General features: G+C 47.7%; 5 protein-coding genes and 1 pseudogene across 10 annotated transcripts; 4 read left to right on the plus strand and 2 right to left on the minus strand.

Moving 5' to 3' along the window:
* Window positions 1-15,251: 15,251 nt before the first annotated feature.
* ERICH4 (glutamate rich 4) lies at window positions 15,252-18,137 on the minus strand. Its single transcript, XM_036408192.2, has 2 exons — window positions 17,808-18,137; window positions 15,252-16,694 (listed from the first exon to the last, which is right to left on the minus strand). The coding sequence occupies exons 1-2, from the start codon at window positions 18,120-18,122 to the stop codon at window positions 16,467-16,469; spliced, it is 543 nt and encodes a 180-aa protein (XP_036264085.1). The 5' UTR covers window positions 18,123-18,137; the 3' UTR covers window positions 15,252-16,466.
* Window positions 18,138-20,542: 2,405 nt separating this feature from the next.
* On the plus strand, window positions 20,543-26,901 carry DMAC2 (distal membrane arm assembly component 2). 4 transcript variants are annotated; one of them, XM_036408182.2, is made up of 6 exons: window positions 20,544-20,616; window positions 21,930-22,126; window positions 23,345-23,425; window positions 24,372-24,508; window positions 24,615-24,777; window positions 25,142-26,901. In XM_036408182.2, exons 1-6 carry the CDS (start codon window positions 20,599-20,601, stop codon window positions 25,317-25,319), a joined length of 774 nt encoding a protein of 257 aa, XP_036264075.1. In that variant the 5' UTR covers window positions 20,544-20,598; the 3' UTR covers window positions 25,320-26,901. The 4 variants fall into 4 exon arrangements, with proteins under 4 accessions (XP_036264077.1, XP_036264075.1, XP_036264074.1 ...); XM_036408181.2 differs by lacking the exon at window positions 20,544-20,616 and adding an exon at window positions 21,081-21,116; XM_036408184.2 differs by lacking the exon at window positions 23,345-23,425 and having other exon boundaries at window positions 20,543-20,616.
* A 1,915-nt stretch (window positions 26,902-28,816) lies between these two features.
* B3GNT8 (UDP-GlcNAc:betaGal beta-1,3-N-acetylglucosaminyltransferase 8) lies at window positions 28,817-31,926 on the plus strand. Of its 2 annotated transcripts, XM_045570838.1 has the most exons (3): window positions 28,817-28,970; window positions 29,281-30,594; window positions 30,804-31,926. In XM_045570838.1, the coding sequence occupies exon 2, from the start codon at window positions 29,316-29,318 to the stop codon at window positions 30,507-30,509; it is 1,194 nt and encodes a 397-aa protein (XP_045426794.1). In that variant the 5' UTR covers window positions 28,817-28,970; window positions 29,281-29,315; the 3' UTR covers window positions 30,510-30,594; window positions 30,804-31,926. The 2 variants fall into 2 exon arrangements, with proteins under 2 accessions (XP_045426794.1, XP_045426795.1); XM_045570839.1 differs by having other exon boundaries at window positions 28,844-30,587; window positions 30,808-31,926.
* BCKDHA (branched chain keto acid dehydrogenase E1 subunit alpha) lies at window positions 31,751-52,564 on the minus strand. The gene is made up of 9 exons (XM_036408159.2): window positions 52,414-52,564; window positions 43,387-43,569; window positions 43,209-43,295; window positions 38,036-38,144; window positions 35,735-35,896; window positions 33,583-33,789; window positions 33,288-33,429; window positions 32,985-33,156; window positions 31,751-32,271 (listed from the first exon to the last, which is right to left on the minus strand). Exons 1-9 carry the CDS (start codon window positions 52,525-52,527, stop codon window positions 32,101-32,103), a joined length of 1,347 nt encoding a protein of 448 aa, XP_036264052.1. The 5' UTR covers window positions 52,528-52,564; the 3' UTR covers window positions 31,751-32,100.
* On the plus strand, window positions 38,952-39,044 carry LOC118702461 (annotated as a pseudogene).
* Window positions 52,565-53,029: 465 nt separating the features above from the next.
* EXOSC5 (exosome component 5) lies at window positions 53,030-59,944 on the plus strand. Of its 2 annotated transcripts, XM_036408188.2 has the most exons (6): window positions 53,030-53,165; window positions 55,828-55,941; window positions 56,447-56,568; window positions 57,742-57,882; window positions 58,908-58,997; window positions 59,777-59,944. In XM_036408188.2, the coding sequence occupies exons 1-6, from the start codon at window positions 53,030-53,032 to the stop codon at window positions 59,867-59,869; spliced, it is 696 nt and encodes a 231-aa protein (XP_036264081.1). In that variant the 3' UTR covers window positions 59,870-59,944. The 2 variants fall into 2 exon arrangements, with proteins under 2 accessions (XP_036264081.1, XP_036264082.1); XM_036408189.2 differs by lacking the exon at window positions 58,908-58,997.
* The last annotated feature ends 9,319 nt before the right edge of the window (window positions 59,945-69,263 follow it).

Here is a 69,263-nt window from a genome sequence, read left to right on the forward strand (position 1 = left end):
AAAGTTTCTATATGTATTACTGTAATTTTAAACTTATACTGAGTAGGTCTAGTAAAAGCATACATTCACCAGTCACTGAGAGTAAACAAATGCACATGCTGGAACCTGGCTACGCACACCTCGGAACATCAACTGGCAGCTGTTACAACTGCTGCAGAAAGTCACACCACTGGACGACAGAACCAATTACTACGTGCGATGCAGTGTGATCGTGAGCAAATCATTCGCCCAAACATTGCTTACAAGTGGTGACTCTTGGTTTTAAATATCTACAACTATAGTTGTAGATATTTACTATTTATTTACGTGGGTGAAATTACTACAGTGTTTTACCAACATGGGGCCTATTTGATAACATTTGTTAAAAATAACAGTGAATTAATAACAAAAAAATAACCTATTAATTTAATTATAAGCAAATCTTGGTTAAAAGCATTTTAAAATTAACAGGGTGTTAATTTTCACATATGACATACAAACCAGAATTTTTGTCCACTAAATCCAAAGTCCATTAAGTATGAGGTCTGCAAAATTGAGAGTTTACTGTATTATTCATCCCCTTACTTTCGTACCCCCAATTGCTCCCTCCCCACTTGGGAACTCAATGCAATATTGCAAACCAGAGCAGAAACCGCTCCCAGTACAGATGGCAAAGTAGCCTGTATTTTGCCTGAAGCTTATGGTTTGCCATTACTTGTGCCTGTAACTTCTTTGTTTTTCCAATCATAGCATGCAAGGTAACCTATTTGGGCTCACACATTGGCAGTATTCCATAATGAGAACAAATGTTTTCTTCTGCCACCAACAGACTCCCATGGAGTAACCAAATCTCTACCATCCGACAGTGAGAAATTGATCCTCTGTCCACTTTGTTTCAATCTTTATCATTACCTTGGAAAGGAGCTCTAATATGAGTTGTTGTTATCTCTGTGTTGATTATGCTAGGCCTCTACGGAATATAATGTTGCTGTCCCCTCAGACTCCAAACCATTACGGTATAAAGCAAGCATGTCAAACTCCCGGCCTGCGGGGCCACATGTGGCCCACAACAAATATTTTTGTGGCCCAGCCACAAAATTATGTCACTTAATTTTTCATCACTTAATTTTTATACTATCCCCTTATACGTAATTACTAATAACAAACTACAACATTTGCTAACAACTGATTACTAGAGTCTCATTGCATTCATTTCCCTTACGCACCTTATGCACAGGCACACCATTTCTCTCCACTAATACTAGCATCGAATATTTTAGCAGCCGATTGCCACGTCATTAGTCTTGTACTGACTAGTTTGGTGTGAGCAACAGGAAATATTTTGCTTTTGGAGAACAAGAAAAATTGGTTTATTTGTGTTACACTTATTAATTTATGCATTTCTTCAGTGTCTGGTAAATTAATGTTTAAAAAATATATTAACTTTTATTAAAATGTTCTATTATTTTAACAGTTACTCATTTATTTCAGCCCTTTGTATTCTATCAAAATAAACCTAAGTTTCTATGAAAATTGAAGCTTTTGTTTTTGAAGGGCCAACATAAACTTAAATCTTGTTTATTTGGCCCATGTTAGCCTTTGAGTTTGACATGCTTGGTATAAAGGGTCCAAGGGAATTTGCGGAAAATTGTCTTGTAGAATGGAAGGACCCATATTACAAGTGGGGTGGAGTGTAAGGGCATGCAATATGGCTCCAGCAGCAAAGACATCTAGGAAATGTTGAACTCTGTGATCGTTTAATTTTCTGTAGCCTCACACTCGGCTGACTCCCCAGAAAACTGGAATGATGCCCAAGACTAACAGCATGCCCCCAGGAAGGAGGTTAATGAATGTTTAGAGTATAAATGCCTGCTGTTATCTGTTAACTTAGGAATGCATTGTTCTTTCTGGTGGTCTGTGTGACTACCCACCATCTGGTTTTACTGTCAACCTCCTGTAAAAAGGGATCCTGGCCTGGAGGGGTGCAGATTTTTCCTGGCTCACCACCACTGGAAACAGCTGCTTTGCCCACATATATTTCTCCTATTAAAGCTCTGATGAATTTGAATAAGTCTCTATGTTAGTTCTTCGGAATCCATCCTAAATTTATACTTTTGGAGCTTTCCCCCAACAGCAGGTATGATTAAATTAAGGATCTTGAGATGTGAAGATAATTCTGGACTACCCTGGTGGGCTCAATATAATTACAAAGGACCTTATCAGAGTGTTATAGTTATAATTGTGTGAAGTGTGTTTAACATTTAGCATTATATAATTCAATAGCTAATATATTAATTTGTTATATTTAAGAGTGAATATTATACTTAGTATAACTGTGTGAACCGAGTTATAATCATGTGAAAGTGCTTTTAGTATTTAACATTTAGCAATCTAATAATTAATAATTAACATTATATAACTTAGTAACATTAAGAGTGAATATTATAGTTAGAAATGGAATGTATTAGCTAGTAACTGTGTAAACACCCATGTAACTATAGTAACTGAGTGAACGCCCATGTAACCATAGTAACTCCCGCCTGGCCCCAGAACCGTTACAAGCCTGAGATCCACTGATAAGACACACTGAAGACCCATTGGTGACACCTACAGAGAACAGAGGAACACCCAGAAATGGCTATAAAAGAAGCAAGGTTGGAGGCATCAACCAGAGACACCTGAAGGCTCCTCCACCAACGGTTGCTCTCCGCTCCCCCTTCCCCTCCTTCCTGAAGCTCTGCCCAAGCTTGATTGAGCTCTCCATGAGCCGTGAACCTTGAGGCCTCAACCGACACTGAGTTGCAGCTGCAATCGTGTCCTGTGTGTCTGTCAGTGTGGATCTCTGGGTGGCTTGCCGAGTTCTGGAACCCACCAGGCCTTAGGTAAATAAACTGTGTGTGATTCATGCATTTAATGTTTGTCTCCCTGTTTGATTTTTATGCTTGGACAGTTTTAAGTACCTTGGTAACTAAGTCCACTACATGGCTGAGGAGCCCTTAGTCACCTGTGCATACATCTCTAGTGGAATTATTGGGACACAGTGGGAGGCAGGAGGGGCAGTGTCAGAGAAGGGGATGTGGTGAGACAGAGGTTGGTTTTTGTAGTTTGAACATAGAAGAAGGGGGCATGAGCCAATGAATGCAGGAGAAGAATTTCCCCTTAGAGTGTAAAAAAAAATTTTTTTTAATCAACCTGTTATGCCCAGATTTCAAAATCCCCAAGGACCACCAGGGAGCCGAGTTCGATGCAAAAGCAAAAGAGCCTTTATTCAAACTCAAGCCTGGTCTCCCTGCCTCTACTGACGCAGCAGCAGGATGCAGAGAGCCCCAAGCTCTGAAAATATAGTCCTTTTATAGGGTTTAGGGTTGTGTGGTGGTGTGATGCTCGGACCACTGAGTTGGCTGATTCTGATTGGTGGGGTGAGAGCCAGGGTCCAGTTACGCTGAGTTACTTCCCTCTGCATTTCTATTGGCTGATTTAAGGGTGGGTTGGGTAATTGATACATTTTATGGTTTTTCTTTGTGGTTTTTCTCAGAAAGGGGTTATGTCGGAGACATAGTTACACAAGATTGAAGACACAGTACAAAATGGAGTCAGTACTGCTCTGCCCTTGAAAGAAGGCCTACGTGCTGGTAAGGGGCCATGAGACCGTATCTCAAGGCCTGGCCTGGTGTCAGCACTTATAACTCTATCTGGGGCATAGTCCATGGCCTCACTTTCTAACAAACCCTTCCAGCACCTTTATTATAACTTCTCAGACTCATTTCTGACTTCTGGCCTCCAAATTTGCATTATTTTAACCACTTGTGGCTATTTGTTACAGCAACTATAGAAAACTACCACACCCTGCTTTTTGAAATACTATGCCAACACCTCCAATGCAGCCAGACAAACTTGCCTTACAAGACAATGCTGGACCCATCACAGGTTGTACCCATCAGCCCTCTGATCACCACATCTACAATTAGGTCCACATCTCAGCAGAAGGAATTGTTGCCTTGGCTAAAGGGAGGGGAGGGGCCCTGGCTGGTGGGTGTGGCTAAGTTGGTTGGGCATCTTTCCATGCAGAGGAAGGTTATTGGTTCTATTTCCATTCCAGGCACATGCTCTGGTTGCAGGCTCAATCCCTGGTAAGGGGCATGGTTTAACTCTCTCTCTCTCTCTCTCTCTCTCTCTCTCTCTCTCTCTCTCTCTCTCTCTCTCTCTCTCAAACAAATCTATAAAAATAAAAGGTGGGAAGGGGCTATACTACAAAGGAATTACAGAATCACACTAATGTGCAGGAGAAGGAGAAGGAGAGTATTCCTAGGATCCAAGACTCTGTTGATCCTAAGGAAGAGGAACCATAAACCCAAATAAGGGAGAGTTTGTCAGTAATGGACAAACTTGAAACCAAGTTGGCAGTATAAGGTATACACCTGTGCATGCTGCCTCTCACAATCACACCAAAACTACAACTGAAAAGACAAAATATCTATCACCCACAATCATGGGAAAGCTGGCTAAGTAGAAGTTCTACAACTAGAAAGAAAGAGAAAAGAGCATTGAGACCAGGTAGGACATGCACAAGCATGGAAAAGCAGATGTAAGGAGGCGCGAGAATCAGGCTGGCAGCTGGTGACTGGGTGTGCTATTTTGGGGGGTTTTTTAATCCAAAAGGAGACACAAATTCCTGACTGCTCTGAACATCAGTTTCTAGCGAGACTCTGGGGACTCAGAATCCTATGGGAAGAAGCTGGACTGTCTACTATTGGGTCGGAAAGTGAGGGTGGCTTTCTTGCAGAGGTGTGTGCAGGAATTATTGTTTACTGCACTGGGACATGGGATGCGGGGATGTTGAAACACAGAAATGGATGACTGGCAGCCATCAGTGTTTGCCACACCCTAGTGATTCCCTGAGACCTTGTCCCTCCCAATTTACAAACCCACCCAAACTGTGTGCAGCAGCTTTTGCATATGAATGGCCTTTCCTATGGCAGCTTAATCTAACAAACTGCAGCTCTGGACAGACAGCTCCAAAACTTCCAAATCCCAAGCAAAGAGGAGAAATCTTCAGATCTCACTATAGCTCCTGCTGGGTGGCTCAGACAGTAGCTGACCTGCACCTCATTGGTCTTGCTGTACTAACCTAATTAAAACTAAGTGACAGAGGTCCCACCATTTTGTTCATGAGCCCATTGGGCAATGTCAGTTGGGGAAAGGCTGACTGGTATCCACAGAATGAGTCATGCTCCCCACTTGGTTATTAAAATCCTCTGCTGGGAAACAACCTAGGTGCCCGTCAGCAGATGATTGGATCAAAAAACTATGGTACATCTACACAATGGAATACTATGCTGCCATAAAAAAGAAGGAATTCTTACCATTTGCAGCAACCTGGAAGAAATTGGAGAACATTATGCTGAGTGAAATAAGCCAGTCAATGAAATAAAAACACCACATGATCTCACTCATTTATGGATAATAAAGAACATTATAAACTGATGAACAGAAAGATAGATACAGAGACAGTAAAGCAACAAGCAGACTGTCAAATTACAATGGGGAGGGGAGGGAGATTTGGGGGAGATAATAGATCAACCGAAGGACTTGTATACATGCATATAAGTACAACCAATGGACATAAAACTTTGGGGAGGGAGGGTATGTATGGGAGGGAGGGGAGCAAAAATAAAATAAAATCAATAAAATATATTTCAAAAAATTAAAATAAATAAATAAATAATTAAATAAAAATAATTTAAAAATAAAATAAAATAAAATAAATTTTTAATGAATAAATAAATAAATAAATAAATAGAATCCTCTGCTGGGTGTACATAGATTGGTAGAATCAACATCTTTAAAATGTCCACACTACCCAAAGCAATCTATAGATTCAATGCACTCCCCATTAAAATATAATACCAACGTCATATTTCATAGACCTAGAACAAACTCTCCAAAAATTCACATAGAATTTAAAAAGATCCAAAATAGCTGCAGCAATCCTGAAAAAGAAGAACAAAGTTGGAGGGATCACAATACCAGATATCAAGATATATTACAAAGCCACTGTTCTCAAAACTGCCTGTACTGGCACAAGAATAGACATATAGACCAGTAGGACAGAACAGAGAACCCAGAAATCAACACAAGCCATTATGCTCAATTAATATTTGATAAGGGAGACAAGTGCATACAATGGAGGCAAGACAGTCTCTTCAATAAATAGTGTTAAGAAAATTGGACAGATACATGCAAAAAAAAAAATGAAACTATACCACCAACTTATACCTTACACAAAAATAAACTCAAAATGGATAAAAGACTTAAACGTAAGATGGGAAATCATAAAAATCTTAGACGAATCTATAGGCAGCAGAATATCAGACATATCTCATAGCAATACTTTTACGGATACATCTCCTAGGACAATGGAAACTAAGGAGAAAATAAACAGATGGGACTACCTTAAAATAAAAAGCTTCTGCACAGCAAAAGAAACCATCAGCAAAACAACAAGATAGCTCAAGCCGGTTTGGCTCCAGTGAATAGAGCATCAGCCTGCAGACTGAAGGGTTCGATTCTATAATAGTCAAGGGAACATGCTTGAAGTGTGGGCTCGACCCCCAGTAGGGGGCGTGCAGGAGGCAGCCGACTAATGATGCTCTCCATCATTGATGTTTCTATCTCTCTCTCCCTCTCCCTTCCTCTCTGAAATCAACAAAAATATATTTAAAAAACAAAAACAAGAGAGCCCACTGCATGGGAGAACATATTATATCTGATAAGAGCTTAATCTTCAAAATTTCTAAAGAACTCACACAACTTAACAAAAGGAAGATAAACAATCCAATTTAAAAAAAAAAAACAAAAAAAAAAAAACTGGGAAAGGACCTAAATAGACACTTTCTAAAAGTGGACATAAAAAAATAAATAAATAAAAATAAATAAATAAATAAATAAATAAATAAAAGTGGACATAGATAGAATGTGGAGAAAAAGGAAACCTCATACACTGCTGGTGGGAATGCAGACTGGTGCAGCCAATATGGGAAATAGCATGGGATTTTCTTAAAAAATTAAAAATAAAATTCCCATTTGACCCAGTAACTCTGCTTCTAGAAATATATCCCAGGAAATCAGAAACAGCCATCAAAAAGAATACTTGCATCCCTATGTTCATAGCAGTACAATTTACAATAGCTAAGATTTGGAAATAGCCTAAATGTCCATCAACAGAAGAGGGGGTTAAAAAACTATGGTACATTATACAATTGAATACTATGCTGCTGTAAATATATATATATATATATATATATATATATATATATATATATATATATATAGAAAGAAAGAAAGAAAGAAAGAAAGAAAGAAAGAACTCCTACCACTTGCAACGGCATGGACAGACCTGGAGAGCATTATGCTAAGTGAAATAAGTCAGTTGCAGAAAGATAAATATCACATGATCTCACTCATATGTGAAATATAATGAACAAAATAAACTGATGAACAAAAATAGATCCAGAGACATAGAAGCATTGAACAGACCATCAAACCTCAAAGGGAAGGCAGGGATGAACGGGAGGGGTATAAGAGATCAATCAAAGGACTTATATGCATGCATGTAAGCATAACCAATGGACACAGACAGTAGTGGGGTGAGGGCCTGTGCTGGGGGGCAGGAGTGGTCAAGGAGAGGTCAATGGGGGGGAAAGAAGACATATACACTGAGTGGCCAGATTATTATGATCTCTGAACAAAATCTGGCCACTCAGTGTATATCCTATATAATAAAAGGCTAATATGCAAATTGCCTCCTTGGCCAGGAGCTGGACCAGCAGGCAGGCAAGCCAACCGCCCATGTCCCTCTCTCTGGCCAGCCTGGCCAGACCCCACCCATGCACTAATTCATACACCGGGCCTCTAATATATATACTGAGTGGCCAGATTATTATACGTTCAGAGATCATAACAATCTGGCCACTCAGTGTATAATACTTTTGACAATAAAGAACTTCAATTTAAAAATTTTAAAAATAAAATAAAATCCTCTATCGAGTCATCCTCTGGTGAAATTCGCATCGGACACAAATATCTTCATATTTGTTTCCCATTCAGAGAGGCCTATCCATATAACTTTTCCCCTGATTTCCTTGTCACCAATTTTCTGATCATGTTCCTTCCATGTCCCTAACAATTCAACAAAACCATTGGCCAGAGCCCATGAGTAGGTATGTAATTGCATGTCTGGCGATTTCTCCTTCCAAGCAAAGTGAACAACCAGGCACACTGCCTGAAGTTCTGTCCACCAAGATTTCCTTGAGACGAGCTGTCATGCTCTAGCTGTCCATTTTGGGTGAGTCCAGCACATCATACAGAACCATTCCTAAACCTGACCTGAGTCTCTCTTCTGCATCAACTGATGGTGGGGAACTCCCTATAGGTGTGGCTGGGAGCGAGAAGGCAGGATAGCAGGAGTGGGAATCATGGGCACTTAAGGCCATTTCTTCATGTAGCTTACTTGTACCTTCAGGGCCTGCTTGGATCCAGTCACATACATATATACCACTTCCATTGGACAATGGTGTGTTGCTGTGCCCACCCATATTTATGGATTGGTGAATCAGATAGCATCCGGTTCATGATGGGCAGTTCAGGTTGCATGGTAACTGGGTGGCCTGTGGTCAACCATTCATTCAGTCTCTACCAAGGCCCAATAGCAGGCCGAGAGCTCTTTCTCAAAAGGGTAATAGTTATCTGCAGACGATGGCAGGGCTTTGCTCCAAAATCCTAAGGGCATATGATTCACCTATTGGGCCCTGCTAAAGGCTCCAAGCAGCATCCCTATCTGCCACTGGCAATTTAAGCACCTTTGGAGCTGCTGAATCATACGGCCCAAGCAGTAGAGCAGCTTGCACAGAAGTTTGGTCCTGCTGTAGAGCCTTCTCTTGTTCTGGGTACCACTCAAAACTAGCAGCTTGCCCAGCTGGTATGACTCAGTGGTTGAGCATTGACCTTTGAACCAAGAGGTCACAGTTTAATTCCTGGTCAGGGCACATGCCCAGGTTTCAGGCTCAATCCTCAGTATGGGTTGTGCAGTAGGCATTGAAGATAATTCACTCTCATCATTGATGTTTCTCTCTCTCCCTTTCCTTTCCTCTCTAAAATAAATAAAAATATTTTTTTAAAAACTATCAGCTTTTTGGGTCATTCAGTAAATGGGCTGGAATTGCACCCCAAATGAGGAGTATGTTACCTCCAAAATCCAAAGAGGCATATTGGGCATTGTACCTCTTCTTTGGTGGCAGGAGGGGACAAATGCAACCATTTATTCTTCACCTTCAAAGGGATATCTCAATGTGCCCCACATCACTGGACCCCGGGAAATTTCACTACAGTAGAAAGTCCCTGAATTCTTGTCAGATTTATTTCCCACTTTCTAACACATATCTTACCAATAAGTTTGTTATAGTGGCTATTTCTCACTCACTATGTCCAATCAACATGATGTCATCAGTGTAATAAACCTGTGTGATATAGTGTGGAAAGGAAAGGTGATCAAGATCTCTGAAAAATAAGTTTATGTCACAGGGCTGGAGAGTTGATATACCTTGAGATAGGACATTGAAGGGGCACTGCCAGCCTTGCCAACTGAAAGTAGACTGCTCTGCTGGGCCTCTGACAGGGATGGAGGAAAAGCCATTTGCAGATCAATAGCTGCATACCAATCACCAGAAGTGGTGTTGATTGACTCAAGCAATGAACCACATCTGGTACAACAGCTGCAGTTAGAATCACCAAATACTTAAACTTATGATCATCTGCTGTCATTCTCCAAGATCCATCTGTCTTCTGCACAGGCCAAATGGGAGAACTGCATGGGAATGTGATGAGAATCTCCACCCCTGCATCCTTCGAGTGCTTGATGGTGGCACTAATCTCAGAGGGTTTTTCTCTTCTGTTACTCCACAGGTCAGGAAAGCAGTGTGGGTATTCTTCCAGCTGCTGAGTACATCTTTTCAAAAATGCACTCCAGAATTGGGAAAATAAGCACAGGATGGGTTTTGGGACCCACTGGGTCCATTGTGAGCTGAACCTTAGCTAAAACTCCATTGACTCTTGACCTCTGTAAGCCCCTACTCTAACTAGTAGGCAGTGGTGACCTTTAGGTCTTCTGGAATTACTGTCAGTCAGAGCCAATGTTTAGTAGTCCCTAAAGGTCTGATTATTTCTTATTGCCCAGTGCAGTTACCGAGGTAAAAGACCATAGGTCTCTTTGAGAAAGACTGACAGTATAAATGTTTGGTACTGGTGTCCTTCCTCAAGGAGACCAAGCCTTCCTCTCATCTGAAGAGTTCTGGGAATTGGTTGAGGGGCCGTGACTTTCTGTTTTGATAATTCAGATTAGGCAATTGTTCATTTAACCTAGAACATTTCTGCTTATACAGATCAGGTAAGAATTTATATAGACTTTACATCTATTTCAACATGATCAACCAGCGAAAGCCATAGGTCTCTGAGTCAGAGAGTCAGACTATTCTGATTACTGCTTTGACTCTGCTGTTGGTTAGCCTACCCACCATGTCCTTGGCAGCAACAGTACAGTGATGCATCACTTACAGACCGGGATTAGTTTTGAGAAATGTGTCATTAGGCAAGTTGGTACTTGTAGGAACAGTATAGAGTGCACTTACACAAACCTAGAAGGCACAGCCCACTAAACATCTAGGCTACATGGTATAGCCTATCACTCCTGGGCTATCAGTATGTATCATTTCTTTGTTTATTTCCATAAACACAGAAATGTACATACAGTAACTATGGTTTAAGGATTAAAATGGTTCACCTGTATAGGGCACTTACTATGAATGGAACTTGCAGGACTGGAAGTTGCTCTGGGGGAGTCAGTGAGTGAGTGGTGAGTGACATTGCTGTCCACTACTGTAGACTTCATATAAACACTGTCCCATAAGACCTCCCCATGCTTTCTTCTGACAGGGTCACAAACAGAACATTGAAGCTGTTGACACTGCTCCATGAACAGGGATGTGGACTGGATTGATTAGAAATATCGAGGAGAAATTGACTGGGTAAGATGTAGATTACCGTAATAGACTATCAAGAGGGAGTGAAAGGTGCCCCTGAATCCTTAGGGTTAAAAAATCAAGATGGAAGATAAAGAAAAATGGAACACGAAAGATGGTAGAAGTGAGGACTCAATATTTCACTTTGGAAATTTGGTTTTGTTCATTTGATCCTATGCAGCACAAAGGGCGCTCTCTCTCTCTCTCTCTCTCTCTCTCTCTCTCTCTCTCTCTCTCTCTCTCTCTCTCTGTCTCTCTGGCATTGACCTAATGAAAAGAAATAAATCTTAGCTATGTTTTACATCAGCAGTCACCAACTGGTGGTCCACGGACTACTGGTCTGAAAGGTTAGTGACCGCTGCTTTACATCATTATCATCTGAAAATATTTTCAAACTACCAGGACAGGCTGGCTGCAAAAAAACTTACCTCATGTCGCCTCCTGCTCAAAACAGTGCCATATTTGTGATTTAGAAGAGTGCTTCTCAAACCAAATATGCAAAAGAAGCACCTTAGAATCTTATTAAATGCGCCCTGGCCAGTTTGGCTCAGTGGATAGAACGTTGGCCCTTGGACTGAAGTGTCAAGGGTGTGATTCCCAGTTAAGGGCATGTACCTCAATTGCCAGCTCAATCCCCAGTGTCCGTTGGGGTGCATGTGGGAGGCAACCAATCTGATGTGTCTCTCTCACATTGATGTTTCTCTCTCTGTCTGTCCCCCTCCCTTCCATGCTCTCTGGAAATTAATGAAAAAATACCCTTAGGTGAAGATTAACAATAACAACAAAAAAGATTCTTATTGCCTAGCAGAAATGGCTCAGTGGGTCATGTGCTGATTCCCAGTCAGGACACAAGCCGGGGTTGTGTATTCAATCCCCAGTATGGGGCCTGCTGAACAATAATTCTCTCTCATCATTGATGTTTCTATCGTTCTCTCCTTCTCCTTTTCTCTCTGAAATCAATAAAAGTGCATATAGCCGAAACCGGTTTGGCTCAGTGGATAAAGTGTCAGCTTGCAGACTGAAGGGTCCCAGGTTCGATTCTGGTCAAGGGCATGTACCTTGGTTGTGAGCACATCCCCAATGGGGGTGGAGGGGTGCAGGAGGCAACTGATTGATGTTTCTCTCTCATTGATGTTTCTAACTATCTCTCTCCCTTCCTCTCTGTAAAAAAAAAATCTATAAAATATATTTTTAAATAAATAATAAAAATATATATTATATATATATATTAAAAATGAATTTTACTAAGTGCATATTTTGATTCAATAGGCCTGAGGTGGGACCTGAGAATCAGCATGTCCACTTCCCAGGTGATGCTGTGGCAGTGTGTTTCCAAAAAATGACCACAGCCATATTTCCTGTCCTGCATGCACTCCCCATAAAGGGTAAAGTCCATTTCCCCTTGACTTGAACTGGCCAGGACTTTGCTCTTGCCTTAACATATGGAATGTGGCAAGAATGACTGCATGACTTCTGAGGTGTGTCATGCAAGGTGATGTGGCTTCTTCCTGGCTCATCTTTGGGGCTCTTGCCTTTGGAATCCACCCACCATGAAAGCCCAGTCTAGCCCAGGAAGAGAAACAACATGGAGAACAGAAGCCCCCAGTCAACAGCCAGCATCAAGAGCCAGACATGTGAGTGAATGTGCCTTTGGACAATTCTAGCTGAAGCAATCCCTGCAGATTGCAGATTCATGAGCAAAGTACATGCTGTCATTGTTTAAAAACAACTGAGTGTGGGGTTATTATGCATCAGTAGGTAGCTGTAGCTATGCTGTTAGATCACTAGATCATCTCCTGGCTCTTGTGTTTGCTATTTTTCTGCTTGTTACACTCTTCCCATTTCCTTTCTCTGCTTGACTCATTTTTAATTATTCCCTCAGTTTTCCTTTGAGATTATTTTCCTAATGTTCCAGGCAGGTCCTTCTGTTTCTTCTGAGTCCTTTCAGCCACTTGTGCCTCCGCCATCCCAGTCCCCAAGTGGTGAGGGGTTTCTCCCCTTTTGCTGGGCAGAGAGGTCCAGGAGGGAAGACCTGGTGCTGACCTGGTCATTGCCGTATGTAGCTCAGTAACATTGACATTGATAGCAACACAGGTGGAACTGGCCATATCCAACCACATTCCCTGAGTGCCTCTCCCATAGAGGTCACCTCCATGGTCCAGGCCATGGCTGAGAGCAACTCCCACCCAAGATATCAGGGGCCACTCCCCATGCTGTTCTTGCACAGTGAGCATTCCCTCCCGAGTTGCTCCCTCCAGTCTTCCCTTCATGCCTTTCCCCAACCCCAGTCCGTTTCCCCAATAGACTTGGCATCTGTGAAGCATGACCCAGGCAGGCCTGGGTGTAGCTTCCAAGAGGCCCCAGCCTCGTCCTAGAGTGCCAAGTGAGGGCAAGGGAGCTCTTCTCACTTGCATGCTCTTGGGTTGTCTTGCCCCTTCACTGGGTACTGGTCTGACTTCCAGCATTCTCCTCAGCCTTCCTTCCTTCCATCCCCCTTCCAGCAGAGCTCCCAGAAGCTTCAGAGCTAGCTAAGATTGGCTAAAGAGGACCAGGTTGGGGGATTGGGCTTGAATGACACACAAAGACCCCAGTCTTGAGGAACTCCATTGGATAAAAGGAAACAGTTTGTTCTTTAAGAAGGAAATCTCCATGGGGAGGAACTCAGCACCTCTCCTGTGCACGTCCTCACTCCCTACTAGAAATTGCTTCGATAAGAAATTGCAAAAATGGGTGTCCGGTTTTGTGAAGGCCTAAATATCTCTCCTGAAGAGATGTTTCCCCTCAGGCTGGAGCTCTCCGCCTTCTGTCTCGGGCATCTTTTCTGCAAATGTGGACCTAGGCAATAGGGACATTTACAGTCCACTTTTCCTCAGCCATCATGCGCCAATACCTGCCTGCCTCCTGCAGGTGGAGCTGTGACTCACTTGCAGCGGATCTGGGGACATCATAATCCCTCACTGCTCATCAGCTCACACTCACATTCCATGGTCAGACCTCTGAAATAGTGCTGTGCAACAGAAATACAACGGGGCTATGTGTGTAATTTTCATTTTCTTGCAGCCATATTTAAAAATGTAAGAAGAAACTGCATAAGCACTTGAAAAGATGCTCAATATCTTTACTAGTAACCATTAGGAAAATGCAAATCAAAACCACAATGAGATACCACCTCACACTCATTAGGATGGCTATTGTGAAAAAAAGAAAGAAAAGAAAAAGGATGTGGAGAAACTGGAGCTCTGGTGTACTGTTGGTGGAAATGTCAAATGGTATAATGTTGCCAGTGGAAATTCGGTCCTTTCAGGGAAAGGAAAGCTTCCGGAGATCCGTGTGGGAGTGGTAAGGTTTACTGAAAAAAGGACTGTCCCGGGTTCAGCTGTGGTGGCTCAGCTCCGGCCATCCCTGAAAGGAAAGTCCGGCCTTGTCTTCGTCAAGCCCAGAACACAGGCCAGCGTCAGCCGGTGGTCCCTGGAATGAGAATGCCCTTGGCAGGCAGCCCTGGGGTCCCTGGAGCTTCTATGCTTTGAATGCTGCAACTTCCTATGGAAGCAGGCTTATGCTGCCCCGTTGATTAGGCTTAACAATGCCTGATTTCCTTTACTTCCCTTCTTTGTAACACCTAGCGATCTACGCTTAGATAGCCGCTGTGGAAAACAGGCTGCTGGTTCCTCAAAAAATCAAGCATAGGCCCATTCTCCCTCTTGGGAGCATGCCCAAACACACACACACACACACACACACACACACACACACACACACACACACACAACTAGGCATGCATATCCTAAACTCTAAGGATCCCCACACATTTGCAACCAGGGAAACATTGGGCAGCAGCAACTCAGCCTGGGCTGATCCCTGACCTCATCTCCAAAGCACCTTTGCTCTGCCTTTTCAATGAGCCAAAGCAGCCCCACCTCGGCCCACTCCTTTCCGAGAATACTTCCAGAGAGCTAAAATAGCTCCTGTCGCTTCTTCTATCCTAAGCCCTTCCTGCTTTCACTGTTCCCATCTTTACTAAACGTACTCTCAAAATAAAAACAAAAAATTAGCCCGCCCTACCCAGTTTGGCTCAGTGGATAAAATATATTAATAAACAAATAGATAAAATAAAAAATTAAACATAGAATTACTACATGATCCATAAATCTCACTTCTAGGTATAGAACCAAAAGAACTGAAAGCCAGGACTTGAACAGGTATCTGTACACCCATGTTTATAACAGCATTATTCATGCTAGCCAAAAGCAGAAACAACCCAAGTGTCCATGATGGATGATGAACAAAATGTGGAATGTACATGCTATGGGATATTATTCAGCATAAAAAAGAAAGACAATTCTGGCACATGCCACAACATGGATGGACCTTAAAGCCGGTGTGCTAAGTAAAATAAGTGAGACACAAAAGGACAAATACCTTATAACCCCACTTAAGTGAGGTCCCTAGAATAGCAAAATTCATGGAGACACAGAGTAGAAAGGTGGCTGCAGGGCTGAGGGAAGAGGGGCGTGGGGAGCTGTTAAATGGGTAGTTTCAGTTTTGTAAGATGAAGAGGGCTCTGGAGATGGCGGTGATAGCTGCACAATAGTTTTTTTTAATATATTTTATTGATTTTCCCAGAGAGGAAGGGAGAGGGATAGAGAGCTAGAATCATCAATGAGAGAGATACATCGACCAAGGTGCCTCTTGCACACCCCCCACCGGGGATGTGCCTGCAACCAATGTACATGCCCTTGACCGGAATTGAACCTGGGACCCTTGAGTCCGCGGACTGATGCTCTATCCACTGAGCCAAATCTGTTTCAGCGCTGCACAACAATTGAATGTACTTAATTAACACTACTGAACTGTACACTTACAAAATAAGTTAAAATCATTAATTTTAATGTATATTTTACCACAATAAAAATCTTAAACAGGTGACATTAGTTTTAGTCATATTTAATATATTACAATATTCTCAAAATATCATCATTTTAATATGTAATTTTAAATATCATTGAAATGTTTTATATTCTTGTTGCCATACTAAGCCTTTGAAAACGTAACACTCAGCATGTATGTTACACTGACGGTGCCCCTCAGGTAGGGCCTGCCCATTTCAAGTGCTCAGCAACCACATGGAGCCAGTGGATGCCTTGCTCTCAAACCTCCTCGGCAGGCATCTGCATTCTAGTTGCAAAGACCCACATCTCCCCTGCAACACTTCTGCAGCTCGTCTGCAAACACACCTGCAGTTTTTCTGAAAACCCCACACCACCTTCAAACACGCCCACAGCTCTAGGCCAGTCCCCAAATCTCATTGCAGGCATCTTCAGAACCTTTGCAGGTTGATCTGACCTTCAAATCACTCCTCTTTGCATGAATGTTCATCAAGTTCCATAAGCCAATGGGAAGCACCCTGGCAGGGCCTCAGATAGTCATCTCAAAGTCGGGGAGCCGGTGGCCCGAGGCTGGGCAGGAGACCCCCAGATGTACTTCCTCTTGCTTTCCCTCTGGCTCTTCATCCTCCTCCTCTTCCTCGAAGATCTCCTCCTCTTCTTCCAGGAAAGCAACCAGCTCCTCCCGCAGCAGCCCCATCTCCAGCCCCAAGCTACACAGCTGGCCGAGCAGCTGGACATCCACTCTTCGAAGGTTCTCCTGCCAGAGGGAAATGGAAGTCATAGGCATTCCACCCAAGAGAGCATCCTGCCTTCCCCTCCCCCACCCACCACCCCAATCTGGATGGGAGCAGGTCCCAGCTCAAGACCTAACAAAGATTCTTTGCTTGACGAAACTTTGGATAGGCTCCTGTATCTTTTCCTAAGCCTACCTCTGCACCTCCTTGTTCAATCCACTTTTAGCAAGAATCCCCAGCCTCCACACCTGAATACTCTCCATATCCTATTGAATCGGGTTCCTCATCCTCCCATTTCCCCCAGGTGATGTCTGATCACCCTGGACCCTCTTCAGCAGGATCCTGCTGAGTCGCTTTACCCAAAATGTCCCCTTTCTGTTCATGTAATTTTCTACCCACTAACCCCCAGCGGCTCCTAGGTTGTAAATTTCCATTTGCCCATGCTGTATTTGGAGGTGATCTCTCTCTCTTCCACTGCACAATCCCGTCACAATGGTCTCTGTACCCATCACCTTACCACCTGTAACCTGTGTTCTTGGGCTGGTCCTCACTATGTCCCTGGACCTAACTGTCACCCTGCTTCTCAGTGTCTCCTGATCCGTTTCTGTATTTCATTGTCCCTCCCTGTCTCTACCTCCCTCTGTATGTGTCTGACTCTTAATCTCTTTGTCTTCGTTTCCCTCTCTTGTTATCTATCTCTGTGTCGCCATCTGTCTTTGTTTCTATGACTTTCCATATCCATCTTTCTCTGTCTCTATTTCTGTGTCGTCATATTTCAGATAATCTGAGTCTGTCTCTGTTGCTATCCTCAATCTCATCTTTCCATCTCTATCTACCTCTTTCTTTCTGGGTCCCTCTCTGGGTCTCTGTCTCTATTCTTATCTCTCACTCTTTGAGTCTATGTGTCTGTCTGTCTCTCTCTCTCTCTCTCTCTCTCTTTAGCTGTGTGTGTTTGTGTGTGTGTGTGTGTGTGTGTGTGTGGTGTGTGTGTGTGTGGTGTGTGTGTTTATTTCTCTATTCCTGTCTCTCAATTTCTGTCTTTCAATCTCTGGCCCTATCTATTTTCAGGCATTAACACTCATTCACTCTCCCCCCACCCCTACTCTACCTTTGGCCCCTCCAAACTCCTCACTTACCAGTTCCTCCCAGATCCACAGCAGACTCTCCCTGGCACCTTCGGTGTCTGTCCCTGGGGACGTGAGGGTCTGGCCAGCTCTCCATGATGAGGGGACACCCCTCAGGGCCCTGGGGGGTGGACCCAGCCCTGGGGGCACCAGTCCAGCCTGCCTCAGCTGTCTCCACAGCTCCATAGTCTCTGAGCAGTAGATGCCAGGAGCAGGAAGTAGCAAGGTCCAGAATGACCCCACCCCCTGGGAATCTGGGGGGTGAGGGAGTAAAGGGCAGTGGAAGGGTGGTGGTAGGAGGGTCTGACATGGCGTCCCAAAGTCCATTCTTCAGTGAGAATCAGCATTTTTTTTTCTTTCTGAAGTCTAACCTCAACTCTGTTCACAAGGGTCCAACTCCACCTCCTATTCCCATCCCAATCCCCACCTCTTCTCAGGCCTAACCCCTTCCACTGTGTTTGGTGTCTATTGATGCTTGGCCTCGTCCTGTCTGGCCCTCTCCTGAGTCCCTCCCACCACTCATCCTCAAACCCCAGGATGGTTCTTGCCTTCCTCCACTCAGGCCACCCCAGGACTTCCCAACCAGTCACCTGAGCAGCTAGGAGTGGCTCCAAGAGAATGGTCCCTCAGCAGGGCTGCCTCCGTGTCCAGGCTGCTGATTTCCACTGAGCAACCAATTCTGCTGACTCTAGACTTGCCCACAGATATTATTACTGTCAGCATTGGGCCCCGCCAGGGAGAAGGGTGGAAGACACTCCAGGCCTCTCTGCTAGAACTCCTCTGCCAGGCCCAGGCGTTCGAATTCCTTTGATGTGTCAATGGCTCCCAAGTCTCTGACTCCAGTCCTGACCATTCAGCTCCCTGCTCAGCCTCTCCACCTGGATGTCTCAAGGTGAATATGGTCAAAACAGAACTCTCCATCGGGACCTACCCCATTGTACTAGTTTCCTGGTGTTGCTATAACAAAGTACCACAAACGTAGCGACTCAAAATAGCACCGAGTTATCCTCCTACCGTTCTGAAAGTCAGAAGTCAAAAGTGGGTTCACAGGGCTCGGTTCCTTCTGGAGGGTCGAGGGGAGAATGTTCCTAAGCCTTGTGGATAGAAGTCTAACCCACTCCAGTTTCTAGAAGCCGCCCACACCCCTTGGCTCATAGCCTCTTCCTTTCATCACTCCACCCTCTTGAATCTACCAGCAGGACTCTCCTGCCGCCGTTTATAATACCCTCATGATTACACTCGGCCCCCTCAATTATCCAGGATAATCTCCCCATTTCAAGATTGCTAAACTTAACCACATGTTTTGTTTACCATAGAAAGTAACATATGCACAGTACCAGGATCAGAACATGGATGTTAAGGGGGTGGGAGGGGAGTCGGGGGTCAGGGGTCAGTCATTTTCAGCCACCACACCTGTCCTTCCAAACACTTGCTATTCCCCAGTTCTATCATTTTAGTTTCTCAAGCTGTTGGCCCGACCTTCAAAACGGACTCATAAACTGAACACTTCTCACCATGTCCATTGCCCATCCCTGCTCCTGTCCCCTCATCTCTGGTATGGATGGTGACAGTAGCCCTTTGCTGCTCCCTGCTCCCACCCTTGCCCTCTAACATTTCAGCCTGGCAGACATGGTCTTTACACAAATCTGTCCTGTGAATGCAATATCATCCTGCCATACCTGCACAGTCAGCCCCCTGCCCTCCTGTCTGACCCCGTCTTCTACCTCTTTTCAGTGGCTCCCTTCTCCGGGCCTTTGCACTGGCTGTTACACTGCCAGTGCCTGGAACACTTTCCTCCCAGAATTTTGAGTGGCTGTTTCCTTCCTATCCTCCACTTAAATGTCACCTCTTCCTATGGCCCTATACCACAGTCACTCCCTATTTTATTACCTGTTTTTATTTGCCTCTTATCAAATACTAGCTGAAATGATGCTGCTTATTCATGTTTCTTATCCATCCTCTCCTTGCCTGGAATGTTGACTCCCTGAGAAAGGGGCTGGGTCTGTCCTGTTCACCACGGTAACCTCAGCACCCAGAGCAGTGACTGCCCATGGTACATGCTCAGTAAATATCTGTGGGATGGATGGATGGCTAATTCTATCCACAAGACTTCACATTGAAGCTTCACTCTGAGCTCCAAGCTGAAATCATAAACACATCACAATACTAATCTTGAGACCTCACCTTCTCCTCTTGCTCTGAAGTCTAACCTCACCCACTCCAGCCTTTTCCCCTCCCAGGGAAAAAGAATGCTGGTCAGCTTTGGAGGTACATCTTTCCTTATTATAAGGAGGTAGCGAGTGAGAGCTGGAGAAGAGGGAAGCTCAGGGGAACCGTGGGGGCAGTCAAAGGAAAGGAAGGTACTCTGACAGGAAGGGCTGCCCACCTCTCCTCGGGAAAGTCTACGGAGAGGGCGCTCAGAGCAATCTCTAAACCCAAGAGTAAAAAGCGCGTGTGGCCGGCACCGGTTTGGCTCAGTGGATAGAGCGTCGGCCTGCGAACTGAAGGGTCCCGGGTTCGATTCCGGTCAAGGGCATGTACTGTACCTTGGTTGCGGGCACATCCCCAGTGGGGAGTGTGCAGGAGGCAGCTGGTCGATGATTCTCTCTCATCGATGTTTCTAACTCTCTATCCCTCTCTCTTCCTCTCTGTGAAAAATCAATAAAATATATTTAAAAAAAAAAAAAAAAAAAAGCGCGTGTGCCTTTAAGAGGAGCCTGCAACCATGATAAAGACAGAGCCAGGTGGGTGGGATAGGAAAGGGGAAAGGGCCGGCCCCTTCCGGTTACATAATCTCCACAAGATGGCGGCGCCCAGGGCGGTAGGTCTCGGGGTTCCTAGCACGCCCAAATGGAAGTCCCCTCGGCTGCCTCTGCCTTCGGGGCCTTTGCCGGCGCCCCGGAAGCGAGGGGCGCGGGGGCGCAGGAGGACCCCGGCCGGGCCTCGCGCTGGCCGCGGAGACGTGGCTGCTGGGGCCGGGAAGGACGGGTGTGGGTCGCGGGCTGCTGGGGAGGAAGAGGGGGCGGGTCTGGCAGAAATAAGCCTATAAAAGAAGCAGAGAATGCGGTCCGATTGGCGCACCCAGCCAATCAGAGGCAGGGATGAGGGAGTCCACGGGCTGGCGAAGGCGGGACTTGTGCCCTCCCCGGTAGTTCAGTGGTTAAAAGCAGCGCGTTTCCCGACCCACCGAAGGGTTGCGGGTTCGATTCTCGGCCAGGGGCGCCGAGAATCTGTTTTGCTGGTTCCATACCCTGAGGGAGGCAACCAATCTCTTATCTCCCTCCCACTCTTTCTAAAACAATGAGGGGGAAATATCCTCGCGTGAGGATTGACAAAAAAAGAAAAAAAGAGTGAAACTTGGAAGGGAAAGGGGGTTTGGAAGGGTAAGGCTCTGAAGAATACCAGTAAGGGAAATTCAGAACAGTTAGGAATATTGATAGGAAACCAAAGGGATGTTGATGGAATGGGGGAGCCAAAAGGAAAATACCTGGGAGGGTTAAGGGTGAATTTTTCAGTATTTGTGGAGAATTTTTGGAAAGAATTGGGTAAAGTCGGTAATGAAGTTAGAGAAAATTAAGAGGTTGGGAGATTACGAGAATTTTGAGGGAAAAAGATTTGGGCAAGTTTTTTTTGGAAAAAGAGAAGTTGGTTAAAGCATAAAGAAAAATTGGGGGCAGGCTGAGAATACTTTTAAGAGAAGTTTAAGGGTGGTTTGGAAACAAACTAAACAAATTAAGATTATATTTGGGGAAAAGAATTTGGTTATTCAGGAAGACTCTAGGGAAAACTAGGTAAAATGAAGGGAAGAATTTGTGGAAAATTAACAGGTCAGATAATGGAGGTTTTGAGAGAAAATAAGCATTTGAGGGGGAAATAGAGAATTTGAGAAAATCAAGAATTTTTGGCTAAATCAAAGAGACAATTTAGGGTTAAGAGGAAGAACTTGGGGGAAACATGGAGGGAAATTTGGGAATCCCAAATGCGGAATTTGAAAATTCTGAATTTAGTGAATCAGGAACATTGTGTGTGGGTTGGGGGGAGAGGGGGCATGTTCATAAACATAGAAAAGAACAGAGGCGATCAGCCTGGTCTCACAGGAGGCTCTCCAGACTCAGCCTTTCCTCTTTCTTCCAGTGCCTGCGCCTGGTGGCCCCCATATGGAATTTGAGCGCCAGTGGTAGCCGTTGTCTGAGCAGTGCCGTGACCCCTGAGGGCAATCAGAGGAAGGGGGGGATGTTGCTCCAATTCCTGGCTGACCGCTTCTATGATGTGGAGGCTTTGAGGGACTATTTGTTCCAAAAGCAGCTGTCAAAAGTGCACAAGAAAAATCGGTGAGAACCCCTGGCCTGCAAGACCCTACTGCTCTGCCTCACTGGTCAGAACCATCCCTGCCCTTGCCACTCCTGGGTGGTCCTGTGGCTTCCAGTACTCGCCATGCGACTTATATCTTCATGTATGGCTCATACCCTTCCCAAGGACTCCAGTTCATGTAGGCATCCTGCTGCCCATCATCTCCTCTTGGTCTAGCTGGCTCCTCAGACCTAACCTGGTGAACAGCAAACACTTGATTTCCCCTAAAAGATTTGCTCACCTCCATGCCAGTAAACAGCACCACTGCCCACCCAGTTGTTCCAGCCAAATTCTAAGGAGTCATCCCTGATTCCTCTGTCTCTCTGACGTCTACATCTAGCAGGTCAATAAAATACTAGAATATCTCAAATTTGACTAGTTCTCACCTCCTTCAGTGTTTGTAGCCAGAGCAGAGACTCCTCACTTTATGGTTGGATTACTGCAGTAATATAGCTGATCACTGTTTGCCCCTACAGTCTCTTTATAGGTTACAAAGCAGCCAAATGACTTTTTAGAAAGTAAAATTAAGAACATTACCGTTTTGCTTGAAATCATGAAACAAAGAACATTACCATTTTTCTTGAAACCCTAAAAGTTTCCAGTTGCAACTAGAATGAAAGCCAAACTCCAAAGCCAAAAACCTGGTACCTACTGAGCTTTGAGACACCTACCAGGGACTCTCCTCACCCCTGCAACATGGTGTCTTCATTGCTGTTTGTTCAACTGTCCTAATTTGAGCAGCTGAGCCTTGCACTGGCTGTTCCCCTTGGCCTAGCAGCCTCATGCCTTGACCTCTGCGTTCCTTCCTGCCAGTCAGTTCTCTGCACAAGTTTCAGCACCTCCACGAAGCATTTCTTATCAGCCAAACTGCACTAGCCTTCTCCATCCCCACCCTGACCCAAGCCACTCCTAGTCAGCCTCTGTTCTCCTCCTGGAATTGATACTGCCTGCCACTCGCTCTCCTGGTTTATTACTGTTTCTTCCTGTAAGTTAACTTCAGAAGGGCAGGGACAGTTATCTGCCTTGGTCACCACTGCCCCCCTGTGCCCAGCACTTAAGAGTCACTCAGTTAACAGTTGTAGCCTCTGTGTGTCCGTCAGTCCCGATACTGTGGACTCTGACCGTCTCAGCAGCACTGAAACATGGTGAGGGGCAAAGTGCTCCCCAGGCCTCACCCTCAGCTACTGTTCTCTCGGCAGATCCTTCGTCGGCATCAAGAAACGATACGGCCCGTACATCGCAGGAGCCTCCTTTGTCCTGAAGCAGGGAGGCGCAGTCAAGTATGACAGCAAAGGTGTCAAAGGGGGATGGGGGAGGCCAAAGATGGGCTCTCTAAGCCTCAGGCTCTTCAATCAGGCAGGCTTCCCCGTGAGTCCCCCAGCCTCTGGCCCCCACTGACAGTGGCTTGGAGCTTCGTCTCAGGCTTCCGTTTTGTCATCTGGAACATGGAATGATAGTGTATCTAACCTATAAACACATTTTCAGTGTAAATGCTTGTAACAAGGTCTGGTATGGCACATGTGTTCAATAAGCACTAGTTTCTCTTCTCTCCTTCCCTCTTCCTCTTCCAACCTTTGGGAGATTTCCACTGCCACCTTTTCTCTTCTTGCTTGAAAAGCAAAATTCATGTAGATTTTATCTACTTCTCATCATTCTAATTAAAATTTTTACTTGGTTTGTGCATTTCCCCCAGCACCTTCCTTAGAAAAGGAAGGTATCTGCCGAGACCGGTTTGGCTCAATGGATAGAGCGTTGGTTTGGGGACTGAAGGGTCCCGGGTTCGATTCTGGTCAAGGGCATGTACCTTGGTTGCGGGTATATCCCCAGTAGGGGGTGTGTAAGAGGCAGCTGATCAATGACTCTCTCTCATCGATGTTTCTAACTCTACCTCTCTCCCTTCCTCTCTGTACAAAATCAATAAAATATTTTTTTTAAAAAGAAAAGGAAGGTATCTGAAAATGTCCCAACTTTTGCCCATCTAGAAAGGTTCTTATATTGGAGCTCTTTTACATTATCAGTAATGTCTCCAGCCCTCAGCTTCTAGGTACATAAAGCTGGCCAAACATTCCATATTTAATAGGATCATCCTGGGACCCAATGAGACCAGATGTGTATACCCCTTAGAACAAGAGCAGACAGTACCATCATTGTATTAAATGGGCTGGGTAGTGGTCTCAGGAGGCTGGAGGTGATAGATGGGGTACCCACCTGGAACCTCCTTTCTAGATTCCAAGGCCAAGAGTGGATTCGGGCCACTGGGCATGGCTACTCCCGCCTCAAGTTGTTGAATTTCCAGGCAGTACCTATAGAGGCGGTGGATGCCAGTGACTGTGCCATCAACTACGAAGGCCTGGACAACATCTGTGAGTGGGGGGTGAGGTGGACATGGGCGGGGCTCTGCATTTTCCCTTTCATGGTGGGCTCCAGAAGGGTTCTTTCTCAGTGCCATCTGCCCTCTCCCTTCCGCAGTGGCCCTGAAGGAGCTGCAATCCCTGTTCCTGCAGCGCTGTCCCCATGTGGATGACTGGTGTCTCAGCCGCCTCCACCAGCTGGCCAGTTCATTGCAGGAGCTCTCGCTGGCTGGTTGCCCCCGAATCTCCGAAAGGGGCCTCGCCTGCCTCCATCACCTCCAGTAAGACCTCAGCTCAGCCTATCCCCTACCTCCATCCCCCCACCCTAAGCCAGGGCAGGGGCTCCCACCCAGCTCACATGGGATAGTGGGGCGGGAGCAGTGTCAGGCAGTTGGTGGTCTGCCTGCCTCCATGACAAACCTGGTGTCTGGGGGAATTAATGAAAACTCCATATTTTCACTATTATAGAACCTTAGGAGCCAGAGATGTCTATTTGTAATTAACACAATGGATTCATGGATGTGGGCATTCTCTAGACAGTTAAAGATTTAAGAAGCTAGGTGTTAAATGGGGGCCAATGCACCCCTCCATACACTCTCTCAGATGCTGTCCTCATGCGAGACTTCCCCCTTCTTGATTCCTCAGGAACCTCCGCAGGCTGGACATCTCAGACCTACCTGCTGTGTCCAACCCAGGCCTCACTCAGATCTTGGTGGAGGAGATGCTGCCCAAGTGCGAGGTTGTGGGGGCTGAGTGGGCCCAGGGCCTGAAGTCGGGGCCGGAAGAGCAGTCTCAGGACACAGCCAGCCCCCTCCCTACCTAGTCACAGCCCCTCCCCATCCAGAGGGATCTCAGCCAGGCGGTATGGAGTCACTGACAGTTATACTTCTGGCTTCCAGTTGGGCTCACTCATTGTGGGGGTTGAGGTGGGACGAGGGATGTGGCACTGGGGGGTCAGGGAAAGGAGAGCATGTGGTCCCCACCTCATGGACTGGCTACACTCTGGACTGAAGGTCACAGCTCCTGTCATCCTGTCAGGCAGCCTTTCCCACATACTTCTAGTAACTTCCTTCCTGGCCAGGGTGGGGCTGGTAAGGACTCTCGGTTGCAAGTAGCCCCAGGGAGCTGCATTCTCTCTGCGGCCTCCCCACTTTGCCCACTACTGTGTTGAGTCTTCTCAAATGAACCTTTTAAGTGTGCTGTTTCCTACCGCAACCCTATGGTATAGGGGTGCTCCTGGCATCCCAAAGGGATAGTTATTCCGTGTGGGACTAGTCAGCTCACTGCAGGGTACGGCATCTCTTGCCCACACTCACTAAATGCCAGTAGCATCCCAAGTCCTATGATGTTCCAGCTTATTGACTGACTGACTTCAGATTCAATGTTTTATCTGCTCTGAAAACTGGACTGGCCTTTGAAATATTTTTCCTTTATTAACTGGCATGAGCCTTATCAGTAGGAGGCGCTTGAGAGACTTTGCAGGAAGCAAGGCTTTTGCTTCCTGGTTCCAGCTCACGTGTGCACGCTCCTGCCTCGCTAGCTCTCTGGTGGCCTCTCCCATGGCCAGGGGGTCAGCAGCCTCCCCTGAAACCCCACCCTGCTCCACCTGGCAGTTTCCTGGAGGTGTATTTCACTGGGCTACCTCCTGTGAATGTCCACCACACCCCAGAGGTGATTTCCAAGGCACCTTACCAGTGAATCCCTTGTCACTTTAATTCGCTGTTGGAGTCAATAATTCTTAAAATGTTTCCTGTTCCGATTGCTGGGCTTTTCCCCCTCTCCAGATTGGATCCAAACTGGTATGGCATTGGTATCCAGAGTGTTCCAGGAGCTAGGCTCACAGAGATGGGACTGAGTCCAGGGCCTGCAGTCTCAGTCAGGCCATCACGGGTTTATTGTGATGAGGTGCAGCTGAAGCACCAGCCCCAGGAGCCCCTCTGGCTGCAGCACTTGACTGCTGTGGCAGCGATGACCATTCTAAAGATAGGCAGGGACAGGTTCTCTGCAGTGCCCTTGAATGCCTACAGCACAAGGACGAGCTCGGGTCTGCCACCTCAGCTCAAATCACAGAACTGAAGCACTTCTGTGACAGCCCCTATGGTTAGTTCTTGTAGCCACAGGGCTGAGTGTACTGAAAATGCAACACAGCATCGATGGTTGAATTCCTCTCCTCACGTGAAAGTGAGGGTGCTGACTGGTAACAGTGAGATCTTGAAATTTCGTACGCTGTTGTCTCAGGAGAAGCACGATCTTGGAAACTCACCTCACTCAGCCTCCTTAGCAGCATCTGAGGAGACCACCAGTCTTCCTGTGCTTGAAACCCCCAGATGTAATGGGGAAGAAGCCTTGAGAGTGTCCATTCTCAAGAGTCATCACAAGCACCCTGCTATCACTACACCCATAAATACCCCGGGACAAATCTCAGCATGCCCCAGGAGACAAGTGCTCACTAAGACCCAGGAGTGACAGCTTATACACTAAAATACTTGTTTAGTCAGAAACCTGGGGAACCCATGCAGGAATGGATTCTAAGGGTCTAAGACCAGTGAGGGTGGGCAATTTCACTGGTTCTCTGGTACAAGGGTACTTACTAAAGATTGTGGATTTAGTGGGTTAGCTTGTGCAGCTGGGGGTGGTTCTAACAGCTGTCTTGGTTGGGTAACTTGGACTTGGATTCAACACTGGCTTACAGTTAATGAGGCAAGAAGTCAGAAGGGATCCAAAGGCTTAGGGAGGCAGCGATTTTGGATTGATCATGGTCAACCTGCACGTCTAGCTGACCCCTAATCCCCGCCTTCTCCCCCCCCCCCTCCCGCTCTGTTCCACAGAAGGCACCTCTTCTTGACACTCAACTTTCCCTGTTCCCATTGCTGTGTGCTTTCCCTCCTGATTGGACCCAGATTGATGCACATAGCAATAAAAACTGTGCACTCTGAGATTTCCAGAAACACTCCCCTGTGGAGAACCCTGCAGCCCCTGGGAGTAGATAGTTGAGCCAGGAGAGTTCAGGGGGCTTGGACCTCTAAGCCCTGGGGGAGGGCTTAGACCCCCATCAGGGGTGCTGAGGCCCCTGACCCCAGTATTCCTGGTTGTCATTTCCCACTCTAGCTTTTATTCCATTAATAATCCCCACTTCCTCCATTACTGTCTTCCTCCAGCTGGTCCCATGGGCTCCATTATTCAAACTTAGGGGGAGGAGATCAGCACTGGACAGAATCCACTGCTGCGGCTAATAGGGTCCCTGAGACAGTCCTCCCTAACCCCAAGTGGAGTGAAGGGTCAGGCATAGTCCCACCCCAGGTTCCAGGAGGTCTGGGATGAGGAGGCCCCACCTGCTACCCTCCTCAGACAGCTGCTGCAGCCCCAGCAGCAGAATCCTCGAGAGGGCATCCGGTGTAAACAGGCAGACAACCCCTCCTGTCCCTGGGAGCCGGATGTGAGTGTTCTCGTGTCCCTGTGCAGCTATGGGCAGGACTGGAGTGGGGGCCGGTAGGAATAGGTTCCCACCCTGCTCGTCAGGCAGCCAGGCTCCAAAGAGAATGAAGATGCAGGGTTGGCTCAGCATGAAGGCTTCCTGTGCCCCAACCCTCTAATGCCCTCTAGCTTGGCTCCACCTGCAGTTGCCCCTTCTTCCATCTGGTCCTCTCCTGCTCCTCCCTGGCTTCGGCTCAGTTTGCAGACTCCCTCCACCCTCCTCTCTAAACCTTCCCCTTTACCCTCCCTCCCAAAGGGGCTTCCTGGCCACCCCTTATCTCTGGCTCACTGTCTCCATTTCTCTCATTCATATTCTCCCCCCCCCCTCTCTCTCTCCTCCCCCCCACCCCCCTTTCTTCCCTTCTTCTTGCATTCTTGAGTTTCCATCTGTCTTTCCTCCCTGCCTCCTCACGAGGTCCCCCTTGGCTGCCTGTCCTCACCAGCCCCCTTCCCCATTCCACCCCGACTCTGGGCAGCAACACCACCCCCATCTCTGGCAGGCTGACTCCTTCCCTCTCAGCACATTCTCTGCCGCCTTCTCCTTCCACCAATCATTAGCCCCTTGCCTCAGTTTTGCAACTTTGGGACTGTGCCTGTCTCTGGGCCATTCCACCACCACCCAGGTTCAGGCCTAGCTCTCAGTCTCACCCTCCCTCAGATTCTCCCAGTCTCAGCAAGCCAATCCCCTCTGCTTCACCAGAAAACCAGCCCCAACAAGCCAGAGCCCAATCTCTCAGGTCAGCCTCCTGCCCTCCCCCTCTTCCCTGCCTCCCTCAGCCCCGCCCCAGTCCCGCCCAGCCCTTGGGGCCCTCCCAGCTGCCTGCTCCCCCTCCCTGCCCCACCCCTCTGGTTGGGCTGGGCTGGGCTGGGCTGGGCTGGGCTGGGCTGAAGAACAATGACACTCGGAGAAAGAAGATTCAGCCCCAGCAGGACCTGGGCAAAAGGGAGGGAGCTGGGAGGGCCTGACCAGAGGCCTGGGGTGCCGGAGCCGGACCCAGAGGTAAAGAGGGCTCCCCAGTCCCTGGGGTGGGGCAGTTGGAGCAAGGGAGTTTGGGTTTCTCTGACGCTGGAAGGAGCTGACCCCAGGGATCCTGATTCCTGGAGAGGGGGATGAATGGGGGAATGGGAACAAACTGGAAGGAATTGAGCTGAGAGTGGAAAGAGCGGGTGTTGGAATGGGATTGGAGCAATGATTCCAGGTTCAGGAATAGGGGTCAGTTTAGGGTCTGGGACTAAGAGGCCATTACTGGGTTGGTGGGAACTATGAAGGCTCATCCTGCCCTCCAAAAGCCTCTGTGGCTCCTTTGCAGCTCCCACCGCGGCCATCCCTACCCTGAGCTGGGTCATGCGCTGCCCCAAGTGCCTTCTCTGCCTGTCAGCACTGCTCACGCTCCTGGGCCTCAAAGTGTACATCGAGTGGACATCAGAGTCTCGGCTGAGCAAGGTCTATCTGGGACCCCAGGGCACCCTGCCAGGCCCCACACCAGCCAGTCCTGAGCCCACCCTGCCAGCTAACCTCTCGGCCCGTCTGGGCCAAACTGGCCCACTGCCGTTGGCTTACTGGAACCAGCAGCAGTGGCGGCTGGGGGCCCTGCCCAGTGGGAACGGCACGGAGTGGGGAGACTGCCGGGCTTGGGGGGCTGCCGCAGCTGCTGAAATCCCCGATTTCACCTCCTACCCTGTGGACCTCCGCCGCTTCTTGCTGTCAGCAGCCTGCAGGAGCTTCCCTCAGTGGCTGCCTGGAGGGGGCCGTGGCCAAGTGCCCAGCTGTGGGGAAACCAATATCCCCCACCTGCTGCTGGCTGTCAAGTCGGAACCAGGGAGATTTGCTGAACGACAGGCCGTGAGGGAGACCTGGGGTGGTCCCGCTCCTGGAACCCGCCTGCTCTTCCTGCTGGGGTCCCCGGTAGGTGAGGGGGGTCCTGACCTAGGCCCTCTGGTGGCCTGGGAGAGCCACCGCTACAGTGACCTACTGCTCTGGGACTTCCTCGACGTTCCTTTCAATGAGACACTCAAGGACCTGCTGCTGCTGTCCTGGCTTGGCCATCACTGCGCTGGTGTGAGCTTCGTCCTGCAAACTCAGGATGATGCTTTTGTGCACACTCCTGCCCTGCTGGACTACCTGCAGGCGCTGCCTCCCAGCTGGGCCCGAGGCCTCTACCTGGGGGAGGTCTTTACGCAAGCCAAGCCCCTCCGGAAGCCTGGAGGATCTTTCTACGTGCCGGTGTCCTTCTTTGAAGGTGACTACCCGGCCTATGCCAGCGGGGGTGGCTACGTCATCGCTGGGCGCCTGGCACCCTGGCTGTTGCAGGCAGCAGCCCGTGTGGCACCATTCCCCTTCAACGATGTCTACATTGGCCTGTGCTTCCGTGCTCTTGGCCTAGCACCCAGGGCCCACATAGGCTTCGTCACAGCCTGGCCAGCAGAACTTAGGCCTGACCCCTGCGCTCTCAGTGAACTGCTGCTGCTGCGACCCATCAGACCCCAGGACAGCATCTGGCTCTGGAAACACCTGCAGGACCCTCAGCTCCAATGCTGACGCTCGGTGAGGATGGGAAGGGAGGGCCAACCTGGCCTGGACCCAGGGCCTCAGTGCCTGCCCCTTGCTCAGCCTCTCTTTCTAGGCTAGGGGTGTCGAACTCAATCAGAGAAGGGGCCAAAATCTAAAATCCAGCCTAAATCGCGGGCCGAATGGTTTACTGAACAGTCATAAACTGTCATTGTGATGGAAACGCAGCGGAGTGCAGTGATGACAGCGTGGTGCGGGCCACATTGCAAGGCCTGGCGGGACGGATTTGGCCCGCGGGCCTTGTGTTTGACACATGTGTTCTAGGCCATGTGAGGAGGCGGTCCTAGAATCACCACTGTTTGAGCCCCTCTTGGGCTGGCCCAGGCTATGGGACTGAGCAAAAGGAGGCAGAGGACTGTTTTTGTCTTCTTGTTTGATTGTTTGTTTTAATATGAACATCCCCCTCTGAGGCCTGGAGTGTTCTTTTGTGCCTATGGGGTCCTGGGAACTTTGTAAGAGCAGAGCTCAACCACCCATACCCTGCACACCCTGACCTTTACACTAGACACACTCCCCACCTCTACCGGACAGGGCCAGCTCCAGCAGCCTCCTGGCCACCTTGCTGGACACCAGGTTTGCCTCACTCCATGGAACACCTCACCCCACCCTGTCTGCTGAAGCTGGCCCTCAACCTTGTGAAAGTTTCCAGGAAGTAGGTACCTCAATGGCCTTCGCCTTATCCATCTAACTCAGTGGTTCCCAACGTAGGGGACATGCCCCACAGGGGGGCAATTTGAGAATGAATTATTAACAGTAAAGTTTTTGCATTTTTATGGTTATAGAAGCCTCATATACAGTATATAAGTATTCTGTGACATATTTATGCATTTCAATTCTCTATTGTTTTGAAACTGCTATTTTTTTCATATCAATTCATATTATTCTTTTTTAAATAATTTCTTAGTGATTTCTTCCTCAGTCCTTCAACTATCCTTTCATTTTTTTACTTTTCTCTTTCATGGATGACATATTCTTTGGAAGCTTGTTTAGACCAAGTTAAGGCTTCTTCCACGTGATTAGGAGTTCACTTTTTGAATAAGAATTGTGTGCCACAGGGGGCATCACGATTTCAGAGATGCTTAGGTGGGGCATGGCCAAAAAAGGTTGGGAACCACTGCTCGAACTGAAGGGGCAGGGTCCCAAACCAGTCATGAAGGACTCTCCTCCCACCTCCAAAACACCAGGAAACAGAGACCAAAGGTGGCAGAGAACCAAATGTAGAGAAAGTTTATTCACTGCCTGCTAATCACCTCTCACTGTGAGTAAGTTCCACAGGCTAACTTGCCATGCTTGCCCTAGCCCAGAGGGGCTTCCAGTCCTGGAGGCATCCCACCTAGCCCCTGGGAAAAGGCACTGCAACCACAAAGTGGGGGCTGAGAGAGCCCCCCCACAATGTAACAGCTTAGAGGAGCAGAAGCCCCACTCTTATTATCTCAGTCCTGCCCTGGCCCCTTGGAGAGTGCTGGCTGGGGAAGAGGGTGGTGTCCTGCCAGCTGCCTCCACCCCTCAGCCTGGGACTCTCTCGGGGTACCTGAGATGGATGGGGTGGGGCGAGCAGGCCTCACTTCTCAAAGTGGTCCAGGGGATAGTGCTCGCCATAGGTCTGGAGGTGACGGGCCAAGGACTCCTGCTGCTTGCGGAGCTGGGCAGGCATCTCCTGATACACATCCGAGAAGAGCAGATTGGGATTGGGCTTCAGCTTCCGCTCGGCCTGCTCGAAGGCCTCCATCACCTGGAGGACAAGGGACAGTGGGCGGGTAACTGGCCTCCCACCCAGGGCCTGCCTCCTACCTGTAGGACTTCAGTGAGGCATTAACCCCAAGCCTTTGTGTTCCCATCTGGACAATGAAGACATCATCATCACAGTGCTGATCACTAACATCCCCATCAATGCCCCCAACCCCAGAATTTCCATCCTTCGCAGGACTAGGTACTGACCTAAGCCTATAGAATGGTTTTAGACTCAACAGCTTTAAGAAGCAGGCAGGTTAGAGATAAGGAAACCAAGGCACAGAAAAGAGACTTGCCCATGACAATGTCGTTAGGGGCAGAGCTGGACAGACTGCTGCCTGACTCCAGGGTCCACCCTTACCTCTGGCTCCTGATGACCAGGGCCAGGGAGGACACGGGCTGGCTGTGAGTGGGACACTTACACCACCTGCAGATTAAGTCATCCCATTCCCCAAACTTCTGAAGCGGGTACCCAGGATCCCTCCTCAGAGAAGAGAGCAGAGTGCAGACATCGTGCCAAGGACACGGCTGAGGTGCATGTGCCCAAGCAGCCTAGCTCCACAGGCCATATTTACAGGTATCCCTGGGGTGATCCCTGAGTCCCCCAGTTCAATGTCCCCCAAAACCCAGCCTCCATCCTTTCAGGGTTCCCCATGATGCCCCACCTCCAGACAACCCCTGGGACTTCAGTTTCCAACAGAGGGAGCCCCTCACCTTCTTGCGGGACTGCTTCCTCCAGGCCTTCTCCTGCTCGTCATCCCACCAGCCGCGGCTCTGCATGTACTGCCTCAGCCTGGAGATGGGGTGGTCCTGCTTGTCCCAGTAATTGACCTCGTCCACCGAGCGGTATGCCGAGCTGTCGTCACTGGTGCTGTGGTGCCCAATCCTGCTCCAGGCAAGGAAGGGGATACAACTTGGGATGATAGGGTCAGGCTTTGGAGACCCCAGTGATCGACGTGGGGAAGATAGTAAAGATGGTGGCTGTCAAGGTTGATGGGAATGGGGAAAGGCAGGCACCTATAGGTCATGGCTTCAATGAGGAAGGGCTGGTTCTCCGCCACGGCCCGCCGCCGGGCCTCCTTGGTGGCATTATACACAGCGAACACATCATTGCCATCCACACGGATTGACAAGATGCCGTACCCGGGGCCTCGAGCCGCTGTGGGAACAAAGAGAGGCAGCTCAAACCCCATGGCTCAGATGAGGACATTGAGCAGGGAAGGAAAGGGGAGGAGAGCAAACTCCTGCAGCCTCCCTTGTGCCAACAGCACAGGAAGAGAACAGGAGGGGAGAGGAGATGACAGATCCATACCGATGCCATCCCCGCGGTACTGCTCAGAGGTGGGTGTGGAAATGGCATAGCCATTGTTTCGGCAGAAGAAGATGATGGGGCACTCAAGGGTGGCAGCGAAGTTGAAACCGGCATGGGCATCCCCCTCACTGGCTGCCCCCTCACCAAAGTAGCAGATGACAATCCTGTTGGCATTGGCCCGCTTGGCTGCGTAGGCTGCTCCCACCGCTGTAGGCAGTGAGAGGGTGGTAAGCAGGAGCAGAGCACCATGAATATTCACCACCCTCACACACACACACACACACACACACACACACACACACGCACTCATACATGCACACAAGCACACCATCACCCCAACCCCAGGCTCTGGGGTTCAGGCCGGCTGTGACCAAGCTATCACTGGGAAGAAAACACCTGATATCAGAGCTGGATGGTGTGGCTCAGTTGACTGAGCACCCATTGCCTCATGCACTGAAAGATCACCAGTTTGATTCCCAGTTTGATGGCATATCCCCAAGGTTCAATCCCTGGTTGGGATGCATACAGGAGGCAATTGATTGATATTTCTCTGACATCAATGATTCTGTTTCTCTCTCTCTAAAAGTCAATAAAAACCTATTAAAAAAAAAAAAAACTATTTTTTTTTAAATCACGTAGTATCCTGACTGTCCCCCAAATCTGCCCTATCCCCTCTTCTCCCCTCAGCTGACATCCACTCCTCAGTCCCAAAACATGAGCACCATCTTTGACTCCTAACTCTCTGTCATCCCCACACTTACTCTACCTTCAAAAATAAGAGCCAGAATCTGACACCTTCTCCCCATCTCCTTCACCTCCCTGGCCCAACCTAGACCCCTCCTATTACTTTCAGAGCAGCCAAAGGACTGGTCAGTTGTGAGCCAGGCCAAGTCTGCACAGCTGACCACATCTCTCCTGCGGCCCTATGGCACTAATCCCACTCTGGGTTAAAGTCAAAGGCCCTGAGGCCCCAAGATCTGCACTCTCCATACCTCTGTGACACCCCCATCCCCATTCATAGCTCCTCCCTACCCACAAACACATCAGGCAGGCCCCGCCTCAAGAATCCTGCTGGTTCCCCACTTGCCTCCTGGTCTGTCCTGAAATGTCACCTAGTGATACCATCCCACCTTTCCAATCACACAAAACTCCTACCTCCCTGTGTCCCATACCGCCCCCCGCCCGGCCCAGCCTCATTTCCCCCTGCGGGACCTAACCCGACACGCTCCATGGGTCACTTCTTCACTTTGTGTCCTGTCCGTCTCCCCTACCTCCATGTCAGCATCAGGATGTCGGATGGTTTTGTCTGTCTCTTATTTACTGTACCTAGAATGGCACCCACCTAACAGGGACTCCATACACTTGCACCCAAAAGGAAGGTGAAGGCCAGGGTCCCGCCTCATGAAAATCCTACCTACCTTCAGCAAAAATGCCACCTCCACCTAGAAGGCTGTCCTGTCTACCTCCCACTTCAGAGCACAAATGGCTCATTCCTTGTTTCCAAACAGAACACTATGAGCGAATGTACATGGGGCCTTCCGATGTGCCAGGCACTCTGCTAAGACCAGGTAGACACAGCAATTCATGTATCTGAGTTTCCCTGAGCAGAGAAAGCCGGAGCCCAGACTGACCCTCAATCAAGGGAAGGGAGAGCAGTCCTCTCCCATGCTCGCACTATGTGGGCGGCAGGCCCAGCCTTAGTGTGTCTGCTTCCCAAGCAGTTGCCTTTAACAAAAGCCACCCAACTGCTCTAAGTGCTGTGGACTTCCAGAATAAGCTTTAGGGGACCTGGACTGAAGCAGAGAAGAGTAGGGATCAAGAACCCAGGCTCTGGAGCCACAGTCCATGATTTGAATCCTGCTTTTCTAATTACCTGCCAGATGACCTGCAAGGAACCTGGCATACACTCAGCCACATGCAGTTGGCTATGTCTGTGCACGGACAAATGTGTGGGCCTGCCTGCCAAACCGATGAGGACACCACCACAGCCCTCCTCTGAAGGGTCCCAAACAAGAAGAATCTTCAAAGTCTGGAGGCCAGACCAATGCTCTGTGTCAACAACCAGAAAGCCCCGCTGGTATGGAGAAGGGCTGGGGCCTGCACAGGGGTATGACACTGGTCTGTGTTTCAGGCCCGGGACATGCATCCTCACCCTGAGGAATCTGTGTGGCCAGTGGAGAGGAGATGGTGACGAAGTGACGCTCCTTGCAGCCATAGTGGACGGGCATCTGGCGCCCCTTACCCAGGTCGTTCACGTTGCCGTAGCACTGGTTCATGAACTGTTCCAGGGGGAAGTCCCGATACATCAGCACACCTGCATGGGGAGGAGGCAGCAGTTAGTGAGGGATGGGGACCTAAGGGGGTAGACCAACCCCGTGGGGGTCCCAGAGCAAGGCTCTTCCTGCCCAAGCTTCCAATTTCCTGTTTGTACAGTAAGGAATTGGACAAGAGCAGGGGAGGCATACTGGCATGCTTAGGGGATCAGGAGGTGCAGGAACCAGGTGGTCAGGCCAGAAAACACAGGGCCTGGCCCTGGCTGGTTTTACACAGTGGTTAGAGTAGACTCAAAGGTCAAGGGTTCAGTTCCCAATCAAGAGCATGTACCTCAGTGGCAGGTTCCATCCTGGGAACCAGTCAATGTGCCTCTCTTACATCAGAGTCTCTCCCCACCCTCTCTCTCCCCAACTCTATCTCCTCTCTAACACACTCTTTAAAAAAAAAAAAAAAAAAAAAAAAAAAAAAATCGAAAAATATCCTCCAGTGAAGATTTTAATGGAAAAAAAAAAATTTTTTTTTTTTTTAAAGAAAGCACAGGCTTATCTCAAGAAGGAAGCCACTGTTCAGACCAACTGATTGCTACCCAGGGAGACTAAGTCATCCAGTTTTTCAAAAGATAAAGACATCTAGCTTGCTTTTTTTTTTTTTTTTAATAAGAAAGTACCTAGTTTCTTTAAACAAATCTCTGGTGGATGCCTACCTACCATCAAAGAGAAGCTGACCACAAGGCTCTGACGGGGAACTGTGATGCCCACCTCACCTAGCTGGTGAGGGGTCCCTGAGGCATCACAATCCAGGCTCTGTTGTTCTGAGTACCACTGTTCTCCTCACTCCACAGCGGGGAGATTGAGAGTCAAGGATGACCACAGAGTTCACCTCCCCTTACCTGGCACGAGTGTCCTCAGCAGCTGCCCAGAAGCAGGACCTGTGTTGACTGTGGTGTCAGGGCCCAAACAGCCCTATGTGGAGTGCCCAACTGCCACCATGAGTCCAGGACCCCCACTTGGTCCTGCCTGGAGACCCCATCAGCAAAAACAGCCCAGTCTCTGGGGAAATCTTCTTGCTAACAATGCTGAACCACAGACTATCACAGGGTGTCTGTCCTTCACAGCATGTGGGGTTGGAGATCAGGTGCAGTGCAGAGGGGAGTAGACAGCCCAAGAGTAGACCAGAACACCCTATTGGTCAAGGGAGGGCTCTGCACAGCCAGCCTGGCCAAGCCCTGCCTCCCTCCTGAAAAGCTATCCCAGGGTGAGAGGCCCCCACCAGTCACAATATCACTTCTACAGAGTGCTTACCCCATGCCAAGACCTGAACTAACAGCTTTGTGTCATCTCTCCCACAAACGCCCTCAACAACCATGTTGAAAGGAAGGGTTCACCACTCCCATTATACATGCGAAAACTAAGGAGCAGTTAAGCAACCTGCCCTCGGTCATAAAGTACCTATGAGGAAGGCTCAAGATTTGTCTCCCTGGAAGCCCCAGGGGGAGGCTCCCTGGCAAGGCCCCCATACCAACAACCAGTCTGGAACCACCCCCTTGGCTCCCCAGGCTAACTCCTTCACCCCAACACTCTTTTATGCACATGGGTTTTCTTCAGTCCTAGCCTTTGATCCTTTCTTCCCTGCACTTGTTCACTTAGAAGCCAGCCAGCTCCCTGGCTGGGACCTGCCAGGCCTTCCCATCTGCTTCTGCTCCCGGAAGGCTAACGCACCTGGAGGGAGGCCAGCAGACCTTACACGGTGTGGACAGGGGCCCACACCTATAGCTAGATCTGCCCTCACTGCATGTTCCCAGCAACCCCCAGTGCAGGGGTTACAATACCACCATCATCTTGATTTTGGAGATGAGAAAATTGACACTCAGAGAAGAGAAGTGGCCTGCCCCAAATCTGACAACTGAAAGCCATGGAGCAATGAGGAGCACAGCTTTTAATCTCAACAGTGCCGGGTTACACAGAGGGGAAGCCCACCCCCTCTGAACTCCTGTACCTGGCTTGGCTCTCTTGCTTGAAAAGCTCTTCCTCCAGCTCCTTGGATCTCCGTGACATCATGCCACTCCTTGAAGAGCACCCGGGATAACTCAAGAGGGACTGGGCCTGACCTGCCTCGATGGGGACCGCAGACCCAGGCCTCTGGCATGTGCTCCACAGGGCAGGGCCATGGGCAGACGTACCTGCCTCTCGGTACTGGCCAAACACCAGGTCAGTGTTGTCCAGGGCTGCTGCACTCCCCACGTGCGTCCCTTCCTCACCATAGTTGGTCATGTAGAAGGAGATCCGGCCCTGGAGGTAGAGGGAGGCCCAGAGGCCCGAGCTCAGTTATGCTAGGCAACCACAGAGAACCATCCAAATCCTGACCATCTGATGACTCTGTTAATCGACTTCATGAAGGCTGTTCTGAGCCAGGCCACACTGGGGTTTCACCCTTCATGGAGGAACTGCAAGACTGGTTACAGCCAGAGTGAGGGAGCTATATGATGGAAGCTATAAGGACATACCTACCCCACCAGGGAGGGGCACCAGGGAATAATGCCTAAGCTGAGCGAAGGTCGGAGTGGGTGGAAGTTTCCAGGCAGAGAGAACAATAAAGGCCATGAGGCAGGAAGGGCTGGGACATGAAGTGGAAAAGTGGGGAAGGATGAGACAGGAGATAGAAACAGAACCCAGGTAGTGCAGGAAATTACACATCCTAGACTTTACCCAGAATGTTTTAGAAAGGTCTCTCAGGCTACAGTGTGGGAAATGGATGGAGGAAACAGGACTGAGTGCAGCAAGCCATGCAGAAGGGCCAGTGGCCTGGCCTGGTAGTGCCGAGAAGCATGGAGAGGAGTGGATGGTTGACAGTCTTAAGAAGCAGTCTCCAGCCCTAGTTGGTTTGGCCCAGTGAATAGAGTATTGGCCTGCGGACTGAAGGGTCTCGGGTTCAATTGTGGTTAAGGGCACATCCCCAGGTTGTGGGCTCGATCCCTAGTAGGGGGCATGCGGGAGGCAGCCCATCAATGATTCTCTCTCTTCATTGATGTTTCTATTCCCTCTCCCTTCCTCTCTGAAATCAATAAAATAAAAAATAAATAAAAAGAAGCAGTCTCTGTGCTCAATTTGACAGCACGTATACTAAAACTGAACCAAGATTAGCATGGCCCCTATACAAAGATAACATGCAAATTCATGTTCCATATTTTTTATTTACAATAACCACAATATGGAAGCAACCCAAGTACCTATCAATAGAAGATGTGACACACACACACACACACACACAACACACACACACACACACACAATAGATTACGTAGCCATAAAAAAAGAATGTAATCTTACCATTTCCAATAATAGAGACCTAGAGAGAATTACGTTAAGTGAAATAAGTCAGTTAGAAAAATACAAATACCATATGATTTCAATTATATGTGGAATCTAAAGAACAAAATAAACAAACTAAACACAAAACAGCCCTGGCTGGATAGCTCAATTGGTTAGAGCATTGTCCCAATACACCAAGGTTGAGTTTGATCTCTGTTCAGGAAACATACAGAAGCAACCAATGAATGCACAAATAAGTGAAACAACAAATCAATATGGCTCTCTCTAAAACTCAATCGATAAATAAAAGTTTTTTTAAAAAATAAGTACAAATCAGTAGTCATGGGAATATAAAGTACAGCATAGGGAATACAGTCAATAATACTGTAATAACTATGTATTGTGCCGGGTGGGTTCTTGAATTATTGGGGAGATCACTCTGTAAATTATATAACTGTCTAGTATGCTGTACACCTGAAACTAGTATAAAATAATACCCAATAAAAATTAAATTTAAAAAATAGTACTGAATGTCAATTGTAATTGAAAAATAAAAATTTTTAAAAATTACATTAGCCCACCCAGCTGGTGTGGCTCAGTGATTGAGTGTTAACCCATGAACGAAGAGGACCCCAGTTTGATTCTGGGTCAGGGCACAATGCCCTGGTTGCCAACTTGATCCCCAGTGAGGGGTATGCGGGAGGCAACCAAACAATGCATCTCGCATAGATGTCTATCTGTCTGTCTCTCTCTCTCCCCTCCTTTCCCTCACTCCCTCCCTTCCACTCTTTCTAAAAGTCAATGGAAAAAAAAAAATATCTCCAGGTTAAGATTAACCAAAATAATAATAATAAATTTTATTTTTTTAAAAGCAGTCTAGCCGAAACCAGTTTGTCTCAATGGATAGAGCATTGGCCTGCGGACTGAAAGGTCCTGGGTTTGATTCCGGTCAAGGGCATGTACCTTGGTTGCAGGCACATCCCCAATAGGGGATGTGCAGGAGGCAGCTGGTCGATGTTTTTCTCTCATCAATGTTTCTAACTCTCTACCCCTCTTTCTTCCTCTCTGTAAAAAATCAATTTTATATATATACACACTCACGCACACACACATATATATTTTTTTATTATTATTATTAATTTTTTTTTTAAAGCAGTCTATGGCAGACCCCCATGGCTGGCTATACTGGTGCCCAATCCCAAAGCCTGGAAAAGCCAAATATTAGGTTCCCAGCCTCCCTCACAGCCAGAGGTGGCCACAGGACACAGCTCTAGCCAGATATTTAAGTGGAAGTCTGCTTTTGCTTTCTTCTTTCTTCCTGCCTGGCACACAGCCCTGAAGCCTGGACCTGTGGCAGCCATCTTGGAATATGAGGCAATAAGCATCCGATGAAAGGCAGGCAACTCATCCAGCAGAATGGATTTCTAACTAAATGTCTAGGACAGAGAAAGTGATAGGAAGGGAGAAGGAGTGAGAAATTAAATGCAGGCCTCCACTTTGGGCAAATGGGGATGGTGGGGCACCTTTCACTGAGAACTGGCCTAAGGGTGGGAGGGGAGCAGGTCTGGGAGGAAATGCAGAGGCCAAGTCTGGACAGGCTGAATTTGGTGTGGGACATCAGGGCAAGAAGCCAACTAGATCTGGGGCTAAGAGGAGAGTTCTGATTGGAGATCTGGGAAGCCTCTGGCATAGAGACAGACATGAGCTCCCTAGAACTACATGTAAAGTGAAACAGAGAGAGCCTGGACTGGCACCTGCAGGATGCCCTCTGCATAGTGCTCATGTGTTCTGCAGGCCTGACCTTCTGTCATGGTGGGGGAACCAGGTGAATAATGCTTTCTTCTAGGTGGGGAGCCAATTAAAAGTTAATTGACCTGTCAGAGCCAAGTGAGTGGGTGGATGCCAGGTGCTGAGTGCCTGGCAGGGCTGTGAGATTGGGGAGGGGAGGAGCCTAAGAGGGTCCCCTGAGGAAACAGGACCTCGGTTACTGGCAGAGTTCACTGGTTGCCACCCCGTATCCTACTCCTCTTCCTCTCTGCTAACAGAGGTCTCATTCACCACAGGCAGCGACTGCACAGACTAAAACACTACATTTCTCATTCTCCCTTGTAGCTAGGAGTGACCGATGAAATGTGAGATATTATTAGGAAGTCCTATACAGGTGGCTATGGGAGATACCTGGAAAGTGGTACGTCTGACCTACCACCTTCCACTACCTGCCTAGAATGAAATGTGATGGAGAGAACCCCAGCAGCCATTAGATTCATGAGAGGTCCTCAAGGCTAGAAGCCAACAGTGGGTATCGAATGACATTGTGGTGCCACCAGACCAGCCCAGACCACCTGTTTCCAGATGATTTTTATGCAGAGGGAAAAAAAATGATTAATCTGTTGACGCTACTGCTTTTATTTTTGTTAGGATTTTTTTGAGGGGAGTGGAGGGACTGTTACTTGCAGGTGCAAGTAATCCTAGCTAACAGGATAAACCTTGATGGATGAGTTGAGCTCATTGAGGGCTTTCTTGTCAGCCACTGGGCAAGGGGCCTTACATGTTGGTTCTCATAGAATTCCTTCCCCAATCCTACAGGGTAGGATCTCTTCTTACCCCCATTTTTAAAATATATTAAAGAAACTGAGACAAAGACAAGAAAAATCATCTGCCCAAAGCCATAGCTGTGATTGGATCTACATCTGTGGAATTACAAAGCCCCTGTCTGTGCAGCCAATGCGGGGGCAGGAAGGAACCAAGGCATGTGTGACGGTGGGAAGATGGCCTGGCCTGGCACTGAGGCTATGAAGAGGCCACGGCCACAGTGGAATAGGAGATGAATTAACAGGAAGGGCCAGATGTGATCCTCTGGACATGGAGCCACCGGAGTTTCTGGGCAGGGTGGAGACGCCACCCTAAGTTGGAGAGCCCACATGGAGTGTTCCTGAGAGCAAGAATCTGGAAGTAGGCTGTCTGTCTGATCTGCTCAGTCTGTCTTCTAGGCCAGTGAGCCTCATACTTCAGATCACAGCAGAAGCTTGATACAAATGCAAATTTCCAGCAGGTGTGGTGACATCCGAGGACCTGCCTACTCAATATTCTTCCCCCTTTTCTAACAGGAACCCCAGCACTCATGCTGTCTACTCCTCTGTTCCCTTGGTTCCTGGGATAGCCCCAGCCTGGCCTATCACAGGATCTGGTTCAGGGAGGGGTGACCAAAGCCTGGCCAATGAGCATCAGCCTAGGTCTTCTGCTTGGAACATTAGGGACTACTTTCTTTCCACCACTAAGGAGCAGGTTTAATTATCATGAGGCTAAATAGCTAATATTGGTTATGGGCTACTAAATGCCAAGTTCACTGTTCCTAAGGCCATTCCTCATGGAAACCCTGTGCAGACAAGAAAACTGATGCACTGAGAAGCTAAGCAGCTTTCCCAGGGCTGCAAAACCAGAAAAGTAACAGATGAGCACTTCAATCACACCCTGAAACCTTTCTCTATCACCTTTCTCTGAGCTGGAGCATCCAGAGACCACCACTATTTGAGAATGAAGGAAGCCAAGGCAAAAGAAAGGAGAAAAGACACTCGGAGAAACAGGTCTGATGACATCTTTCAAGCCCCCAGAGCCAGCTGTGCCCTCTGGACTTTAGCTACTTGAGTCAGTATTTCCCTATTTGACTGGATCTCTGCCCACTGAGGATCACAGCATGTTTGGTGTGGGCACTCAGGGGAGCACTAAGGGTCACCGTTTCTCAGGACTATGAGTTCCCAAGAAGGGCCCTCATATCTCTTACCTTCCCTCTCCCTGCAAGGTTAAGTCCCCAATCTGGCGCACATTAGCTGTTTTCAGTGATCTGGTCCATCCTTCTGCCCCTGGGCAGCGCCCTTCCCACATTCCCCTCCAGAGCTCCAAAAGAACCCCAAGAACTCTAAGGACCCCAAGACAAAGGCTCCATTCCACTCTCTCCTCCTTGGGAACTGTCTTTTGGCCCACACACAAGTAGGAGGACCTCAGATAATTCCAAGCTCCCCCCACCCCCAACCTGTCCCCACCCACCTGCCGCTGGGACTCATAGAGGATGCGATCCATGGTGTTCAGCAGCGTCATGCTCTTATAGAACTTGAGCACCTTCTCCTGCGGCAGCTGCAGATAGAGGCACAGAGATATGTGGGGTCTGTGGGACCAGAGAGGACATGGGCAAGGGAAGCAGGGGGTGAAGGAGAAGGCCTCTTACATGGGGATCCTCACTGGGGTTGATGATCTGACCCTGCCGATCCATGACACGGTAGATGGGGATCCCAGAGATGACATTGGGTTGCATGAATTCCAGCTTGTCTATGAACTCTGCTGAGGCCCCTGGGAACTGGGGCTTGTCATCCAGGGATGAGAAGTGCTGCTGCTGCTGTCTCTGCGAATGCTGGGGAGAGAAGCAAGGGACACCTGTGTCAGGAGCAGCACCAGGTTCCACTGGCTCAACTCCATGGGAACAGTCAGTAGGCCTGGTGGTTAAGTCGCCATGGCTCAGGTGGACTCTGGGGCCTGACACATAGAGTGTAAATTCTAGCTCCAACACTCTCTCATTGCATAACCTTGGGCAAGTTACTAGAGCATCTTTGTGTCTTAGTTCCTCATCCAATTGGGATGAAGATAACAACTATCCCACAGGGTTGTTGTGAAGATTAAATAATTCAATAAAATGGCAGGAAGCTCAAGAACTGGCAGCTATTATTATCAGAGGCCCCTGGCATTCAAGACCTCCCCAGTCTGGCCACAGAGAACTGCCTCCCTCATTCAATCGCCCACAGCTACCACAAGCACAGACATCCCTGCCCAGTGCCCTCGAGTCAGCCAGGTAAGTTCTTTACTGACATCTGTACCCACCAAGGAGGCCACCCAGAATAGAGTTAAATCTGTGTGTGTGTGTGGGGGGGGGGGGTGTTTAAAACATATTTTATTGATTTTTTTACCGAGAAGAAGGGAGTGAGAGAGTTAGAAACATTGATGAGATAGAAACATCAGCTGCCTTCTGCACCCCCCCCCCACTGGGGATGTGCCCGAAACCAAGGTACATGCCCTTGACCAGAATTGAACTTAGGACCCTTGAGTCCGCAGGCCGAGGCTCTATCCACTGAGCCAAACTGGTTAGGCCTAAATTTGTGAGTTTTTAAGAGTCAGCCTGCCTGAGTTCAAATTCCTTGTTTGGTGACCATGGAAAAGTGATTTCCCCTTTTCCAAGTCTGTCCTTTCTCATCTGTAAAATGGAGAACAAGAACACCTTATGGCTGAAACCGGTTTGGCTCAGTGGATAGAGCGTCGGTCTACGGACTGAAAGGTCCCCAGGTTCGATTCCAGTCAAGGGCATGTACATTGGTTGCGGGCACATCCCCAGTGGGGTGGGGGTGCAGGAGGCAGCTGGTCGATGTTTCTCTCTCATCGATGTTTCAAGCTTTCTATCCCTCTCTCCCTTTCTCTCTGTAAAAAAAAAATATATATATATATATATGCCGAAGCCGGTTTGGCTCAGTGGTAGAGCGTCGGTCTGCGGACTGAAAGGTCCCAGGTTCGATTCCGGTCAAGGGCATGTACATTGGTTGTGGGCACATCCCCAGTAGGGGGTGTGCAAGAGGCAGCTGGTCGATGTTTCTCTCTCATCAACGTTTCTAGCTCTCTATCTCTCTCCCTTCCTCCTCTCTGTGAAATATCAATAAAATATATTAATTTAAAAAATATATATATATATATATATATATACACACACCACACACACACACACACACACACATATATATATATATATACACATTATGGAATGTTATGAGGCTAGCACTAGCTAGTTTGGCTCCAAGCATCAGCCTGGGGACTGAAGGGTCCAGGGTTCGATTCTGGTCAAGGGCACATACATGCCCAGGTTGTAGGCTTGATTCCCAGTAGGGGGTGTGCAGGAGGCAGCCAATCAATGATTCTCATCATTGATGTTTCTATGTCTCTCTCCCTCTCTCTTAATCTCTAATATCAATAAAAATATATTTTTTAAAGAAATATTATGAGGCTAAAATGATATCATGCATGTAAAATGTTAGCAAAGTCATACAGTAAATGCTCAAAAAAATGTTGATTGTCATTTATTCCACCATATCACTGCACTCATCTCTTTACTATTTCTTCCCCCATAACTGGGCAAACTGCTCCACACACCAGTGCCCTCTCCACACCAGGCCTAACTGCCCCCATAAGCCCAGTCTGACTCATTCAACAAATATTTGAGCACCTGCTTCATTCCAAGCCCTCTGCTGGGTTCTGGGAACCCAGCATGGAAGACAGATGCTGAACAAGTACTGATGAGGGTGAGTCACATTCTCCTAGAAGCCAAGGGACTCTGCACAGTCTAGTGGAAAGAGGGGCAGGCTTCTCTGAGGAAGGGACACGAGAGCTGAGACCTGAAGGATATCTACGAGTCAGGGAAAGAGCATTCTAATCCAGGGGAATAAAACATGCAAAAGGCAAAATGTGAGGAGTGGCATGTCCCTGTGGAACCTGGAAGGAGCTCAGATTGGCTGGAGGAGTTCTGTGGGGAGCATCACACCTGCTGCGATCAGGGGACACCTGGCTGGGAAAGCCCGTGAGAAGTCTACATATGTGACAGGATAGGAACCAATTCCATTTCTTAGCTCTTGAACTACCCTTGAACTGGTCTCAATATGGCAATAGCTCCCCTTGATTAAACACTTGCTGGGTGCCAAGCTGAACTCTGCATGCACAATCTTAATACTGCCCTTGAGTAGATGAGAAAACTGTGGCTCTGGGAAATAAAATAACCTGCACCAGGCCACAGAGCTACAACTAAATAGGTTAGGATTGGCTTCAAACCTGGGTAGGTCCAACATTCAGACCCCAAAACCCATGCTCCTAACCCAACTGTGATAGCTGGCTTGGTTTCCACATGTCTACATCTGTACTTCCCACTGGATGCCAGATCCCTCTTAGCTCAGAATGGTGGCTTTACTTCCAACAGGAGCTAAAGTTTGCCATGAGCTGGACCTCACACACTGTGCTCAAGTGTGTTTCCTTTCCCTCTCTCCTTTAATTGCAGTGAAGAAGCCTCCAAGGTTCCAGAGGGGAGTTGAACATGTGTGCATTTATCTGTGATTATAGTTGTGAGGAAATAAAGGAAATTCCACTCCCAACAGCAGGGCAGGTCCAGGCTTGACATCATGGCATACTTACCCTCTGCGTGCGAGGGAAGCAACTAAACTGCAGAATGAGCTCTGCAGACTCTGCTCCCCCTCTGAGCACTCACATGGCCGGACCTTTTCATCCACCTAGACTAGAGGATCCTTTTGTGTTGTGTCTGTCCACACATACATCACAAGCTCTGGGAAGGCAGGGTTCATGTCCAGGCACTCAACAGGCAATTATTGAACAAATGCAAATGGTGGATGGTTACATTCACTGGCACTGGAATCCCACTGGCCTGGGTTCCAATTTCTTAGCTCACTGTATGGCCCTCTGCTAGACACTGTATCTCTTTTAATTTCTTCTTCTGTAAAAGGCTGCAAAGGGTGCCGTGAAAAGTTCCTAAGATAAGGCACACAAAGGATTCAGTACAGTGTGGGACATACTATGTGCTTGAAAATTGATAAAAGGGCAAAAACAAAGTCTAGAAGGTTAGGAAATGGGGAACAAAAACAAAGTCTAGAAGGTTAGGAAATGGGGAATAAAAACAAAGTCTAGAAGGTTAGGTCTGGCACCTCAGGAGGAAGACAGACAAAGAGGAATTGGAGAGAAGGGCTGGCTACACCTCAAACTGGGTTGTGACGCCAGACCATTCCAGAGAAGATCTGAGGTCCAGGGGAGACAGATGGAACGAGGGCTGCGATCTGGGGAGGAGCTGTAGGAGGGTAGTCCAGAGGCCAGCAGAGGTCAGGACCATAGCAGATCAGGGTGTGAAGGCAGCACTAGCGACTGGAGAGCTACTGTCAGGGCACTGTGGCACACCCTGTACATTAGAGTTGACCCTTGGCTATGCCCCTTCTCTGCAGGCATCTCAGTTTACTGTGCTAATTCAGTGAGCTCTGTGAAGGGCTCAGCAGTGCCTGGTCCTGAAGAAATGCTACATCATGGGAGGGAGGGGGTGGTAAAAGCCTGCAGAGGAAGGATGGGACTCCACCTACTTCTTTTGTTTTGGGAGAGAGGGTGTGTTTGTCCTGGTGGCCAGGGAGTCACAATGGCAGAGGCTACACACATTTACACAAAGTCTTGACGCCACATGCTCTCCTACCACACAGGAAACAGGAAAACCTGCTCTGGATGGTCTGGTCTGCGCAGGTCAGTGCTGGGGTGACCCCTCATGGAGTCACTCCCTACAGCACCAAGGTTATGATCAAGGACTTGAACAAACTGCTGTCCCCTGGCTGTGTAACTAAAGCTCCCTGAGCCTCAGTTTCCTCATGTGTAAACAGAGGATGGTATGAGTACTAGCCCAACACCTGGCACATAATGAACATGCAAGTAACCAAATAATGTATTTGACAACTGTTGTCAAACAGGTAGATACGGAACACTTGCTCCAAGTCAGGCCTGAACTGAGGGTTGGAGATGAAGGGAAGGGATGGATGACAGATACTTAACACACAAGTTACAATCAAAAGGGGAGGACTTAGAGGCAGCATAGTTTAGTGGTTAGCACAGGGCAGGGCAGGATGAGACTGCCTGTGTTTGAATCCTGACTTTGTCCCTTTCCAACTATGTCATCTTGGGCAGGAGACAGTCACCCTGACACTGCGGAAAAAATAAGAATCGCTACTTCACAGGCATCATGATGAGATGGATATAAAGCCCTGCCATAGCTCTGGGGAAACCTTTTACTACCAGCATCAGATAGAGTATGATGAAAGCTTCCTAGAGAAGTGGGGGCAGGGTGTAAAGCTGAGGCCTGCTGGACAGAACCACTTTCTTTCTCCTCACATCTCTCTGAAGGGGTACCACTGTAGTCCCTATTTTACAGATGGAAACATGCTGAAGTCGGGAAAGCTCCTCTAAGGAAGTGGCCTGTCAACCGATATCTGAAGGACCACATTCCCACAAAGACCTCTGGGTAAAAGGGGCTCATCCAAAGAGGGGGGAAATGGCCAGCAGGGCTGAGGAAAGGAGGGAAAGGGCTGAGGCCAGTTCTATAACCCAGCTTCCCGCCAGCCACCTGGGCAAAGGCAGGTGAGACAAGTAAAGACTAGACTAAGCAAGATGTTGCAAGACCTAAAGGAAAGCCCTAATGCTCTCTTCCTGGAAGCCTGGTACTATGAAAAGAAACTGGGCTTTAGAGTCCTGAGCTCCAAGTTCAGATTTCACCTTTCTAAGTCCCAATTTCCTCACCTGTAAAGAGAGAAAACTACCAATAGGTACTTTACAGTGTGGCTATAATAAATAAAATAATGGGTGTGAGTAGGCACTGTAAATCATAAAGTGCTTCATGATGTGAAAAAAGAGGCTGGGTTCCTTAAGACACAAGCCAAGGAGATGGACACATACAGTTAGGAGACCAATAATGTCCATCTCCATTCATCCCACAGTATACATGGACACCAACCACTTGGAGACACTGGAGCCCTTGGACAGGCAGCCCAAACAGCTGGGAAGGAGAAATACTTCTAATTTGTACAAAGATCTAGGTGCTTCCTAAATTCCAACATGGCAGGGACTCTAGTTACCCACTTGCTAAGCTCAGAGAAGTGAAGCATCTTGGCCAAGGTCCCACTTGCTTTTTGGTGTGGTGGCTGAAAAACCAACTCAGGACACCTTGACAATCAAGTTTTCCTTCTTCCTCTTCTCGCTGAGCACTAACTCGTCTGCCAGCAACTGGAAGGGGAGGAAGGGAGACAGAATAGGGCAAACGCCTCCGAGGTGAAAGGAAGGACAAGCAGGCAGTGAGAAGGCAGCCCACTCTTCCTCCCAATCCAGCCTGCTCCAACAACCCAACCAGTCCACTACAACACACTCCCAACCTTCTCCCAAGGCACTATCTCCTGGCTCCACTATGATCAGCTATAACTGCACCATCCAATATAGCAGCCAGCAACCACCTGTGGCTATTTAAATTTCAATTCATTAAAATTAAATACAGATGCTAATTATCTTACAATGGGGTTAAGTACTGATAAACCCACCATAATTGAAAATACCATAAACTGAAATGTATTTAAAACACCTGACCTATTTTGACTCCATTGGATGTCATCCCATGCACCAATTGCAGGTCAGGGCACATGCCTGGATTGTATGTGGAATCTAATGGATAAAAAAACCCTGATGAACAAAACAGACCCAGAGACATAGAAGCATGAAACAGGCTGAAGAACCCCAGAGGCAAGGGGGGAGGGAGGAGATCATCCAAAGAACCTGTATATTATATTGTACATGTATAAATAACCCACAGACACAGACAATAGGATGGTGAAGGCCTGGGGTGGGCAGTGGGGTGAGATAGAAGGGGTTAATGGGAGGGAAAGGGGCACATATGTAATACTTTCAACAACAAAGATTTAATTTTTTAAATATATTTTACTGATTTTTTTTTTAGAAAGAAAGGAAGGGAGAGGGCAAGAGAGAAACATCAATGAGAGAAGGAAACATCATGGCATTATCTTGGGTTTCATCTCAAGAGTTAACTGCCTTCCAAAGGACCTAGATAGACACTTTTTCAAAGTGGACATACAGATGGCCAAGAATCATATGAAAAAAATGGCTCCTGCACGCCCTGCACAGGGAATCAAGCCCACAACCTGGGCATGTGTCCTGACCGGGAATCGAACCAGTAGCCTCTTGGTTCCTGTCTTGATGCTCAACTGCTGAGCTATACCTGCTGGGCAAGATTTAAATTTTTTTTTAAAGAGCTTTTCTAGCCCTAGCCAGCTTGGCTCAGTGGATAGAGCATTGGCCTGCAGACTGAAGGGTCACGGGTTTGATTCCAGTCAGGGGCATATGCCTGGGCTGCGGGCTCAATCTCCCGTGGGAGGCATGCAGGAGGCAGCTGATCAGTGATTCTCATCATTGATGTTTCCATCTCTCTCTTCCACTCCTTCTTTCTTTGAAATCAATAACAAATGTATTTTTTAAGAAAAGAGTTTTTCTTCACTAGAAGCAGGAAACATAGATGGGCCTTTTGCAGACATCATGGGATGTGAGAACACAAAACACAGTGTCCAAAATATGTTGGCCACTCAGTACATTGTGGTTGTTTGCCCTCGTGATCATGTGGCTGACTGAGAGCTATAGCCGCTGCCTCTGCCCAGCACAACCACATATTGCTAATCCAGGAAAATATATCAAAATTCAAAGGTTTATAATGAATGTTTCATTTCCCCCATTATAACATCGAAAAATTGTTAAGTCAAACCATCATAAGTTAGAAACTATCTGTAAAGTGAAAATTTCAGTTCCTCAGTGGCACTACCCATGTTCCGAGTGCTCAGGTGGCTACTGTACTGGACAGCCCAGACAGAACACTTCCATCATCACCAGAAGTTCTATAGGACAGCCCTGGCCTAAAACCTTCTTTTACTAAATGCTACTACTCCATTCAAAAAAAAAAAAAAAGTATTTTTAATTTTAGAAAGGATAGGAGAAATAAAAGTGGGAAAGAAAAACCAAGACTCCAAAAATATATAATTTTTAAATATACATACATAGAAAGTAGAACTTTGTAAGACCCTCTCTTCCTTCCCCCCACCCATCCCCAAAAAATGAAAGAGGGGAGTCAACAGGGAAGGGCAGCAAGGAGACTAAACCAGAAGGAAGCCGATTTAATCAGTCACAAATGACCTTTCCCAGCTCCTGCCCCAGTTCCGCCCACATCCCGCCCACTGGCCCAGCCAATGGACTCCTGGGACTGACATCAGCTACAGAGGATCTGAATGCTGAAAAAAAAAAAAAAAAAAAAAAAAGCCACAAAGACCAACCTAAAGGCAGGAGACTGCCCTGCCCCATCAGGCTCTCGCAACCCTTACCTTCCTAATACCCCTCCCCTCATTCCTGGCCTTTCCACCTTCCTCTCATTTCTCCTCGTATCTACAGTTTCTTCCCATGGTGTCTAGCTTCCCTTCCTTCTGGATTGGGAGATCAGGGGGCCCAACCCCACAGGATCTTGATGGATTTCCCTCCAGAGCCTCATCAATCCAGGCCCTCCAAAAATCACCTTTCTTCTCCCTCGCTTCCCTGCAGCCTCACTTCCGAACGCGGCCAACATTCCTATTGCCCACATCATATACCAGTTCTTGGCATGCTACATATTTAACTTTCACAACAACCCCATGAGATGCCACTGTTAGCATTTCACAGAGGGGGAATCAGGTCCACAGCGCGCCAAGCCCTTGCCCAAGCGACAGGCTAGAAGGTGGAAGATTAGGAAGATGACCCAAGGTGATCGGGCTTCCTAACTTTCTAAACAGCTACCCTCTCTCTCTCTAATTGTGAGACTGTAGTTCATAGCTCTAGTGCAGCCCCCAAGGACTTCCAGTAAGACTTTTTTTTTTCTTTTCTTTTTTTCCAAGAAATGTGACCAGCTGAGACCGGTTTGGCTCAGTGGATAGAGCGTCCGCCTGCGGGCACATCCCCAGTAGGGGGTGTGCAAGAGGCAGCTGATGGATGATTCTCTCTCATCGATGTTTCTGTCTATCCCTCTCTCTTCCTCTCTGTAAAAAATTAATAAAATATAGATATATATATATAAAAAGAAATGTGGCCAAAGTGCCCCTGTGGACCTCTCCCTCCTCCTCTCTAATTCAACAAGTATTTACGGATCATCTCCTCTAGTCTGACCACAACAGACAAGGTCCTGGTCCTGCCGTTTGATTAGGGGGACACGGGATCAAACTGCGTTCTGTGCAACCGGTTTTAAAATCCGAATTGTAGCAAACGAGCAAAGAAGGACTGGGGGCACTAGTTTAAAAAGCCCGTGACTGGAGACTTTGATTTCTCTTCTCTCCTCTTTGAAGGGAAGGGGTCTTTGCGGAGAAGTCCTTCCTCTTCCTAAGGCACGTTCACTCCCCAAGCCCTGAGGCAAAGGTCTCGCTCCAAGCGGCCCTCCAAACGGCCACCCCCTTCCCTGAGGATGGATGGCAACTCAAGAGGAACCCCGTCCGTCACTCGTTACAAGTGGTCCCTTCTGTGACAGCCCTTCCTTCACTCCCTGCAGGGCTCACAGTCTGAAGACGGCATTGACATCCCTATTTCGCCCTGGGGAAAAGGCCCTGGTGCCTCAGGTACTCACAGACACAGCCAGCCCCCGAGACCCAAGCCGCCGCAGGAGCTGAAAGCCAGCCCGGCCCAAGCCTCTACTCGGTCCCCACATCCACATCCGCGCTCCACCGGCCGCCAACGCCATCTTGACTAACAACCCGTTCGTGACCCGCCCCTCTCCTCCGCGATACCGGGGGCTGCCCCTCCATGAGCCTGACTCAAATGCCAGCACCATCCTGCAAATAAAGCACCTGATACTAATCCCAATGTCTCAAAAATACATCTATGGCTGGGTAAAACAAACTAGTTTCCCCAAAAAATTGCTCTGGTGGCCTCATCATAGTTGTTTTTATAACAGGCAAAGAAGAGGGCAACGTAGCCAAAGCCTCGCGGCTTTAAGGCCCGGGGCCTCGGGTAGGACTAGCCCTGGCCAAGGACAGCCCCCTCTTTTCCATTGTCCAATGGCTTTTCTTGAATTCCGAGGCGGGAGTGGGCGGGACCAAATTGTTAGTAAACGCGAAGACACGTGCGGGCCCAGGGTTCTGGCGCCGCGGGATTGGCGCGTGCGCACTGGGGACGCAGCCTACACGGAAGCGACTTCTGTGCGGAAGCGGCTACACTCGTGGTGTTGACGGTTGAAGCGGGCCATGCAGTCTGACGCCAAGATCCGCACTGAGTACGGAACAGATTCCAGTCCTCAGAGTCCCGGCTGTAGCCTCCGGCACTTTGCTTGTGAACAGAACCTGCTGTCGCGGCCGGATGGCTCTGCCTCGTTCCTGCAAGGTGAGAACTTAATCCAACTTGATACTGCCCGGGCCACGTTTATCCAGATCGTATTTGTTTTAGGGAGTAGCTATGGTATATCATCAAATATACACCTCTGATACTAGCCGGTTAATGTCCCTCCTGGACTCGGACAGAACTTATTGCCCAGGTGAATACTACGTACTAGCTACTCTAGGGTACCTCTCTCTCTCCCGCCTCCCCGCCCTCCCTTTCTCCCTAGAGACTTGAAGGGAAAAGATATCAGGAGAGAGGGGCAGACCTCCCATAGGCATGAATACTCCAGAATAGGAAAAATCTCACCAGAGTGAATAACCCCTTGATTAGATTCTTTCTCCATACATCCCAGAATGAGGCAAACCTGCCTGCTAGTATAAATCCCCTGTAGCCTGGCAGATCACCATTACAGGCATAGTTACTCCTGCCATGCAGACATTTCACCCAAGTACATACTTTTCAGATTGAGGGTGATGTCCACACCCTGAGTTGAAAAAGATTTTCCCTGCCCCTACCCCACCAATCAGGTAAATATCCCTTTGACTGGGATACACTTCTCTCATGTGAATAAATATTCCAGAGATTTGGGTAGATCTTACCATCCCCTTCCTCTAGCTAAATACCTTTCAGACTCCCTGACCCTGGAGATATTCCTCTGGAGATAGGCCCAATGATCACCCCCTTAGAGGCTTTTGTCCTCCCAGGGCACTACCTTCCCCTCACTTACAAACCTGCTCTTATTCATTGAACAGGTATGTATTTGTACTAAGTACCGTTCTAAGCACTGAGAATATAGCAATATATACATATATGTTTTTTAATCCCTGACCTAGCCCTGGCTGGTGTGGCTCAGTTGGTTAGGTGCCATCCTGTGCACTGAAGGCTTGCTGGTTCAATTCCTGGTCAAGGCACATGCCCCTGTTTAGACTCCATCCCCAAGCTGGGCGTGCAGGAGGCAGCAGAGCAATGTTCCGCTCTCACATCAATGTTTCTCCCCACTACCCCACCACCACCTTCCTCTCTCTCAAAAAAAATTAATAAAAAATATACTTTTTAAATTAGTAAAGAATCTTTAAAATAAATCCCTGCCTGGCCAGTGTGGTTCTGTGGTTGAACGTTGAACCATGAACCAAGAGATCACGGTTCGAATTTTGATCAGGGCATTTGCCCAAGTTGCAGGCTCTATCCCCAATAAGCAGTGTGCAGGAGGCAGCCAATTGGTGATGTTTCTCTCATTGATGTTTCTATCTGTCTATCCCTCTCCCTTCTTCTATAAACAAATAAATAAATCCCTGATCTAATGAAGTTTATACTCTAATCAAGAAGACTTACAGTAAATAAGTAAAATGCTACAGAGAAAAATACAGTAGGAAAGGGGAATAGGGTGTGCCAGGAAGGGTTGCAATTTTAATTTTTAAATCCTCACTCAAGGATATGTTTTTGTGTCTTCCTTTTTTTTTCTTTTCTTTTTTTTTTTTTTTTTTTTTTTTTTCATTGATCCTAGAGAGAGAATGAAACATCCATGTGAGAGAGAAACATCAATTGGTTGCCTCCCATGCATGCCCTGACTTGGGATAGAACCTGCAACCTGAGTATGTGCCCTGTCTGGGAATTGAACCCACAATCCTTCAATGCACAGGGCAATGTTCTAACTACTGAGAACATCAGCCAGGGCAAGGGTTGCAATCTTAAATAGGTCAGGAAAGGCCTCAATGAGATGGTAACATTTGAATAAAGACCTAAAGGTAAGGTAGCAAATCAGAAGAGTTTGGAAGCCACTGCTGTAGTCCAGTCTCTCCATTTTACAGATGGTATAACTGAGGTCCAGAGAAGTGATCAAAATCAGCCAAGGGAGCAGAGCCAGGAGGAGGTGGACAGAACTACAAGCCAGGCTTTCTATAGAATGGGTATGGACCAGAGAAAAGAAGCAAGACCTGGGAAATACCAGGTCTTGCTTCTCTTCTCTGATCCACACCCACTCTGGAAAATAGGCAGCATCCAGGACCCACACCCAGAGATTTATCCCTTTCTTAGGTTTCCTGACTACTGCAGTTTGGGGACGAGAGTCTGGGTGAGGGAGGAGAGGGGCTGGGTGAAGCTTTGAGAGCAGTCAGGACCAGCTGCAGTAAGAAGAAGGAAGGTTATCCCAGCCAGTGTAGCTCAGTGGTTGAGTATCGGCCTATGTCCCAACAGGTCACAGTTCTATTCCCAGTCAGGGCATATGCCCTGGTTACGGCTCGATCCCCAGTGTGGGGTGCACAGGAGGCAGCCAATCAATGATTCTCATCATTGATGTCTCTCTCTCTCTCTCCCTCTCCCTCTCTGAAATGAATAAAAATATATTTTTTTTTTAAAGGAAGGTGCTAAGAACTTCCTGTTAAAGTAAATAATATTACTAAAGCCTGTTGCATACTCAGCATGTACCAGGCAGTGTCATGGATTATCTAATCGCAATGCTGTGAAGGAGATACTGTTATTGTCCCTATTTTACAGGTGAGGAAGTGGAGGGAGGGAATGAAGCGAGTTCTCAAAGAATCACTGCCAACAAATGGTGGACCAGAGTGATGGGGGTAGGGGAGACCCTGGCCATCCGGCTCAGCGCCCACACTGTTCAAGGCCCCGAGGCAGGGCACCTGTGAGTGAGGCCTGCATGCTCTCTCCCCAGGAGATACCTCTGTCCTGGCAGGCGTGTACGGGCCAGCTGAGGTGAAGGTCAGCAAAGAGATCTTCAACAAGGCCACACTGGAAGTTATCCTGAGGCCGAAGATCGGGCTGCCTGGTAATTGGTCTCCAGATGTCCATTCCGTTGGGGCCTCCCGCCCAGCTCCTCTCTCACTGCTGTCCCCTCGTGTTCCCTCAGCCATTTCTGTCGCTTTCTCCAACTCTGCCTCTGAGTCTCTGTGTCTATGCTTCTGTCACTTTTCCCTTTCCCTGTCTCTGTTTCTCGGAGTCTTCCCTTCCTCTCCTCTTTCCTGGCTCCATCTCCTCTTCTTTCCATTAACTTGTTTTTCTGCCCTCTAACTCCTGTCTCCCTCACCTCTGCGGACTGAGCCCATTGGGATGGGCCTGGGCAGTGGCACAGGACATAGGAACTCTGGCTGCTGCAGGTGGCAGGGGTGGGGTGGGTAGCAGCCTGGCCCTGCCTCCTGCCCACTCAGAATCCTGTACCATCCATGTGGGGTCCTGCACCCACCCAGGCTGAGACCGCAGGTCCTTCCCAGAGGCCTGGGTGGAGCATATGGAGAAAGGAAGAGCCTGACCCCTCCCCACCCTGGTTTCCCCAGGTGTAGCAGAGAAGAGCCGGGAGCGGCTGATCAGGAACACGTGTGAAGCGGTGGTGCTGGGGGCGCTGCACCCCCGCACCTCCATCACCATCGTGCTGCAGGTCATCAGCGATGCTGGCTCTGTATCCTTTCTCCCAGGCTGCCTCCTCCAGGAAGTTCTCCAGAATCTCCCTAGTCTCCTCCCTTGCTTATGGACAGGAACTCCAAACACTTGACAGGAACCAACTTGTTGAAAAAGATTAGCAAACAGCTTGAGTGCTTACTGTGTGTCAAGCACTATTCTGAGGGCTTTACACACGTTAACCCGTTTAATCTGCACAACATAACTCACATAACTAGTGATTGGCAGAGCCAGGACTTGAACCCAAGCCATTTGGTTCCACAACCCAAGGCCTCTGACAGACGGAATTCTTATGTTCCTGTGTTTCAGGTGAGGAAACTAGGCCCAGAGAGGGGAAGTCACTTGTCCAAGGTCACACAGCTGAAGACAGCAGAGCACTCCTCCAAAGCCTGTGCCATTGACCTCCACTCTGACCCTGAGCTTATGTTTGAGACTCCGTGCTGGGAAAGCCCTGAGCAAGCAGAGTAGTTGGGCCAACAGCTCATCTTTGGGCGACAGGTTGAGGCTGAGGACCAGAAATGAGCATTTCATGGGCAGGAGGAAGGAAGAGCTGTTGTACCCCCATTTCTCAGGGGCAAACCGAAGCTCGGAGGGAGGTAATAGAGGGTCAGTGGCAGAGGTGGGATGGATTGATTCTAAAGCTGGACCCTTACCTGCTGTGGAGCAAAGTAGGGCCTGCTCTCTGGCTCAGCCTTGTGCTTGCCTTCCACCTCACCACAGCCACACCCCTCCCCCTGATGGTGGGCTCCCTGCCGGCGCGATAATGACTCCTCCCTCCGTGTCCTTGCCAGTCTGTCATGGTGGCAGCCGGCTGCCTGCCTGCCAGATTCCCAGGCTCCAGACCTGGCTCTGCCAGTACCTCCCAGGTGATCTGGAAGGTTTCTCCCGCCTCTGCACTCATTCCCTCCAGGTGCTTGGCACATGCCATTACATAACTGTTGAATATCATGATCCCTGATTGAGGTTCAGAAAGAGTAAGTCACTTGTCAAGGTCACAAAGTCAGTTCTGGAATCCAAGGCTACTTGATCCCAGAACCACTTGGAACTCTGCCATGCTGCCTTCCTGTGACCAGTTAGAGATGCAGCCACGGCACTGGCAGGGGGTGGAGGCAAGGACACACTCTGCTGGCCAGACCTGCAGTAGAAACTCTTAACCACTCCCTGTGGCACTCAGCTCATGGCCTGTTGCCTGAACGCCACCTGCATGGCATTGGTCGACGCAGGCGTGCCGATGCAAGCCCTCTTCTGTGGGGTCACCTGTGCCCTGGACTCTGACGGGACTCTCGTGCTGGACCCCACAGCCAAGCAAGAAAAGGTAGGTATGAAGGCCAGGGCTGTCATAGTGGTGGCTGGCTGCCTGCCATATTCCTGGGCTCCAGGCCTGGCTGCCAGGACCCTATCCCTCTCGTCCTCTAGGCCGTGCTTCTCTACAGCAGTTGGCTACCAGCCCAGTCCCAACTAGCAAGATGTGCTCTGCTCATCAGGGAAGTGCAAGAAACCCAACTCAAACTGCTTGAGCAAAAAGGGAATTTATTGGCATTCAGTGCCAAAGTCAGAAAGAGCAGAGATTGAGCCTGAGCCTCAAACGCCGTCAGGATTTCCTTCCTTCCTTAGTCCTGCTCCTTTCTGCATATCAGACCCATTCAGTGGCCAGCATCTCTCCTGAGGCTGCAGCTGGCCCCTTAAGCTCTGTGCTTACATCTTAAGAGGCTCAGAAGCAAAGGAGGAGGGAGCGTTCCTTGACGGTTCAAGTTCACAGTGTCCTGGGGCTGTGGTTACTTTGAGTTATTTGCCCAGTCACATCCAGTCAGAAAAGCAGAAACCACCTGGAGGATTTCCCACAGAGGGTTGAATGCAGGGAACTGGTTACAACAGTGTTGGAAGAAGGAAGGTCACCCAGAGATCAGGAGCCTACAGCCAACTTGCACTTAAGCTGATAAAGGCATCCCTGCAGGCAGGTCTAAGGCACAGACATCCTGGCTTTGCACTGGCTACAGAAGTCCAGAACCTGTCGCTACTGAGGCCGCTGCCACAGCCATAGCACCTGCCACTGTCAGAGTAAGCACCTGGATGCTGTCTCTCCTGCCAGTCTCGCACCAGAGGAGCAGGGAGGCAGTGGGTAAAGGCGTGCACTGTGACCACCCTACAGGGCAGGAGTACTGCTGGAAGCCTGTCAGGCTGTGTGGGTAGAATCGGGTGTAGACCCAGAGGAAAGGCAGGGAAGCCAGACTCCTTGCAAGAGTACCTGCCTGCAGGGAAGGCGAGTCCCTTCTTGGGATCAGCTGAGATTGTGTCTGAGGAGAGAGTCCAGGTCCCTCACCTTCTTTCCCTCGTCTCTAGGAGGCCCGGGCAGTCCTGACGTTTGCACTCGACAGTGTGGACCAGAAGCTGCTCATGTCCACCACCAAGGGGCTCTACTCCAATGCTGAGGTACCAGCATGCAGATGCCGTGAACCCTAGCTCTCCTCCTCACTCTCCCCTCCCCTCCCTCTCCACCTGTTGTCCCAACTCTGCCCTACACTCAGGGGTTCAAGGAAAACCCCTTCCTAGCATTCCTTCTATAAATAGAGTTTTAAACTTTGTAGCCACAGAAACATCTGTGAGAATTTTAAAGGGGAAGCCCAATTAATGAGACAGGAAAAGAGAAGAGGAGCTCAGGCTGAAATCAGGACGTGGGGGTACCTGAAGGGCCCCCCCCCTCCCCCCCCAGCTTCCAGTTCAGAGCTGTGCTCCCCTTCCCCATCTCAGGTCTGAAGAGTTTGGAAACTTGGGCCAGATGGCCTCTAAGAGCGTTTCCAATCTGGACTCCTGAGAATCTAGGGATATGTGGCAATACAGATTTGGGGTCCCAGATTCCATGGCTCTCAGCATTTTTCTGAGTCACAGGGCCTGTGGCTCTAAAATTCTAGGATCTCTCCAACTAAGTTTCCAGAGCTCTGGTCTCTTCCAGCTGTCAGAATGTCTGAGCTCTTTGATGTGAGGCCCTGGAGCTGCTGAAAGCTGGTCCCTGAACCTCTCACTTTCTCTTTTTTCCTTCGCTTCCCCTCTAAAAGGGCCTACAGTAAAGAAGAAGGAGATACCTGGCCACCCTCCCACCCCCGTGGGTAAAGGGGGAAGTGGTAGGTTTGTGGGCCCTAGAAATCAGATGGGCCAGTAGGTGCGGAGATGCCCCCCACATCCCTCACACTGACCAGTCTCTCCCCGCCCAGCTCCAGCAGTGCCTGGCTGCAGCCCAAGCTGCCTCACAGCACGTCTTCCGCTTCTACCGGGAATCGCTGCAGAGGCGTTACTCCAAGAGCTGAGGCAAGCCAGGGCAAGGCGCCCCACCCGCTGCCACCACCCACTACCTCAAGCACAAAATAAACCAGCAGCCCAGCCTTGCCTCTCTGTCCTTGTGTTCCTGGGGAGCTGTGGGCCTATAGCTGCAGGGCCCCTGTCCTGACCCCCTGAGGAGAGCACTTACCTGCAGCCCCCAAGGGTTGGGGGTTGGGGGACACAGACACCCCCACTGGGAAAACACTACTAGGATTGCACATTTATTAGATGAATTCATTTAGTCTAACATATCTACTGAGCGCCCACTTCTCAATAGTGAATGAGAAACCCAGGTGCAAGCAAATAAAATTGGTGTTGTCAGATGATGGTAAATGCTATGACCAAACAAAAGAGCAGAGAAGGGGCGGGGGGGGGGGGGGGGGGGCAAATTGAGTACATCAGTCAGGGACACCTTGGTAGAGGGGATCACTGAGGGAGCCAGGCAGCAGGCTCATAGACATGGGGGACAAGCCCCAGAAAGAGATCCATGGAAGTAGAGGTTCAGCAAGGCCGCCAGTGTGGCCAGAGCTGAGCACATGAGGACAGGAAAAGGAAAATAGTCAGGGAGAGAACATGGGCTAGGAGAGGGGCTGTCTCTGAGCCCAATAACCCAGCGGTGGGGCTGTTGTAGAGTCCACAATTTAAGATGAAAAGCTCAAGCCAGTGAGCTGCCAGCCATGGAGCATGGGTCCCACTCAGCCCCGCCCCAGACCTACATGTTCACACAAACCCAGAGAGGCCAGCACACTGTGGTTCTCAGTCTGCACAGAGATATGACAGGTCTGTTGGTTTTCAGGGCTGGTAGCACCCCCTAGGGGGCATTTGGAAATACACAGGGACCTGTAGTTGCCACTTGACTGCTCCTCCATGCTTTTATCTATTATAGTGGGCAGGAACCAAGAATATGTGAGCATCAACCAAGAATAACTCCCACAAGTGGGCCACCTAGTTGCCAGGTCCCGTTGGCTGCTTACGTTTGGGGGTTCCTGATGGGCTCTACTGCAGGCTTCATATGTTTGAACTAGCTCGCAGTTCCCGCCACTGCCCCTTAGTGTGGCGCCATGTTCATCAGGAAAGGAAGGAAGTACATAAATACGCCTAGCTTGCAATTGTTGCTCCATGAAATGCTCAGTAGAATGCCAAATGGGGAAGTGCTCTAGGAAGATCCACGGATGGCAGTAAACGGAGTGAGAAAACCGGATTGTCACTCTGCTTGGTAACACCAAGCCCCATTCAGTGAGCACGTCTGCCCCTCCGCAAAGCGCTGTACATGGCAGAGCTCCATCTACCTGCCAGGAGCCAGCACTTGGATATTTCCTTAAGGAAGGCTCCCTTCTCTCCCCAAGAGGATGGAGAAATCAGAACATTTGAGTCCTGAATCCTGCTCCACCGTGTGTGTGTGTGTGTGTGTGTGTGTGTGTGTGTGTGTGTGTGTGTAAAGTGATCTGAGTTAGACCACCTTTTCCCAGGTGGAGAAAAATTAGTCCCATTTTGCAGATGACAAAAAGTGAGGCTCAAAGAGAAGTTAATTGAGCCAAGGTCACATGTTAGGTCCTTGGCACCCGGTTCTAATTCTCTGCTGATCACCCTCATTGTAAAGAGAACATTCTGAACTTGGAAACCCTCCATCCCTTGGATTCCTCTTTCTCCAGCTCTGAGGTATCTGGGAGCACCCTGGGGACAGCCTGTCAGGTGCTCCCAGGCCCATCTCCCCCACACAGACTGATGCAGGTTTGACTACTAGAGCATCTGGTGTTAATCTCACACCAGTGGACAGGAGTGGGGGGGCATTGCAAACACCGCTACATCCACCGAATTCTTCACTCTGCCAATGTATGCTCTGGGTCACCGGCCTCTGGTTCATGGTGGGGGCTGCAGGGACAGCTAGGGCTATCATTCAAAATAAACAGTCAAATAAAGAGCTTCCCAGACAAAAAAAAAAAAAAAAAAAAAAAAAAAGACTAAAGGAGTTCATCACCACCAAGCCAGCATTACAAGAAATGCTAAAGGTACTGCTGTAATGAGAAGAAACAGAGAGAGAAACCTATGCATACAGAATTAAAATGGCAATACATAAGTACCTATTAAGAATTACCATAAATGTAAATGAATTAAATATTCCAATCAAAAGGCATAGGGTAGCTGAATGGATACAAAAACATGACCCAACTATATGCTATCTACAAGAGACCCATCTCAGAACAAAAGACATTCATAGGATGAGAGTGAAGGGATGGAAAAATTTTGAAGTAAAAAGCTGGAGTAGCAATACTCATATCCAACATAAAAGACTTCAAAATAAAGTCCATCACAAGAGACAATAAAGGTCACTACATAATACTAAAGGGATCAATGCAACAAGAGGATATAACCATGCTAAACATATGTGCAACCAATATAGGAGCACATAAATATATTTTTTAAAAACTTCCAGAGGATTTTAACAGAGATCAACAACTATACAGTCATAGTAGGGGACTTTAACACCTGTTGACTTCACTGGACAGATCTTTCAGACAAAAGCATAACAAGGAAACAGTGACTCTAAAAGACACACTAGAGCTGAAAACGGTTTAGCTCAGTGGGTAGAGCATCAGCCTGAGGACTGAAAGGTCCCAGGTTCGATTCCGGTCAAAGGCATGTACCTTGGTTGCGGGCATATCCCCAGTAGGGGGTATGCAAGAGGCAGCTGATGGATGATTCTCTCTCATCGATGTTTCTAACTCTCTATCCCTCTATCCTCTCTCTTCCTCTCTATAAAAAATTCAATAAAATATATTTTTAAAAATAATAAAATAAAATAAAAGACACACTAGATCAGAAGGATTTAATTGACATTCATAGAACATTTCACCCCAATGCAGCAGAATATACATCCTTCTCAAGTGCACATGGGTCATTCACGAGGACAGATCACATATTAGGACACAAAATAAGTCTTCACAAGTTCAAGAAGATTGAAATCATATCAAGCATCTTCTCAGGTCACAGTGGAATATGTAGCAAAGATCATACTCAATTAGCAAAAACTAATATTTTTTTCCCTATGAACAGGAACAAGACAAGGATGTCACTTTCACAAATATTAATATAGTACTGGACATCCTAACCACAGCAATTAGAAATTAGAAATCAACTGCAGTAAACACTCCAAAATATTCAAGCACATGGAGGCTAAATAGCAGGTTATTAAATAATGGGTTACCAATGAGATCAAGAAAGAAATTAAAAAAACTTCCTGGAAACAAATGAAAATGAACACAACAACCCTGGACACAGCAAAAGTAGTCCTGAGAGGGAAGTTCATAGCACTACAGGCCTACCTCAAAAAACAAGAAAAATCAATAATAAACTATTTAACTGTACAAGTTAAAGAACAATAAGAAACCCAGAGTAAGAAAGATCAGAGTAGAAATAAATGACATAGAGACAAAAAAATAAATAAATAAATAAATAAATAAAAAATCAAGGAAACCAAGAGCTGGTGGTTCTTTTAAAGGATAAACAAAATTGCCGAAACTGGTTTGGCTCAGTGGATAGAGTGTCGGCCTGTGGACTGAAGGGTCCCAGGTTCGATTCCGGTCAAGGGCATGTACCTTTGTTGCAGGCACATCCCCAGTAGGGGGTGTGCAAGAGGCAGATGATCGATAATTCTCTCTCATCGATGTTTCTAACTCTATCTCTCTCTCTTCCTCTCTGTAAAAAAAAATCAATAAAATATATTTAAAAATAAATAAAGGATAAATAAAATAGATGAACCATTAGCCAGACTCATCAAGAAACAAAGAGGACCTAAATAAATGCAATCAGAAATGAAAGTAGAGAAGTGACCACTGACACCACAGAAATACAAATGATTCAGAAATACAAAAGATTGTAAGAAAATACTATGCCAACAAGCTGGACCTTGTGGATGAAATGGACAAATTCCTAGAAAAATACAATCTCCCAAAACTGAATGAGGAAGAATCAGAAAACGTGAATAGGCCAATAACAACTGATGAAATAGAAGCAGTAATAATAATAATAATAATAATAATAATAATAAAACAATCTCCCAGCAAACAAAAGCCTGGGTCTGGGAGAGTTTCTCCAAACATTCAAAGAACTAACACCTATACTCATCAAACTATTTTTAAAAGTCCAAGAGGAAGGAACACTTCCAAACTCCTTTTATGAAGCCAGCATTATCCTAATTCCAAAACCAGATAAAGAACTACAAAGAAAGAGAATTACAGGCCAATATCCCTGGTGAACATAAATGCTAAAATCTTCAACAAAATATTAGCAGAGCAGGTCCAGCAATATATTTAAAAGATCATGCACCATAACCAAGTGGGATTTATTCCAGGGGGTGCAAGGCTGGTATAATATTTGCAAATCAATAAATGTGATACATCACATAAACAAATTGAAAGACAAAAATCACATGACCATATCAATAGATGTGGGAAAAGCATGTGACAAAATCCAACACCCATTTTTTATAAAAACTCAGCAAATTGGGAATAGAGGGAGTATATCTCAACATGACAAAAGCCACATATGACATACATAAAGCCAAGATCATACTCAATGGGCAAATTAAAACTTTTTTTCCCTATGAACAGGAGCAAGACAGTGATGTCACTTTCACCAGTCTTATTCAGCATAGTATTGGACATCCTAGCCACAGCAATTAGACAAGAAGAAGAAATAAAAGGCATCCAAATTGGAAAGGAGGAAGTAAAACTCTCATTATTCACAGATGACATGATACTGTACATAGAAAACCATAAAGACTCCACCAAAAAACTACTAGATTTAATAAATGAATTTGACAATGTAGCAGGATACAAAATCAATACCTAAAAATCTATGGGTTTAATATATATATATATATATATATATATATATATATATATATATATATTTTTTTTTTTTTTAATTTAATACATCTTTATTGTTCAGATTATTACAATAGTTTCTCCTCCTCCCCCCGCCCATAGCAGCTCCCCTCCACCTGGTTCCCAACCCACCCTCTGCCATTACCTCCCCTCCACTGTCCTCATCCATAGGTGTACAATTCTTGTCCAGTCTCTTCCTGCACCCCCCTTTCCTCTTTCCCCCTGAGGATTATCCATATATATATTTTCAGAGAGGAAGGGAGAGGGAGAGAGAGATAGAAATATCAATGATGAGATGGGTGTGCTTCCTGCACACCACTCACTGGGGATTGAGCCCACAACCCAGTCATGTGCCCTTGACCAAAATTGAACCCAGGACCCTTCAGTCCTCAGGCCAACACTCTATTCCCTGAGCCAAACTGGCTAGGGCTTGATGGCTTTTTTATACACCAACTAGAGGCCCGGTGCATGAAAATCCATACACTTGGGGGTTGAGGGTGTCCCTCAGCCTGGCCTACAGCTTCTCACAATCTGGGACTCCTCAGGTAGGATCACTAGACCGGGCCTGAGATCAGGGCCTAGCGGGGCTTTCCTTCCCCTGGCTGCAGGCAGCTGGTTCCACTCCTGCCACTGCCACTGCTTGCCATCTGTGCAATGCCCTCTCTCCTGCCATCAGAGGCCTCCCTCTGCAGGCAACAGACTGGGGTGTGCAGGAGGCAGCTGATCGATGTTTCTCTCTTATCGATGTTTCCAACTCTCTATCTCTCTCCCTTCCTCTCTGTAAAAAATCAATAAAATATATTTTATAAAAATAAATAAATAAATTTTTATTGCTCAGATTATTACAATTGTTTCTCCTTTTTTCCCCCCCCATAGTTCCCTTCCACCAGGTTCCCACCACACCCTCTGCCCTTACCTCCCCCACCCCATTGTCCTCATCCATAAGTGTACGATTTTAGTCCAGTTTCTTCTTGCACCTCCCACACCCCGTTCCCCCTGATAATTATCAATCCACTCCCTTTCTTTGCCCCTGATTCTATTATATTCACCAGTTTATTCTGTTCTTCGGATTTTTAATGCACTTGATTTTTAGATTCACTTGTTGATATAGATATTTTTTTTTATCATAATTTTTATCTTTACCTTTTTCTTCTTCTTCCTCTTCTTAAAGAATACCTTTCAGCATTTCATATAATACTGGTTTGGTGGTAATGAACTCCTTTAGCTTTTTCTTATCTCTGAAGTTCTTTATCTGCCTTTATCTGCCTTTCAATTCTGAATGATAACTTTGCTGGGTAGAGTAATCTTGGTTGTAGGTTCTTGCTATTCATCGCTTTGAATATTTCTTGCCACTCCCGTCTCGCCTGCATAGTTTCTGTTGAGAAATCAGCTCATAGTCATATGGGTGCTCCCTTATAGGTAACTAACTGTTTTTCTCTTGCTGCTTGTAAGATTCTCTCTTTGTCTTTTGCCCTTGGCATTTTAATTATGATGTGTCTTGGTGTAGTCCTCTTTGGATTCCTTTTGTTTGGGGTTCTGTGCACTTCCTGGACTTGTAAATCTATTTCTTTCACCGGGTGGGGGAAATTTTCTGACATTATTTCTTCAAATAGGTTTTCAGTATCTTGCTCTCTCTCTTCTTCTGGCACCCCCATAATTCTGATGTTGGTACTCTTGAAGTTGTCCCAGAGGCTCCTTACACCATCTTCAACTTTCTAAATTCTCTTCTCTTCTTGCTTCTCCAGAGGAGTGTTCTTTGCCTCTTTGTATTTCAAATCTTTGACTTGATTCTTGCATTCCTCTAATTTGCTGTTGGGTCTCTGTATAATATTTTTTTAATTTCCATCAGTGTATGTTTAAATTCTAGTTGGTACTTTTTCATATCCTCGAGGATCTCATTAAATTTATCAGCCTTTTCTAGGAATTTCTTGAAAAACCTTATAACCATGGTTTTGAGCTCTATATCCAGTCTTTTGTTCTCCTCCATTTTTTATTTTTATTTATTTATTTATTTTTTTGAGATCTCTTTCCTTGTCTTGGCATTTTTGCTGCTTCCCTGAGTTGGTAGGGTAGCTTTGTGTGCTTGGTGTCCTATATGATCCGGTGGGTCAGCCTCCCCAGTTATCTGAGGTGGACACTCTTGGTGCTCACCTTTGTGTACTGCGTGTACAACCTTGTTGTAGTTAAGTCTTGATTGTTGTTGGTATCAGTGGGAGGAATTGACCTCCAGGCCTATTGGATGTGCGTATCAGCTGTGTCTACATCAGGATACCTTCTGTATTGGAGACAGTCTTTAGGATCAGACTTGCAAAATTGCAATAGCCTCTGAGCTCAGCTTGGATGGGGCAGAGTCTCAGGGCTGAGCCACCCGTCTTGGCTTTCCTTCAGACCTGCCCTTGTGTGCGCGCCTTAGACCTCTGCCTTCCACGGATCCCCTGAGTTTCCGCTTGACATTCCAGCTTCCCCTTGTAAGAGCACGGGTGCTCCAGGGGTTCTCCCTTCAGGTTTCAGTGCTCAGTGCAGTCAGAACTGGGGATTCAGTGCAGTTAGGAGCTTCCAACTCCTTCTGCTATGGAGAGACTGCTGTAACCTCTGCAGTCAGACCTCTCTGTGTGCACTCCCTCGCGTGCTGCGGCTCCTGGCTCCCCCAAGTCTCCCAGTCTCCGAGTCTCTGGGTGCCTTTCTCTATAGTTCAGACTTCACCCGCATGAGCCTGGGTCCACAGGGTTTCTGCCTGGGCTGGGGTTCAGTGCAGTCGGAACTGGGGTTCAGTGCAGTTGGGGGCTTTCTTTCCCCTCCCTCCAGCCCAGCACTTGGCAGCCCTTTCTCTCTGGGTGAGCATCTCCCTGCTTCAGCACTTTGCAGCTCCCGATCCGATCCGTGAGCCTCTCTCCTTCTTTCTAGTTGTAGATTTCCTGCTCAGCCAGCTTTCCTGTGGTTTTGGATGATGTCCGTTCTGCCTTTTAATTGTTATTTTGAAATTGTTGTGCGAGGCAGCAGTTTAGGTGCTTACCTAGGCCTCCATCTTGGTTCTATCCTCCTATTTTTTAATTGTTCTTTTTTTTTTTTTTTTGGTTCTCTGAGTGATTTTTTTCAACTCCGTCTTCTAATTCACTGATTAGATCCTCAGCTTCCCCTAATCTGCTGTGTATTCCTTCTACTGTTTTCTTTTTTTTTTAATTTCAGATATTTTGTATATAAACGTTCTCAAACCAACCTGTTCTTTTTTGTGCTATGTCATTCTTTATTTCCATTTTCATCATTACTATATTTTTTTTCATGCTGTGAACATCTTTACCATCATTATTCTGAACTCTGTTTCAGATAAATTTCTTCGCTTCATTAATCTATTTTTCTGGGGAATTATCTTGTTCTTTCATTTGGGGGTTCTTTGTCTCCTCATTTTGGCTGCCTGTTTGGGTTTGTGACTATGTATTAGGTAGATCCTCTATGTCTTTCAATCTTTAGTGCAGCACAGTATCAAACACATTAGATCAGACAAAGACTCAATGCCTCCAGAGACTGCCTACAGGCTGATAGGTTCCAACTAGAATTGCTCCAGGCAATCGTCCTCAGGTGTGGGGAGAGGTTTTTTTTAATAGCAAATGTGGAAATTTATTGAAGAACAAGTACAGACTTTTGTGTTGGGAAGGGGAAAGAATCTCACAGCACAGATTCCCAGGTGGGGTGGTGGAAAGAGTCCCTGTGTGGAGAGTTTTTTTTATCAACAGGGTGAGGCAGTTGCTTCTGTCTGGAGGCTAAGTTTTAGTCTTTCTCTCTCTCTCTCTCTCTCTTTCTCTCTCTCTCTCAGTGATTTCAGAGAGGAAGGGAGAGGATGAGAGACAGAAACACCAATGATGAGAGAATCATTAATCAGTTGCCTCTTGCACACCTCCTACTTGGGGACTGAGCCCACAATCCAGGCATGTGACCTTGACTAGAACTGAACCTGGGGCCCTTCAGTCCTCAGACCAGTGCTCTATCCAGTGAGCCAAATCAGCGAGGGCTATTTTTAGTATCTTAAATGACCTTAAGGCAAGGTGTTTTCCTAGAGTGGGTCAACTACCTTTCCTCCAGACAAGACTGCCTGTACAGCAAATGTCTGTGTGGGAAAGATGTCTTCTGCTGAGTGAGGGAATAATTCAGAATAGGAAACCAGGGTGTGTCTGCTTTCTGAACTCTAACCCCTGAGTTCCCAATCCCGGCTTCTGCTCACACAGCTTCAGCAGAAGCCAGGATTGGGAACTCGGGTGTTAGAGTTCTGCCTTCCTCTCTGCTGGAGCACAAGGTGAGTGGCTCCACAGGGAATTTTGTACTTTGGCCCTTTAAGAGGGTGCTTTCCAGCCTTACTCCCTGGCAGACAACAATCCTGCTGCTTTTCACAATTGTTATGTGGATACCCTTCTCAACTCTAGTGCTCTCTGCTGGGGGCCCAGGTTGGGACCCAGGGTTCTCAGTGACAACCCCCTTCAGCTGAGATATTTCTCTGGGACTT

Source organism: Pipistrellus kuhlii, unplaced genomic scaffold (assembly GCF_014108245.1).
Source record: "Pipistrellus kuhlii isolate mPipKuh1 unplaced genomic scaffold, mPipKuh1.p scaffold_m20_p_38, whole genome shotgun sequence".
In the NCBI taxonomy this organism is placed as follows: Eukaryota; Metazoa; Chordata; class Mammalia; order Chiroptera; family Vespertilionidae; genus Pipistrellus; species Pipistrellus kuhlii.

Excerpts from the sequence above, each read along its gene's own strand:
- EXOSC5 (XM_036408188.2), top strand. The coding sequence starts at position 53,030 with ATGCAGTCTGACGCCAAGATCCGCACTGAGTACGGAACAGATTCCAGT. Across the intron at positions 55,942-56,446 it reads GCCGAAGATCGGGCTGCCTG|GTGTAGCAGAGAAGAGCCGG; the intron begins GTAATTGGTCTC and ends TGGTTTCCCCAG. Across the intron at positions 57,883-58,907 it reads CCACAGCCAAGCAAGAAAAG|GAGGCCCGGGCAGTCCTGAC; the intron begins GTAGGTATGAAG and ends CCTCGTCTCTAG.
- ERICH4 (XM_036408192.2), bottom strand. The coding sequence starts at position 18,122 with ATGGACTTTGGGACGCCATGTCAGACCCTCCTACCACCACCCTTCCAC. Across the intron at positions 16,695-17,807 it reads TGTGGATCTGGGAGGAACTG|GAGAACCTTCGAAGAGTGGA; the intron begins GTAAGTGAGGAG and ends TCCCTCTGGCAG.
- B3GNT8 (XM_045570838.1), top strand. The coding sequence starts at position 29,316 with ATGCGCTGCCCCAAGTGCCTTCTCTGCCTGTCAGCACTGCTCACGCTC.
- DMAC2 (XM_036408181.2), top strand. The coding sequence starts at position 21,096 with ATGAGGGGGAAATATCCTCGC. Across the intron at positions 22,127-23,344 it reads AAAGTGCACAAGAAAAATCG|ATCCTTCGTCGGCATCAAGA; the intron begins GTGAGAACCCCT and ends TTCTCTCGGCAG. Across the intron at positions 23,426-24,371 it reads AAGCAGGGAGGCGCAGTCAA|ATTCCAAGGCCAAGAGTGGA; the intron begins GTATGACAGCAA and ends CCTCCTTTCTAG.
- BCKDHA (XM_036408159.2), bottom strand. The coding sequence starts at position 52,527 with ATGGCGTTGGCGGCCGGTGGAGCGCGGATGTGGATGTGGGGACCGAGT. Across the intron at positions 33,790-35,734 it reads GGCCACACAGATTCCTCAGG|CGGTGGGAGCAGCCTACGCA; the intron begins GTGAGGATGCAT and ends CACTGCCTACAG. Across the intron at positions 33,430-33,582 it reads GTACCGCGGGGATGGCATCG|CGGCTCGAGGCCCCGGGTAC; the intron begins GTATGGATCTGT and ends TTGTTCCCACAG.